At 47.4% G+C, this 67500-nt stretch overlaps 1 protein-coding gene across 1 annotated transcript; it reads left to right on the top strand.

The window, feature by feature from the left end:
• The first annotated feature begins 22157 nt into the window (after positions 1 to 22157).
• LOC142922804 (T-box transcription factor TBX1-like) lies at positions 22158 to 62220 on the top strand. Its single transcript, XM_076063739.1, has 4 exons — positions 22158 to 22331; positions 34065 to 34166; positions 38547 to 38718; positions 61660 to 62220. The coding sequence occupies exons 1-4, from the start codon at positions 22225 to 22227 to the stop codon at positions 62218 to 62220; spliced, it is 942 nt and encodes a 313-aa protein (XP_075919854.1). The 5' UTR covers positions 22158 to 22224.
• The last annotated feature ends 5280 nt before the right edge of the window (positions 62221 to 67500 follow it).

Below are 67500 nucleotides of genomic sequence, written 5' to 3'. Positions count from 1 at the left end.
TGTTGGTGGTGGTGATGGTGGTGTTGGTGGTGATGGTGGTGGTGGTGATGGTGGTGGTGATGGTGGTGGTGGTGATAGTGATGGTGGTGGTGGTGGTGTTGGCGGTGGTGGTGGTGGTGATGGTGGTGATGGTGATGGTGGTGGTGGTGATGGTGGTGATGGTGTTGGTGATGGTGGTGGTGGTGGTGATGGTGGTGGTGATGGTGGTGGTGATGGTTGTGGTGATGGTGGTGGTGGTGATGGTTGTGGTGGTGATGGTGGTGATGGTGGTGGTGGTGATGGTGGTGGTGGTGATGGTGGTGGTGATGGTGATGGTGGTGGTGGTGGTGATGGTGGTGATGGTGGTGGTGATGGTGGTGGTGGTGATGGTGGTGGTGGTGATGGTGGTGATGGTGATGGTGGTGGTGATGGTGGTGGTGATGGTGGTGGTGGTGATGGTGGTGGTGATGGTGGTGATGGTGGTGATGGTGGTGGTGATAGTGGTGGTGGTGGTGATGGTGGCGGTGGTGGTGATGGTGGCGGTGATGGTGGTGGTGGTGGTGATGGTTGTGATGGTGGTGGTGATGGTGATGGTGGTGGTGATGGTGATGGTGGTGGTGATGGTGGGGGTGGTGGGGGTGGTGATGGTGGTGATGGTGCTGGTGATGATGGTGGTGATGATGGTGGTGATGGTGGTGGTGGTGTTGATGGTGGTGGTCTTGATGGTGGTGGCGTTGATGGAGGTGGTGATGACGCACAGAGACATCCAACAGTGGATAGACCCTGGCGATGGTGGTGGTGATGGTGGTGGTGATGACATTGACAGACAGTGAATTAGTCTATATGCAACTATTAATCTAATGTGCAACATTTAACTAAATGAATCTAATATGCAATTACATGGAACATCTATGTAACTCTATGAGTCTCTATGTAACTCTATGGGTCTCTATGTAACTCTATGTAACTCTATGGGTCTCTATGTAACTCTATGGGTCTCTATGTAACTCTATGAGTCTCTATGTAACTCTGTGGGTATCTGTGTAACTCTATGGGTCTCTGTGTAACTCTATGGGTCTCTGTGTAACTCTATGGGTCTCTATGTAACTCTATGGGTCTCTATATAACTCTATGGGTCTCTATGTAACTCTATGGGTCTCTATGTAACTCTATGGGTCTCTATGTAACTCTATGGGTCTTTATGTAACTCTATGGGTCTCTGTGTAACTCTACGGGTCTCTATGTAACTCTGTGGGTATCTGTGTAACTCTATGGGTCTCTGTGTAACTCTATGGGTCTCAATGTAACTCTATGGGTCTCTATGTAACTCTATGGGTCTCTATGTAACTCTATGGGTCTCTATGTAACTCTATGGGTCTCTATGAAACTCTATGGGTTTTTGTGTAACTCTATAGGTCTCTGTGTAACTCTATGGGTCTCTATGTAACTCTATAGGTATCTGTGTAACTCTATGGGTCTCTATGTAACTCTATGGGTCTCTGTGTAACTCTATGGGTCTCTATGTGACTCTATGGGTCTCTATGTAACTCTATGGGTCTCTATGTGACTCTATGGGTCTCTATGTAACTCTATGGGTCTCTATGTAACTCTATGGATCTATGTGTAACTCTATGGGTCGCTGTGTATCTCTATGGGTCTCTATGTAACTCTATGGGTCTCTATGTAACTCTATGGGTCTCTGTGTAACTCTATGGGTCTCTATGTAACTCTATGGGTCTCTATGTAACTCTATGGGTCTCTATGTAACTCAACGGGTCTCTATGTAACTCTACGGGTCTCTATGTAACTCTACGGGTCTCTATGTAACTCTATGGGTGTCTATGTAACTCTATGGGTCTCTATGTAACTCTATGGGTCTCTGTGTAACTCTATGGGTCTCTATGTGACTCTATGGGTCTATATGTAACTATGAGTCTCTATGTATCTCTATGGGTCTCTATGTAACTCTATGGGTCTCTATGTAACTCTATGGGTCTCTATGTAACTCTATGGGTCTCTGTGTAACTCTATAGGTCTCTATGTAACTCTATGGGTCTCTGTGTAACTCTATGGGTTTCTGTGTAACTCTATGGGTCTCTATGTAACTCTATGGGTCTCTGTGTTGGTCTATAAGTCTCTATGTAACTCTATGGGCCTCTATGTAACTCTATGGGTCTCTATGTAACTCTATGGGTCTCTATGTAACTCTATGGGTCTCTGTGTAACTCTATGGGTCTCTATGTATTTCTATGGGTCTCTATGTAACTTAATGGGTCTCTGTGTAACTCTATGGGTATCTATGTAGCTCTGTGGGTCTCTATGTAACCCTATGGGTCTCTGTGTAACTCTATGGGTCTCTGTGTAACTCTATGGGTCTCTATGTAACTCTATGGGTCTCTATGTAACTCTATGGGTCTCTATGTAACTCTACGGGTCTCTATGTAACTCTACGGGTCTCTATGTAACTCCACGGGTCTCTATGTAACTCTATGGGTCTCTATGTAACTCTATGGGTCTCTCTGTAACTCTATGGGTCTCTGTGTAACTCTATGGGTCTCTATGTAACTCTGTGGGTCTCTATGTAACTCTATGGGTCTCTATGTAACTCTATGGGTCTCTATGTTGGTCTATAAGTCTCTATGTAACTCTATGGGGCTCTATGTAACTCTATGGGTCTCTATGTAACTCTGTGGGTCTCTATGTAACTCTATGGGTCTCTATGTAACTCTATGGGTCTCTATGTTGGTCTATAAGTCTCTATGTAACTCTATGGGCCTCTATGTAACTCTATGGGTCTCTATGTAACTCTATGGGTCTCTATGTAACTCTATGGGTCTCTGTGTAACTCTATGGGTCTCTATGTATCTCTTTGGGTCTCTATGTAACTTAATGGGTCTCTGTGTAACTCTATGGGTATCTATGTAACTCTATGGGTCTCTGTGTAACTCTATGGGTCTCTATGTAACTCTGTGGGTCTCTATGTAACTCTATGGGTCTCTGTGTAACTCTATGGGTCTCTGTGTAACTCTATGGGTCTCTATGTAACTCTATGGGTCTCTATGTAACTCTATGGGTCTCTGTGTAACTCTATGGGTCTCTATGTAACTCTATGGGTCTCTATGTAACTCTATGGGTCTCTATGTAACTCTATGGGTCTCTGTGTAACTCTATGGGTCTCTATGTAACTCTATGGGTCTCTATGTAACTCTATGGGTCTCTGTGTAACTCTATGGGTCTCTATGTAACTCTATGGGTCTCTATGGGTCTCTATGTAACTCTATGGGTCTCTGTGTAACTCTATGGGTCTCTATGTAACCCTATGGGTCTCTGTGTAACTTTATGGGTCTCTATGTAACTCTATGGGTCTCTATGTAACTATATGGGTCTCTATGTAATTCCACGGGTCTCTATGTAACTCTACGGGTCTCTATGTAACTCTATGGGTCTCTATGTAAATCTATGGGTCTCTATGTGACTCTATGGGTCTCTATGTAGCTCTATGGGTCTCTATGTAACTCTATGGGTCTCTATGTAACTCTATGGGTCTCTATGTAACTCTATGGGTCTCTGTGTAACTCTATGGGTCTCTATGTAACTCTATGGGTCTCTGTGTAACTCTATGGGTCTCTGTGTAACTCTATGGGTCTCTGTGTAACTCTATGGGTCTCTATGTAACTCTATGGGTCTCTATGTAACTCTATGGGTATCTGTGTAACTCTATGGGTCTCTATGTAATTCTATGAGTCTCTATGTAACTCTATGGGTCTATATGTAACTCTATGGGTCTCTGTGTAACTCTATGGGTCTCTGTGTAACTCTATGGGTCTCTGTGTAACTCTATGGGTCTCTATGTAACTCTATGGGTCTCTATGTAACTCTATGGGTATCTGTGTAACTCTATGGGTCTCTATGTAACTCTATGAGTCTCTATGTAACTCTATGGGTCTCTATGTAAAGCTATGGGTCTCTATGAAACTCTATGGGTCTCTGTGTAACTCTATGGGTCTCTAAGCAACTCGATGAAGGCCCGAGCCGGGCCCCCCCCCTCTCCTGATTCGTCCCGGGGGAGGCAGTGACGGGGTGGGGGGGGCAGCGGCTCAGGCAAGGCCGTAGGATGCGTGCAGGAAGGCCAAGGCCACAGGGCCGCGCGGTTTTGACAGAGCCCCCACGCCTCGCGCGTGTGGCGAGGGAAGCGATGGGCGAAGAGAGATAGGGAATGACGAGAGGGAAAGAGAGAGAGAGAGTTAAATAAAGAGATTGAGAGAGATAAGGAGAGAGAAAGAGAGAGGCAGGGGAATTGAGCCGTGAGCGTAAAGCGGCCGCCATTAATGGAGGGGTGGGGGGGGTGAGGGGGGGACTATCGGCGGCCATTTTACGAACGGTGTTAGCCACGCCCCCAATGACTCACACAGTCACTCAGTCACTCACTCAGTCACCCAGTCACTCACTCAGTTAGTCACTCAGTTACTCACTCAGTTAGTCACTGAGTCACTCACTCAGTCACCCAGTCACTCAGGTAGTCACTCACTCAGTCACCCAGTTAGTCACTCAGTTAGTCACTCAGTCACTCACTCAATCACTCAGTCACCCAGTCACTCAGTTAGTCACTCAGCCACTCACTCAGTCACCTAGTCACTCACTCAGGTAGTCACTCAGTCACTCACTCAGTTACTGAGTCACTCACTCAGTCACTCAGTCATTCAGTTATTCACTCAGTCACTCACTCAGTTAGTCACTCAGTCACTCAGTTACTCAGTCACTCAGTCATCCAGTCACTCACTCAGTCACTCACTCAGTCACTCATTCACCCAGTTAGTCACTCAGTTAGTCACTCAATCACTCACTCAGTTAGTCACGCAGTCACCCAGTCACCCAGTTAGTCACTCAGTCACTCGCTCAGTCACCCAGTCACTCACTCAGTTAGTCACTCAGTCACTCACTCAGTTACTGAGTCACTCACTTAGTCACTCAGTCACTCAGTCATTCAGTTAGACACTCAGTTACTCACTCAGTTACTGAGTCACTCAGTCACTCACTCAGTTACTGAGTTAGTCACTCAGTCACTCACTCAGTCAGACAGTCAATCAGTCACTCACTCAGTTAGTCACTCAGTTAGTCACTCAGTCAGTTACTCAGTTAATCACTCAGTCACTCACTCAGTCACCCAGTCACTCACTCAGTCACCCAGTCACTCACTCAGTTACTCACTCAGTCACTCAGCCACTCACTCAGTTAGTCACTCAGTCACTCACTCAGTTACTCACTCAGTCACTCACTCAGTTACTCACTTAGTTAGTCAGTTACTCAGTTAGTCACTCACTCAGTCATTCACACACACAGTCACTCAGTCACTCAGTCACTCAGTCAGTCGCCCAGTGAGTTACTCACTCAGTCACTCGCTCAGTCCCTCATTCACCCAGTCACTCACTCAGTCACTCAGTCAATCACTCAGTCACCCAGTCAGTCAGTCACTTAGTTACTAAGTCATTCACTCACTCAGTCAGTCACCCAGTCACCGAATCACTCAATCACCCAATAAGTCAGTCACTCAGCCACCCAGTCACTCACTCACTCAGTCAGTCAGTCACCCAGTCACTCAGTTACTTAGTCAGTCGCTCACTCAGTCACTCACTCACTTAGTCACCCACTCAGTCAGTCCCTCAGTCACCCAGTCACTTAGTTACTCAGTCACTCACTCAATAAGTCACTCAGTCAGTCATCACTAAGTCACTCACGCAGTCACTCACTCAGTCAGTCACTTAGCCACCACCCACCCACCAAATCACCCACCCAATCACCCACTCACTCACTCACCCACCCACCCACTCACCCACCTACCCACCCGCCCACTCACCCACCCACTCACCCACGTACCCACCCACCCACTCACCCACCCACTCACTCACCCACCCACTCCCCCACCCACCCACCCACTCACCCAATCACCCACCCACTCACCCACCCACTCACCCACTCACTCACCCACCCACTCCCCCACCCACCCACCCACTCACCCAATCACCCACCCACTCACCCACCCACTCACCCACTCACCCACCTACCCACCTACCCACCCACTCACCCACTCTCCCACTCACCCACTCACTCACCCACTCACCCGAATGATAGCTTGTGATATAGACCGAATGATATCTGGAGATTTAAAACGAATGGTATCTGGTGTTGTAAGTCGAATGGTACCTGGTTGGTATTAAACCCGAATGGTACCTGGTTGGTATTAAACCCGAATGGTATCTGGTTGGTATTAAACCCGAATGGTATCTGGTTGGTATTAAACCCGAATGGTACCTGGTTTCTATCAAACCCGAATGGTACCTGGTGTTGTAAATCGAATGGTACCTGGTGTTGTAAATCGAATGGTATCTGGTTGGTATTAAACCCGAATGGTACCTGGTGTTGTAAGTCGAATGGTACCTGGTTGGTATTAAACCCGAATGGTATCTGGTGTTGTAAGTCCAATGGTACCTGGTTGGTATTAAACCCGAATGGTACCTGGTTGATATTAAACCCGAATGGTATCTGGTGTTGTAAGTCGAATGGTATCTGGTTGGTATTAAACCCGAATGGTACCTGGTTGGTATTAAACCCGAATGGTACCTGGTGTTGTAAGTCGAATGGTACCTGGTTGGTATTAAACCCGAATGGTATCTGGTGATGTCAGTCGAATGGTATCTGGTTGGTATTAAACCCGAATGGTACCTGGTGATGTAAGTCGAATGGTACCTGGTGTTGTAAGTCGAATGGTATCTGGTTGGTATTAAACCCGAATGGTACCTGGTGTTGTAAGTCGAATGGTACCTGGTGTTGTAAGTCAAATGGTATCTGGTTGGTATTAAACCCGAATGGTATCTGGTGATGTAAGTCGAATGGTACCTGGTTGGTATTAAACCCGAATGGTACCTGGTGTTGTAAGTCGAATGGTACCTGGTGTTGTAAGTCGAATGGTTTCTGGTTGGTATTAAACCCGAATGGTACCTGGTTGGTATTAAACCCGAATGGTACCTGGTGTTGTAAGTCGAATGGTATCTGGTTGGTATTAAACCCGAATGGTACCTGGTGTTGTAAGTTGAATGGTATCTGGTTGGTATTAAACCCGAATGGTACCTGGTGTTGTATTAAACCCGAATGGTACCTGGTGTTGTAAGTTGAATGGTACCTGGTGATGTAAGTTGAACGGTATCTGGTTGGTATTAAACCCGAATGGTACGTGGTGATGTAAGTCGAATTGTACCTGGTTGGTATTAAACCCGAATGGTATCTGGTTGATATTAAACCCGAATGGTACCTGGTGATGTAAGTCGAATGGTATCTGGTTGGTATTAAACCTGAATGGTACCTGGTGATGTAAGTCGAATGGTATCTGGTTGGTATTAAACCCGAATGGTACCTGGTGATGTAAATCGAATGGTACCTGGTTGGTATTAAACCCGAATGGTACCTGGTTGGTATTAAACCCGAATGGTACCTGGTGTTGTAAGTCGAATGGTACCTGGTTGATATTAAACCCGAATGGTACCTGGTTGATATTAAACCCGAATGGTACCTGGTTGGTATTAAACCCGAATGGTACCTGGTTGGTATTAAACCCGAATGGTACCTGGTGTTGTAAGTAGAATGGTACCTGGTTGGTATTAAACCTGAATGGTACCTGGTGTTGTAAGTCGAATGGTACCTGGTGTTGTAAGTCGAATGGGACCTGGTTGGTATTAAAACCGAATGGTACCTGGTGATGTCAGTCGAATGGTACCTGGTTGGTATAAAACCCGAATGGTACCTGGTTGGTATTAAACCCGAATGGTACCTGGTGATGTAAGTTGAATGGTATCTGGTGTTGTAAGTCGAATGGTATCTGGTTGGTATTAAACCCGAATGGTACCTGGTTGGTATTAAACCCGAATGGTACCTGGTGATGTAAGTCGAATGGTACCTGGTTGGTATTAAACCCGAATGGTACCTGGTGATGTAAGTCGAATGGTATCTGGTTGGTATTAAACCCGAATGGTACCTGGTGTTGTAAGTCGAATGGTACCTGGTGATGTAAGTCGAATGGTATCTGGTTGGTATTAAACCCGAATTGTACCTGGTTGATATTAAACCCGAATGGTACCTGGTGATGTAAGTCGAATGGTATCTGGTTGGTATTAAACCCGAATGGTACCTCGTGTTGTAAGTCGAATGGTATCTGGTTGGTATTAAACCCGAATGGTATCTGTTGTTGTAAGTCGAATGGTACCTGGTTGATATTAAACCCGAATGGTACCTGGTTGATATTAAACCCGAATGGTACCTGGTTGGTATTAAACCCGAATGGTACCTGGTTGGTATTAAACCCGAATGGTACCTGGTGTTGTAAGTAGAATGGTACCTGGTTGGTATTAAACCTGAATTGTACCTGGTGTTGTAAGTCGAATGGTACCTGGTTGGTATTAAAACCGAATGGTACCTGGTGATGTCAGTCGAATGGTACCTGGTTGGTATTAAACCCGAATGGTACCTGGTTGGTATTAAACCCGAATGGTACCTGGTGATGTAAGTTGAATGGTATCTGGTGTTGTAAGTCGAATGGTATCTGGTTGGTATTAAACCCGAATGGTACCTGGTTGGTATTAAACCCGAATGGTACCTGGTGATGTAAGTCGAATGGTACCTGGTTGGTATTAAACCCGAATGGTACCTGGTGATGTAAGTCGAATGGTATCTGGTTGGTATTAAACCCGAATGGTACCTGGTGTTGTAAGTCGAATGGTACCTGGTGATGTAAGTCGAATGGTATCTGGTTGGTATTAAACCCGAATTGTACCTGGTTGATATTAAACCCGAATGGTACCTGGTGATGTAAGTCGAATGGTACCTGGTTGGTATTAAACCCGAATTGTATCTGGTGATGTAAATCGAATGGTACCTGGTTGGTATTAAACCCGAATGGTACCTGGTTGGTATTAAACCCGAATTGTATCTGGTGTTGTAAGTCGAATGGTATCTGGTTGGTATTAAACCCGAATGGTATCTGGTGATGTAAGTCGAATTGTATCTTTGTATATGAGGAGCGATTGTTTTGGGAGTGTTTTAATATCTGACGCTTAGTGCTTAACTCTCATTAACTGTCTCCCATCCCTCTCCTCCACCACCTCCACCACCACCACCACTACTACTACCACCATCACTACATCCACCACCACATCCATCACCACCACCACCACATCCACCACCACCACCACTACTACCATCACTACCACATCCACCACTACCACATCCACCACCACCACATCCACCACTACCATCACCTCCTTCACCACCACCTCCACCACCACCGCATCCACCACCACTACCACCACCACCACTACCATCACTACCACTACAACAACTCCTTCAAAACCTCCACCTCCACCACCACTACCACCATCACTACCACTACCACAACCACCACTACCACCACCACCACCACATCCACCACTACCATCCCCTCCTCCACCACCACCATCACTACCACCATCACTACATCCACCTCCACCACCACCACCACCACCAAATCCACCACCACCACCACATCCACCACTACCATCACCTCCTTCACCACCACCTCCACCACCACTACATCCACCACCACATCCACCACCACCACCACATCCACCACCACCACCACCACTACTACCATCACTACCACTACCACATCCACCACCACCTCCACCACATCCACCACCATCACTACCACTACCACCACCACCACCACCACATCCACTACTACTACCACCACCACATCCACCACCACCACATCCACCACTACCATCACCTCCTTCACCACCACCTCCACCACCACCACATCCACCACCTCCATCACATCCACCTCCACCACATCCACCATCACCTCCTTCCCCACCACCTCCACCACTACCACCAACACCTCCTTCAAAACCTCCACCACCACCACTACCACCACCACCACCTCAACCATCTCCATCTCCTCCACCACCACCACCACCTCCACCACCACCACCATCCCCTAGGCCAGGCGTGCCCCTAGGTATGGCTTCAGCTGTTGGAAGCTACAGACAACAACAACAACAGCAGCAGCATCAACATTCACACAACACCACCACCAACACCACCACCACCAACACCACCAACAACACCACCACCAACAACACCAACACCAACAACACCAACAACAGCGGCGTTGGTGGCAGAGGTGGCATCTCCCGCGCGCGTCACAGAGGCGCCCCGAGTGTTTCCCCGGAGCGGACCTGCAGGTTGGCCGGTCCCTACGAGGCCCTTTGCAGCGGCCACGAATCGCCGTCGCCGGCGTCCTCGGCCGCTGTGGCGGTGGCTGGGGTCGTGGTGGTGGGGTTGGCCGCCGGTCCTGACGGTGGTGAGGTGAGAGGGATTGGTGGTGGTGTAGTGGTGGTGGTGGTGTAGTGGTGGTGGTGGTGTAGTGGTGGTGTAGTGGTGGTGGTGGTGTAGTGGTGGTGGTGGTGGTGTAGTGGTAGTGGTGGTGGTGGTGTAGTGGTGGTGGTGGTGGTGTAGTGGTAGTGGTGGTGGTGTAGTGGTAGTGGTGGTGTAGTGGTGGTGGTGGTAGTGGTGTAGTGGTGGTGTAGTGGGGGTCGTGGTGGTGGTGTAGTGGTGGTGTAGTGGTGGTGGTGGTGGTGGGGTTGGCCGCCGGTCCTGACGGTGGTGAGGTGAGAGGGATTGGTGGTGGTGTAGTGGTGGTGGTGGTGTAGTGGTGGTGGTGGTGTAGTGGTGGTGTAGTGGTGGTGGTGGTGTAGTGGTGGTGGTGGTGGTGTAGTGGTAGTGGTGGTGGTGGTGTAGTGGTGGTGGTGGTGGTGTAGTGGTAGTGGTGGTGGTGTAGTGGTAGTGGTGGTGTAGTGGTGGTGGTGGTAGTGGTGTAGTGGTAGTAGTGGTGGTGGTGTAGTGGGGGTCGTGGTGGTGGGGTTGGCCGCCGGTCCTGACGGTGGTGAGGTGAGAGGGATTGGTGGTGGTGGTGGTGTAGTGGTGGTGTAGTGGTGTAGTGGTGGTGGTAGTGGTGGTGTAGTGGTGGTGGTGTAGTGGTGGTAGTGGTAGTGGTGTAGTGGTAGTAGTGGTGGTGTAGTGGTAGTGGTGGTGTAGTGGTGGTGGTGGTGTAGTGGTAGTAGTGGTGGTGGTGTAGTGGTGGTGGTGGTGGGGTTGGCCGCCGGTCCTGACGGTGGTGAGGTGAGAGGGATTGGTGGTGGTGGTGGTGGTGTAGTGGTGGTGGTGTGGTGGTAGTGGTGGTGGTGTAGTAGTGGTGTAGTGGGGGTCGTGGTGGTGGTGTAGTGGTGGTGTAGTGGTGGTGGTGGTGGTGGGGTTGGCCGCCGGTCCTGACGGTGGTGAGGTGAGAGGGATTGGTGGTGGTGTAGTGGTGGTGGTGGTGTAGTGGTGGTGGTGGTGTAGTGGTGGTGTAGTGGTGGTGGTGGTGTAGTGGTGGTGGTGGTGGTGTAGTGGTAGTGGTGGTGGTGGTGTAGTGGTGGTGGTGGTGGTGTAGTGGTAGTGGTGGTGGTGTAGTGGTAGTGGTGGTGTAGTGGTGGTGGTGGTAGTGGTGTAGTGGTAGTAGTGGTGGTGGTGTAGTGGGGGTCGTGGTGGTGGGGTTGGCCGCCGGTCCTGACGGTGGTGAGGTGAGAGGGATTGGTGGTGGTGGTGGTGTAGTGGTGGTGTAGTGGTGTAGTGGTGGTGGTAGTGGTGGTGTAGTGGTGGTGGTGTAGTGGTGGTAGTGGTAGTGGTGTAGTGGTAGTAGTGGTGGTGTAGTGGTAGTGGTGGTGTAGTGGTGGTGGTGGTGTAGTGGTAGTAGTGGTGGTGGTGTAGTGGTGGTGGTGGTGGGGTTGGCCGCCGGTCCTGACGGTGGTGAGGTGAGAGGGATTGGTGGTGGTGGTGGTGGTGTAGTGGTGGTGGTGTGGTGGTAGTGGTGGTGGTGTAGTAGTGGTGTAGTGGTAGTGGTGGTGGTGTAGTGGTGGTGTAGTGGTGGTGGTGTAGTGGTGGTGGTGGTGGTGGGGTTGGCCGCCGGTCCTGACGGTGGTGAGGTGAGAGGGATTGGTGGTGGTGGTGGTGTAGTGGTGGTGGTGTAGTGGTGGTGGTGGTGTAGTGGTGGTGGTGGTGGTGTAGTGGTGGTGGTGTAGTGGTGCTAGTGTAGTGGTGTGGTGGTGGTGGTGTGGTGGTGGTGGTGGTGTAGTGGTGGTGGTGGTAGTGGTGTAGTGGTGGTAGTGGTGTAGTGGTAGTGGTGGTAGTGGTGTAGTGGTGTAGTGGTGGTGGTGTAGTGGTGGTGGTGGTGGTGTAGTGGTAGTGGTGGTGGTGGTAGTGGTGTAGTGGTAGTAGTGGTGGTGGTGTAGTGGTGGTGGTAGTGGTGTAGTGGTAGTGGTGGTGTAGTGGTGGTGGTGGTGTAGTGGTGGTGGTGGTGTAGTGGTGTAGTGGTGGTGGTGGTAGTGGTGGTGGTGGTGGAGGTGGTGGTGGTGGTGTAGTGGTGGTAGTGGTGGTGTAGTGGTGGTGTAGTGGTGGTGTAGTGGTGGTGTAGTGGGGGTCGTGGTGGTGGTGTAGTGGTGGTGTAGTGGTGGTGGTGGTGGTGTAGTGGTGTAGTGGTGGTGGTGGTAGTGGTAGTGGTGTAGTGGTGGTGTAGTGGTGGTAGTGTAGTGGTGGTGGTGGTGTAGTGGTGGTGGTGTAGTGGTGTAGTGGTGGTGGTGTAGTGGTAGTGGTGGTGGTGTAGTGGTGTAGTGGTGGTGGTGGTGTAGTGGTAGTGGTGGTGGTGTAGTGGTGTAGTGGTGTAGTGGTGTAGTGGTGGTGGTGGTGTAGTGGTAGTGGTGGTGGTGTAGTGGTGGTGTAGTGGTGGTGGTGGTGTAGTGGTGGTGGTGGTGTAGTGGTAGTGGTGGTGGTGTAGTGGTGGTGTAGTGGTGGTGTAGTGGTGTAGTGGTGGTGTAGTGGTAGTAGTGGTGTAGTGGTAGTGGTGGTGTAGTGGTGGTAGTGGTGTAGTGGTAGTAGTGTAGTAGTAGTAGTAGTGGTGTAGTGGTAGTGGTGTAGTGGTGGTGGTGGTGTAGTGGTAGTGTAGTAGTGGTGTAGTGGTGGTGTAGTGGTGTAGTAGTAGTGTAGTAGTAGTGGTGTAGTGGTAGTGGTGTAGTGGTAGTGGTGTAGTGGTAGTGGTGGTGTAGTGGTAGTGGTGGTGTAGTAGTGTAGTAGTAGTGTAGTAGTAGTGGTGGTGTAGTGGTAGTGGTGGTGTAGTAGTGTAGTAGTAGTGTAGTAGTAGTGTAGTAGTAGTGTAGTAGTAGTGTGTAGTAGTGTAGTAGTAGTGTAGTAGTAGTAGTGTAGTAGTAGTGTAGTAGTAGTGTGTAGTAGTGTAGTAGTAGTGTGTAGTAGTGTAGTAGTAGTAGTGTAGTAGTAGTGTAGTGTGTAGTAGTGTAGTAATAGTGTAGTAGTAGTGTAGTAGTAGTGTAGTAGTAGTAGTGTGTAGTAGTGTAGTAGTAGTAGTGTAGTAGTAGTGTACTAGTAGTGTAGTGTGTAGTAGTGTAGTAGTAGTGTAGTAGTAGTGTAGTGTAGCGTGGAGTAGTAGTATAGTGTGTAGTACTGTAGTATAAGGTGTAGTGTACTGTGTAGTGTAGATGTCTCAATGAGCTATCCACTCGACATCAAAGCCACCCATCCTGACGCCTACCTAAATCTTGATCCCCACCATCATTCATCCCGGAAGAATTCCCAATCCCCCATGAAACCACAAACCCATCAAAGCTCAATCTATCTCCTATCACGAACGCCTAATCATTGAACTCAAACACGTGTACAGCAGACTCTCAGAGACGAATGGACACTCCGGCCACACAATCCCTCAAAAGCCTTCACCCAAACCGAGAGGAAGGAGCCATCCAAAGATCCAATCGAACTGCCATCAACGTGACTTGATTGTCTACGTAGTGCATAGTAGCGTAGTGTGTAGTGTATAGTAGTGTAGTGTGTAGTGTAGTGTGTAGTGTAGTGTGTAGTGTATAGTGTAGTGTGTAGTGTAGTGTGTAGTGTAGTGTGTAGTGTAGTGTGTAGTGTATAGTGTAGTGTGTAGTGTAGTGTGTAGTGTGTAGTGTAGTGTATAGTGTAGTAGTGTGTAGTGTAGTGTATAGTAGCGTAGTGTGTGTAGTGTGTAGTGTAGTGTGTAGTGTATAGTGTAGTGTGTAGTGTAGTGTGAAGTGTATAGTGTGTAGTGTAGTGTGTAGTGTATAGTGTAGTGTGTAGTGTGGTGTATAGTGTAGTTTATAGTGTAGTAGTGTATAGTGTAGTGTAAAGTGTAGTAGTGTATAGTGTAGTAGTGTATAGTGTAGTGTACAGTGTAGTGTTTAGTGTAGTGTATAATGTAGTAGTATACAGTGTAGTGTAAAGTGTAGTAGTGTATAGAGTAGTGTATAGTGTAGCAGTGTATAGTGTAGTAGTGTATAGTGTAGAGTATATTGTAGTAGTATATAGTGTAGTGTATAGTGTAGTACTGTATAGTGTAAAGTGTAGTAGTGTATAGTGTAGTAGTGTATAGTGTAGTAGTATACAGTGTAGTGTAAAGTGTAGTAGTGTATAGTGTAGTGTATAGTGTAGTAGTGTATAGTGTAGTAGTGTATAGTGTAGTGTATAGTGTAGTAGTGTATAGTGTAGTGTATAGTGTAGTAGTGTATAGCGTAGTGTATAGCGTAGTAGTGTATAGTGTAGTCTATACTGTAGTAGTATATAGTGTAGTAGTGTATAGTGTAGTAGTATACAGTGTAGTGTATAGTGTAGTAGTGTATAGCGTAGTGTATACTGTAGCAGCGTATAACCAGTGACCTCAAACACGTGTACACCAGTCTCTCTCAGAGACGAACGGACACTCCGGCCACACAATCCCTCAAAAGCCTTCACACCAAACCGAGAGGAAGGAGCCATCCAAAGATCCAATCGAAGGAGGAGGTTAGGAATCACGGTGGGGCACGTGAAATCGATTTATCTAGGGCGATGTTGCCTTTCCAAGCCGATCAGACTCTCAGCAAGGGTTCCGTCCGTGAAGCTTTCCACGTGTAGGGGCACCATGTCAACGGGGACGGAGGCCGACGGATAGGCAGTGGTTGGAAAGACTCCATCAGCGTGGCTTGATTTGTCCACGTGGTGTATAGGAGCGTGGTGTAGTGTGTAGTGTAGTGTAGTAGTGTAGTGTGTAGTGTAGTGTATAGGGTAGTGTATAGTAGTATGTAGTGTGTAGTGTATAGTGTAGTGTGTAGTGTAGTAGTGTAGTGTGTAGTGTATAGTGTAGTGTATAGTGTAGTGAATAGTATAGTAGTGTATAGTGTAGTGTATAGTAGTGTAGAGTATAGTGTAGTAGTGTATATTGTAGTATGTAGTGTATAGTGTAGTCTATAGTGTAGTAATGTATAGTGTAGTAGTGTATAGTGTAGTGTATAGTGTAGTGTATAGTGTATAGTGTAGTAATATATAGTGTAGTGTATAGTGTAGTAGTGTATAGTGTAGTGTATAGTGTAGTAGTATATAGTGTAGTGTATAGTGTAGTAGTGTAAAGTGTAGTGTATAGTGTAGTAGCGTAAAGTGTAGTGTATAGTGTAGTAGTGTATAGTGTATTGTATAGTTTATAGTGTAGTAGTATACAGTGTAGTGTAGTAGTGTATAGTGTAGTGTAGTAGTGTAGTAGTGTATAGCGTAGTGTATACTGTAGCAGCGTACAACCAGTGACCTCAAACACGTGTACACCAGTCTCTCTCAGAGACGAATGGACACTCCGGCCACACAATCCCTCAAAAGCCTTCACACCCAAACCGAGAGGAAGGAGCCATCCAAAGATCCAATCGAAGGAGGAGGATTAGGAATCACGGTGGGGCACGTGAAATCGATTTATCTAGGGCGATGTTGCCTTCCCAAGCCGATCAGACTATCAGCAAGGGTTCCGTCCGTGAAGCTTTCCACGTGTAGGGGCACCATGTCAACGGGGACGGAGGCCGACGGATAGGCAGTGGTTGGAAAGACTCCATCGGCGTGGCTTGATTTGTCTACGTGGTGTATAGGAGCGTGGTGTAGTGTGTAGTGTAGTAGTGTAGTGTAGTGTGTAGTGTATAGTGTAGTATGTAGTGTATAGTGTAGTCTATAGTGTAGTAGTGTATAGTATAGTAGAGTATAGTGTAGTGTATAGTATAGTAGTGTATAGTGTAGTGTATAGTGTAGTAGTGTATAGTGTAGTGTATACTGTAGCAGGGACTGGGACGGAGGCCGACGGATAGGCAGTGGTTGGAAAGACGCCATCGGCGTGGCTTGATTTGTCTACGTGGTGTATAGGAGCGTGGTGTAGTGTGTAGTGTAGTGTGTAGTGTAGTGTGTAGTGTTGTAGTGTAGTGTATAGAAGTGTGTAGTGTAGTAGTGTATAGTATAGTAGAGTATAGTGTAGTGTATAGTATAGTAGAGTATAGTGTAGTGTATAGTATAGTAGTGTATAGTGTAGTGTATAGTTGTGTAGAGTATAGTTTAGTAGTGTATAGTGTAGTATGTAGTGTATAGTGTAGTCTATAGTGTAGTAATGTATAGTGTAGTAGTGTATAGTGTAGTGTATAGTGTAGTGTATAGTGTAGTAGTGTATAGTGTAGTAGTGTATAATGTAGTGTATAGCGTAGTGTATAGTGTAGTAGTGTATAGTGTAGTGTATAGTGTAGTCTATAGTGTAGTAGTGTATAGTGTAGTGTATAGTGTAGTGTAAGTGTAGTGTATAGTGTAGTAGTGTATAGTGTAGTGTATAGTTTATAGTGTAGTAGTATACAGTGTAGTGTAGTAGTGTATAGTGTAGTGTAAATTGTCGTAGTGTATAGCGTAGTGTATACTGTAGCAGCGTATAACCAGTGACCTCAAACACGTGTACACCAGTCTCTCTCAGAGACGAATGGACACTCCGGCCACACAATCCCTCAAAAAGCCTTCACACCAAACCGAGAGGAAGGAGCCATCCAAAGATCCAATCGAAGGAGGAGGTTAGGAATCACGGTGGGGCACGTGAAATCGATTTATCTAGGGCGATGTTGCCTTCCCAAGCCGATCAGACTATCAGCAAGGGTTCCGTCCGTGAAGCTATCCACGAGTAGGGGCACCATGTCAACGGGGACGGAGGCCGACGGATAGGCAGTGGTTGGAAAGAGGCCATCAGCGTGGCTTGATTTGTCTACGTGGTGTATAGGAGCGTGGTGTAGTGTGTAGTGTAGTGTGTAGTGTAGTGTACAGTGTAGTGTGTAGTGTAGTGTGTAGTGTAGTGTGTAGTGTAGTAGTGTAGTGTGTAGTGTAGTGTATAGTATAGTAGTGTATAGTGTAGTGTATAGTTGTGTAGAGTATAGTGTAGTAGTGTATAGTGTAGTATGTATTGTATAGTGTAGTCTATAGTTTAGTAATGTATAGTGTAGTAGTGTATAGTGTAGTGTATAGTGTAGTGTATAGTGTATTAGTATACAGTGTAGTGTATACTATAGTAGTGTATAGTGTAGTGTAAAGTGTAGTAGTGTATAGTGTAGTAGTGTATAGTGTAGTGTATACTGTAGTAGTGTATAGTGTAGTGTATGATGTAGTAGTGCATAATGTAGTGTATACTGTAGAAAGTGTATAGTGTAGTAGTGCATAGTGTAGTAGTGTATAGTGTAGTAGTATACAGTGTAGTGTATAGTGTAGTAGTGTATAGCGTAGTGTATACCGTAGCAGCGTATAACCAGTGACCTCAAACACGTGTACACCAGGCTCTCTCAAAGACGAATGGACACTCCGGCCACACAATCCCTCAAAAGCCTTCACACCAAACCGAGAGGAAGGAGCCATCCAAAGATCCAATCGAAGGAGGAGGATTAGGAATCACGGTGGGGCACGTTGAAATCGATTTATCTAGGGCGATGTTGCCTTCCCAAGCCGATCAGACTATCAGCAAGGGTTCCGTCCGTGAATCTATCCACGTGTAGGGGCACCATGTCAACGGGGACGGAGGCCGACGGATAGGCAGTGGTTGGAAAGAGGCCATCAGCGTGGCTTGATTTGTCTACGTGGTGTGTAGGAGCGTAGTGTAGTGTGTAATGTAGTGTAGTGTGTAGTGTAGTGTGTAGTGTAGTGTATAGTAGTGTCTAGTGTGTTGTGTAGTGTGTAGTGTGTTGTATAGTGTGTAGTGTAGTGTGTAGTGTAGTGTGTAGAAGTGTATAGTGTAGTAGTGTATAGTATAGTAGAGTATGGTGTAGTGTATAGTATAGTAGTGTATAGTGTAGTGTATAGTTGTGTAGAGTATAGTGTAGTAGTGTATAGTGTAGTATGTAGTGTATAGTGTAGTCTATAGTTTAGTAATGTATAGTGTAGTAGTGTATAGTGTAGTGTATAGTGTAGTATATAGTGTAGTGTATAGTGTAGTGTATAGTGTAGTGTATAGTGTAGTAGTGTATAGTGTAGTAGTGTATAGTGTAGTAGTGTATAGTGTAGTAGTGTGTAGTGTAGTGTATAATTTATAGTGTAGTAGTATACAGTGTAGTGTAGTAGTTTATAGTGTAGTGTAAAGTATAGTAGTATACAGTGTAGTGTATAGTAGTGTATAGTGTAGTGTATAGTGTAGTAGTGTATAGTGTAGTAGTATACAGTGTAGTGTAAAGTGTAGCAGTGTATAGTGTAGTGTATACTGTAGCAGCGTATAACCAGTGATCTCAAACACGTGTACACCAGTCTCTCTCAGAGACGAATGGACACTCCGGCCACACAATCCCTCAAAAGCCTTCACACCAAACCGAGAGGAAGGAGCCATCCAAAGATCCAATCGAAGGAGGAGGTTAGGAATCACGGTGGGGCACGTGAAATCGATTTATCTAGGGCGATGTTGCCTTCCCAAGCCGATCAGACTCTCAGCAAGGGTTCCGTCCGTGAAGCTATTCACGTGTAGGGGCACCATGTCAACGGGGACGGAGGCCGACGGATAGGCAGTGGTTGGAAAGACGCCATCAGCGTGGCTTGATTTGTCTACGTGGTGTATAGGAGCGTGGTGTAGTGTGTAGTGTAGTGTGTAGTAGTGTAGTGTAGTGTGTAGTGTAGTGTGTAGTGTAGTGTATAGTGTAGTGTAGTGTATAGTGTAGTAGTGTATAGTATAGTAGAGTATAGTGTAGTGTATAGTATAGTAGTGTATAGTGTAGTGTATAGTAGTGTAGAGTATAGTGTAGTAGTGTAGTATGTAGTGTATAGTGTAGTCTATAGTGTAGTAATGTATAGTGTAGTAGTGTATAGTGTAGTGTATAGTGTAGTGTATAGTGTAGTAGTATATAGTGTAGTAGTGTATAGTGTAGTAGTGTATAGTGTAGTGTATAGTGTAGTAGTGTATAGTGTAGTGTATAGTGTAGTAGCGTAAATTGTAGTGTATAGTTTAGTAGTGTATAGTGTAGTGTATAGTTTATAGTGTAGTAGTATACAGTGTAGTGTAGTAGTGTATAGTGTAGTGTAAAGTGTAGTAGTGTATAGCGTAGTGTATACTGTAGCAGCGTATAACCAGTGACCTCAAACACGTGTACACCAGGCTCTCTCAGAGACGAATGGACACTCCGGCCACACAATCCCTCAAAAAGCCTTCACCAAAACCGAGAGGAAGGAGCCATCCAAAGATCCAATCGAAGGAGGAGGATTAGGAATCACGGTGGGGCACGCGAAATCGATTTATCTAGGGCGATGTTGCCTTCCCAAGCCGATCAGACTCTCAGCAAGGGTTCCGTCCGTGAAGCTATTCACGTGTAGGGGCACCATGTCAACGGGGACGGAGGCCGACGGATAGGCAGTGGTTGGAAAGACGCCATCGGCGTGGCTTGATTTGTCTACGTGGTGTGTAGGAGCGTGGTGTAGTGTGTAGTGTAGTGTGTAGTGTAGTGTGTAGTGTAGTGTTGTAGTGTAGTGTATAGTGTAGTGTTGTAGTGTAGTGTATAGTAGTGTGTAGTGTAGTGTGTAGTGTAGTGTATAGAAGTGTATAGTGTAGTAGTGTATAGTATAGTAGAGTATAGTGTATAGTATAGTAGTGTATAGTGTAGTGTATAGTGTAGTAGTGTATAGTGTAGTGTATAGTGTATAGTGTAGTAGTATATAGTGTAGTAGTGTATAGTGTAGTGTATAGTGTAGTGTATATTGTAGTAGCGTAAAGTGTAGTGTATAGAGTAGTGTATAGTGTAGTAGTGTATAGTGTAGTCTATAGTTTATAGTGTAGTAGTATACAGTGTAGTGTAGTAGTGTATAGTGTAGTGTATAGTGTAGTCTATAGTGTAGTAGTGTATAGTGTAGTGTATAGTGTAGTGTAAGTGTAGTGTATAGTGTAGTAGTGTATAGTGTGGTGTAAAGTGTAGCAGTCTATAGCGTAGTGTATACTGTAGCAGCGTATAACCAGTGACCTCAAACACGTGTACACCAGGCTCTCTCAAAGACGAATGGACACTCCGGCCACACAATCCCTCAAAAGCCTTCACACCAAACCGAGAGGAAGGAGCCATCCAAAGATGCAATCGAAGGAGGAGGTTAGGAATCACGGTGGGGCACGTTGAAATCGATTTATCTAGGGCGATGTTGCCTTCCCAAGCCGATCAGACTCTCAGCAAGGGTTCCGTCCGTGAAGCTATTCACGTGTAGGGGCACCATGTCAACGGGGACGGAGGCCGACGGATAGGCAGTGGTTGGAAAGACTCCATCGGCGTGGCTTGATTTGTCTACGTGGTGTATAGGAGCGTGGTGTAGTGTGTAGTGTAGTAGTGTAGTGTGTAGTGTAGTGTGTAGTGTAGTGTGTAGTGTAGTGTGTAGTGTAGTGTAGTGTTGTAGTGTGTATAGTGTGTAGTGTAGTAGTGTAGTGTGTAGTGTAGTGTGTAGTGTAGTGTATAGTGTAGTGTAGTGTGTAGTGTAGTGTATAGAAGTGTATAGTGTAGTAGTGTATAGTATAGTAGAGTATAGTGTAGTGTATAGTATAGTATAGTAGTGTATAGTGTAGTGTATAGTGTAGTGTATACTGTAGTAGCGTAAAGTGTAGTGTATAGTGTAGTGTATACTGTAGTAGTGTATAGCGTAGTGTATACTGTAGTAGTGTATAGTGTAGTGTATACTGTAGCAGGGACTGGGACGGAGGCCGACGGATAGGCAGTGGTTGGAAAGACTCCATCAGCGTGGCTTGATTTGTCCACGTGGTGTATAGGAGCGTGGTGTAGTGTGTAGTGTAGTGTGTAGTGTAGTGTTGTAGTGTAGTGTTGTAGTGTGTTGTGTAGTGTGTAGTGTAGTGTGTAGTGTAGTGTGTAGTGTAGTGTATAGTAGTGTGTAGTGTAGTGTATAGTGTATTGTAGTGTGTAGTGTATAGTGTGTAGTGTAGTGTATAGTGTAGTCTTGTAGTGTATAGTGTGGTGTATAGTGTATTGTATAGTGTAATTTATAGTGTGGTAGTGTATAGTGTAGTGTATAGTGTAGTGTAAAGTGTAATAGTGTATAGTGTAGTGTATAGTGTAGTGTAGTAGTGTATAGTGTAGTGTATAGTGTAGTAGTGTATAGTGTAGTAGTATATAATGTAGTAGTGTATAGTGTAGTAGTGTATAGTGTAGTCTATAGTGTAGTAGTGTATAGTGTAATGTATAGTGTAGTGTGTAGTGTATAGTGTAGTAGTGTATAGTGTAGTGTAGTGTATAGTGTAGTGTATAGTATAGTAGTGTATAGTGTAGTGTATAGTGTAGTGTATAGTGTAGTAGTGTATAGTGTAGTGTATAGTATAGTCTATAGTGTAGTGTATAGTGTAATGTATAGTGTAGTGTATAGTGTAGTGTATGGTGTAGTGTATAGTATAGTGTATATTGTAGTATATATTGTAGTGTAGTGTAGTAGTGTATAGTAGTGTAGTGTATAGTGAAGTAGTATATAGTGTAGTGTATAGTGTAGTGTATAGTATAGTAGTGTATAGTAGTGTATAGTGTAGTGTATAGTATAGTGTATAGTAGTGTATAGTAGTGTATAGTGTAGTGTATATTGTAATGTATAGTGTAGTATATAGTGGAGTGTATAGTGTAGTGTATAGTGTAGTGTATACTATAGTAGTGTATACCGTAGTAGCAGTATATAGCGCGGTGTATCAGCCTACAAACACACAAACACCCACACAAACACACACCTCAGTACGACAACTCTCCCCCCCAATCTCCCCCACGCCTCCCCAACTCCTTCCACGACATCTCTCAGGGCCCTGTGAGCCTCGAGGCGTCTCTCCGGAACTCCTCGTCCGTGATGAAGAACGTTAAGATCGCCAGCGTGGCCGTCCAGCTCGAGATGAAGGCCCTCTGGGACGAGTTCCACGAGCTGGGGACGGAAATGATCGTCACCAAGGCCGGGCGGTACAATCACGATGGCTTGTTACACCATGCACTACGTTACTATACACTATACACTACTGTACACCATGCACTACGTTACTATACACTATACACTACTGTACACTATACACTACATTACTATACACTATACACTACTGTACACTATACACTACATTACTATACACTACATTACTATACACTACATTACTATACACTATACACTACTGTACACTACGTTGCTATATACTACTATACACTATACACTACGTTACTATACACTATACACTACTGTACACCATGCACTACGTTACTATACACTATACACTACTGTACACTATACACTACATTACTATACACTACATTACTATACACTATACACTACATTACTATACACTATACACTACTGTACACTACGTTACTATATACTACTATACACTATACACTACGTTACTATACACTATACGCTACTGTACACCATGCACTACGTTACTATACACTATACACTACTGTACACTATACACTACATTACTATACACTACATTACTATACACTACACACTACATTACTATACACTATACACTACTGTACACTACGTTACTATATACTACTATACACTATACACTACGTTACTATACACTATACACTACTGTACACTGCGTTACTATACACTATAGACTACTATACACTATACACTGCATTACTATACACTACACTATACACTACATTACTATACACTATACACTACTATACACTATACACTACGTTACTATACACTATACACTACTGTACACTGCGTTACTATACACTATACACTACTATACACTATACACTGCATTACTATACACTACACTATACACTACATTACTATACACTATACACTACTATACACTATACACTACATTACTATACACTACACTATACACTACATTACTATACACTATACACTACTATACACTATACACTACGTTACTATACACTATACACTACTGTACACTGCGTTACTATACACTATACACTACTATACACTATACACTGCATTACTATACACTATACACTACATTACTATACACTACACTATACACTACATTACTATACACTATACACTACTATACACTATACACTACGTTACTATACACTATACACTACTATACACTACGTTACTATACACTATACACTACTATACACTATACACTACATTACCATACACTATACACTACATTACTATACACTACATTACTATACACTATACACTACATTACTATACACTACATTACTATACACTATACACTACATTACTATACACTACATTACTATACACTACATTACTATACACTACATTAATATACACTATAGACTACTATACACTACATTACTATACACTATACACTACATTACTATACACTATACACTACATTACTATACACTACATTACTATACACTATACATTACATTACTATACACTATACACTACATTACTATACACTATACACTACATTACTATACACTATACACTACATTACTATACACTATACACTAGATTACTATTCACTATACACTACATTACTATACACTATACACTAATATACACTATACACTACATTACTATGCACTACATTATTATACACTATACACTACATTACTATACACTATACACTACATTAGTTTACACTATACACTACGTTACTATACACTATACACTACTTTACTATACACTATACACTACGTTACTATACACTATACACTACTGTACACTATACACTACATTACTATACACTATACACTACTGTACACTATACACTACATTACTATACACTACATTACTATACACTATACACTACATTACTTTACACTATACACTACTGTACACTACGTTACTATATACTACCATACACTATACACTACGTTACTATACACTATACACTACTGTACACTGGGTTACTATACACTATACACTACTATACACTATACACTACATTACTATACACTATAGACTACTATACACTACGTTACTATACACTACTATACACTATACACTACATTACTATACACTATACACTACGTTACTATACACTATACACTACTGTACACGACGTTACTATACACTATACACTACTATACACTATACACTACATTACTATACACTACATTACTATACACTATACACTACATTACTATACACTATACACTACATTACTATACACTATACACTACATTACTATACACTATACACTACATTACTATATATTATACACTACATTACTATACACTACATTACTATACACTATACACTTCATTACTATACACTACATTACTATACACTACATTACTATACACTATACACTACATTACTATACACTAATATACACAACGTTACTATACACTATACACTACTATACACTATACACTGCTATACACTATACACTACATTACTATACACTATACACTACATTACCATACACTAATATACACTACATTACTATACATTACTATACATTATGTAACTATACACTAATATACACTACATTACTATACACTATACACTACTATACACTATATATTACTATACACTATACATTACTATACACTACTATACACTATACACTACATTACTATACACTATACACTATACATTACTATACACTATACATTACTATACACTACTATACACTATACACTACATTACTATACACTATACACTACTATACACTATACATTACTATCCACTACATTACTTTACACTATACACTACTATACACTACTATACACTATACACTACTATACACTATACATTACTATACACTACTATACACTATACACTACATTACTATACACTATACACTACATTACTATACACTACATTACTATACACTATACACTACATTACTATACACTATACACTACATTACTATACACTATCCACTACATTACTATACACTATACACTACATTAATATACACTATACACTACTATACACTACTATACACTACATTACTATACACTATACACTGCTATACACTACATTACTATACACTACATTACTATACACTATACACTACATTACTATACACTAATATACACAACGTTACTATACACTATACACTACTATACCCTGCTATACACTATACACTACATTACTATACACTATACACTACATTACCATACACTAATATACACTACAATACTATACATTACTATACATTATGTAACTATACACTAATATACACTACATTACTATACACAATACACTACTATACACTATATATTACTATACACTATACATTACTATACACTACTATACACTATACACTACATTACTATACACTATACATTACTATACACTATACATTACTATACACTACTATACACTATACACTACATTACTATACACTATACACTACTATACACTATACATTACTATCCACTACATTACTTTACACTATACACTACTATACACTACTATACACTATACACTACTATACACTATACATTACTATACACTACTATACACTATACACTACATTACTATACACTAAACACTACATTACTATACACTACATTACTATACACTATACACTACATTACTATACACTATACACTACATTACTATACACTATCCACTACATTACTATACACTATACACTACATTAATATACACTATACACTACTATACACTACTATACACTACATTACTATACACTATACACTGCTATACACTACATTACTATACACTACATTACTATACACTATACACTACATTACTATACACTAATATACACAACGTTACTATACACTATACACTACTATACACTGCTATACACTATACACTACATTACTATACACTACATTACCATACACTAATATACACTACATTACTATACATTACTATACATTATGTAACTATACACTAATATACACTACATTACTATACACAATACACTACTATACACTATATATTACTATACACTATACATTACTATACACTACTATACACTATACACTACATTACTATACACTATACATTACTATACACTATACACTACTATACACTACTATACACTACATTACTATACACTATACACTACTATACACTATACATTACTATCCACTACATTACTTTACACTATACACTACTATACACTACTATACACTATACACTACTATACACTATACATTACTATACACTACTATACACTATACACTACATTACTATACACTATCCACTACATTACTATACACTATACACTACATTACTATACACTATACACTACATTACTATACACTATACACTACTATACACTACATTACTATACACTACATTACTATACACTATACACTACATTACTATACACTATACACTACATTACTATACACTATACACTACATTACTATACACTATACACTGCTATACACTACATTACTATACACTATACACTACTATACACTACATTACTATACACTAATATACACTACTATACACTATACATTACTATACACTATACATTACTATACACTACTATACACTATACACTACATTACTATACACTATACACTACTATACACTATACATTACTTTACACTATACACTACATTACTATACACTATACACTACTATACACTATACATTACTATACACTATACATCACTATACACTACTATACACTATACACTACATTACTATACACTATACACTACATTACTTTACACTATACACTACTATACACTATACATTACTATACACCATACACTACATTACTATAGACCATACACTACGTTACTATACATTATACACTACTATACACTATACAGTACATTACTATACACTACATTACTATACACTATACACTACATTACTATACATTATACACTACTATACACTATACAGTACATTACTATACACTACATTACTATACACTATACACTACATTACTATACACTACATTACTATACACTATTATACACTATACACTACATTACTATACATTATACACTACTATACACTATACAGTACATTACTATACACTACATTACTATACACTATACACTACATTACTATACACTACATTACTATACACTACTATACACTATACACTACATTACTATGCACTATACACTACTATACACTACATTACTATACACTATACACTACATTACTATACAATATACACTACATTACTATACACTATACACTACATTACTATACACTACATTACTATACACTATACACTACATTACTATGCACTATACAATACATTAATATACACTATACACTACATTACTATACACTACGTTACTATACACTACACTACATTACTATACACTATACACTACATTACTATACACTATACACTACATTACTATACACTATACATTACTATGCACTACATTACTATACACTACATTGCTATATACTGTACACTATACATTACTATAAACTACATTACTATACACTATACACTACATTACTATACACTACATTACTATACACTATACACTACATTACTATACACTATACACTACATTACTATACACTATACACTACATTACTATACACTACATTACTATACACTACATTACTATACACTATACACTACATTACTATACACTATACACTACATTACTATACACTACTATACACTATACACTACATTACTATACACTATACACTACTATACACTATACATTACTTTACACTATACACTACATTACTATACACTATACACTACTATACACTATACATTACTATACACTATACATCACTATACACTACTATACACTATACACTACATTACTATACACTATACACTACATTACTTTACACTATACACTACTATACACTATACATTACTATACACCATACACTACATTACTATAGACCATACACTACGTTACTATACATTATACACTACTATACACTATACAGTACATTACTATACACTACATTACTATACACTATACACTACATTACTATACATTATACACTACTATACACTATACAGTACATTACTATACACTACATTACTATACACTATACACTACATTACTATACACTACATTACTATACACTATTATACACTATACACTACATTACTATACATTATACACTACTATACACTATACAGTACATTACTATACACTACATTACTATACACTATACACTACATTACTATACACTACATTACTATACACTACTATACACTATACACTACATTACTATGCACTATACACTACTATACACTACATTACTATACACTATACACTACATTACTATACAATATACACTACATTACTATACACTATACACTACATTACTATACACTACATTACTATACACTATACACTACATTACTATGCACTATACAATACATTAATATACACTATACACTACGTTACTATACACTACGTTACTATACACTATACACTACATTACTATACACTACGTTACTATACACTACACTACATTACTATACACTATACACTACATTACTATACACTATACACTACATTACTATACACTATACATTACTATGCACTACATTACTATACACTACATTGCTATATACTGTACACTATACATTACTATAAACTACATTACTATACACTATACACTACATTACTATACACTACATTACTATACACTATACACTACATTACTATACACTATACACTACATTACTATACACTATACACTACATTACTATACACTACATTACTATACACTACATTACTATACACTATACACTACATTACTATACACTATACACTACATTACTATACACTACATTACTATACACTACATTACTATACACTATACACTACATTACTATACATTATACACTACATTACTATACACTACATTATTATACACTATACACTACATTACTATACACTATACACTACATTACTATACACTATACACTACATTACTATACACTATACACTACATTACTATACACTACATTACTATACACTACATTACTATACACTATACACTACATTACTATACACTATACACTACATTACTACACACTCCAGCGCTGGTAGGACAGCGCTGGAGTGGGAGAATCCACGCTCAGTTCGCGACCTTTAAGCTGTGTCAGAAGTAAAACACCAAGCGCCTTGACAAAGGAATTAGCATATAATTTAGCATTGAAATGGCTCATCGAAATAGCTAAGTTAAAGTATACACATCCGCAGAGGCACCCCTTGACAAAGGAATTAGCATAGAATTTAGCATTGAAATGGCTCATCATCGAAATAGCTAAGTTAAAGTATACACATCCGCAGAGGCACCCCTTGACAAAGGAATTAGCATAGAATTTAGCATTGAAATGGCTCATCGAAATAGCTAAGTTAAAGTATACACATCCGCAGAGGTACCTCTTGACAAAGGAATTAGCATAGAATTTAGCATTGAAATGGCTCATTGAAATAGCTACGTTAAAGTATACACATCTGCAGAGGTACCCCTTGACAAAGGAATTAGCATAGAATTTAGCATTGAAATGGCTCATTGAAATAGCTAAGTTAAAGTATACACATCCGCAGAGGCACCCCTTGACAAAGGAATTAGCATAGAATTTAGCATTGAAATGTCTCATCGAAATAGCTAAGTTAAAGTATACACATCCACAGAGGTACCCCTTGACAAAGGAATTAGCATAGAATTTAGCATTGAAATGGCTCATCGAAATAGCTAAGTTAAAGTATACACATCCGCAGAGGCACCCCTTGACAAAGGAATTAGCATAGAATTTAGCATTGAAATGGCTCATCGAAATAGCTAAGTTAAAGTATACACATCTGCAGAGGTACCCCTTGACAAAGGAATTAGCATATAATTTAGCATTGAAATGGCTCATCGAAATAGCTAAGTTAAAGTATACACATCCGCAGAGGTACCCCTTGACAAAGGAATTAGCATATAATTTAGCATTGAAATGGCTCATCGAAATAGCTAAGTTAAAGTATACACATCCGCAGAGGCACCCCTTGACAAAGGAATTAGCATAGAATTTAGCATTGAAATAGCCGAGTGATTAGCTTGTAACTTGGTCACAGAAATAGCTGTGTTAAAGTCAAGAGCATACATATTCACCGAGGCACCTGGTACTCATCAAACAGGAGAATTTAGCGAAACACAACCACGCTCAGACAGCGGACCTTTAAACTGTGTGCGAGCCTACAAGGTTTTCTGACAAAGAAATTAGCGTAAAAATTAGCATTTGATTGGCCGATTTTAGGAAAGGTTCGGGGGGGGGAAGGGGTGGAGGGGGAGTTTACCTATTGATGGTGTGAAAAGGGAGAATTTCTAAGAGCTGCGAAAGTTTGGGGTGCCACTACTTGAAAAAATATACCGTACCATTAAAATTAGTTTAATGCTTAGTTCGATTTAGAACATCTTTCCAATGGTTGCTTAATTTGAAACCATCCTCTCGGGTGAAATTGTGTCTGTGTTTGTAGATCTGAATTGCCTCGTGAACAAATCTCTGATTAAAAACCCGTGGGTTTGCAAAGAAGCTTGGTATCGGAGAAAATTATATCGTGATCTCCCACAGCGTTGTAACAGTGATCAGCCACGGCAGAAGAATTCGTTCTGCCGTGTTTCAAATCTGATTTGTGCTCGCGAATTCGGTCAGAGGCGTGTCGCTTTGTCTCCCCGATACAGCAATCACCGCAGGTACAACTCAATTTGTAAACCCCGGGGTACTGTAAATCAGGAATGACAGCCTTCACGGATGGGATCAGATTATCAACATCTCACCTGTAGACCAGGCGAGGCAGTCAACATCTCACCTGTATACCAGGCGAGGTAGTCAACATCTCACCTGTAGGCCAGGTGAGGTAGTCGACATCTCAACTGTAGGCCAGGTGAGGTAGTCAATATCTCACCTGTAGGCCAGGCGAGGTAGTCAACATCTCACCTGTAGACCAGGCGAGGTAGTCAACATCTCACCTGGTATACCAAAAAAGGTAGTCAACATCTCACCTGTATACCTGGTGAGGTAGTCAACATCTCACCTGTATACCTGGTGAGGTAGTCAACATCTCACCTGTATACCAGGCGAGGTAGTCAACATCTCACCTGTATACCTGGCGAGGTAGTCAACATCTCACCTTCATACCAGGCGAGGTAGCAACATCTCACCTGTATACCAAGCGAGGTAGTCAACATCTCACCTGTAGACCAGGCGAGGTAGTCAACATCTCACCTGTAGGCCAGGCGAGGTAGTCAACATCTCACCTGTAGACCAGGCGAGGTAGTCAACATCTCACCTGTATACCAGGCGAGGTAGTCAACATCTCACCTGTAGGCCAGGCGAGGTAGTCAACATCTCACCTGTAGACCAGGCGAGGTAGTCAACATCTCACCTGTATACCTAGCGAGGTAGTCAACATCTCACCTGTAGACCAGGCGAGGTAGTCAACATCTAACCTGTATACCTGGCGAGGTAGTCAACACCTCACCTGTATACCTGGCGAGGTAGTCAACATCTCACCTGTATACCTGGCGAGGTAGTCAACATCTTACCTGTAGACCAGGCGAGGTAGTCAACATCTCACCTGTAGGCCAGGCGAGGTAGTCAACATCTCACCTGTAGACCAGGCGAGGTAGTCAACATCTCACCTGTAGACCAGGCGAGGTAGTCAACATCTCACCTGTATACCTGGCGAGGTAGTCAACATCTCACCTGTATACCTAGCGAGGTAGTCAACATCTCACCTGTATACCTGGCGAGGTAGTCAACATCTTACCTGTAGACCAGGCGAGGTAGTCAACATCTCACCTGTAGGCCAGGCGAGGTAGTCAACATCTCACCTGTAGACCAGGCGAGGTAGTCAACATCTCACCTGTATACCAGGCGAGGTAGTCAACATCTCACCTGTAGGCCAGGCGAGGTAGTCAACATCTCACCTGTAGACCAGGCGAGGTAGTCAACATCTCACCTGTATACCTAGCGAGGTAGTCAACATCTCACCTGTATACCTGGCGAGGTAGTCAACATCTCACCTGTATACCTGGCGAGGTAGTCAACATCTCACCTGTAGACCAGGCGAGGTAGTCAACAACTCACCTGTATACCTGGCGAGGTAGTCAACATCTCACCTGTAGACCAGGGCGAGGTAGTCAACAACTCACCTGTAGACCAGGCGAGGTAGTCAACATCTCACCTGTATACCAGGCGAGGTAGTCAACATCTCACCTGTAGACCAGGTGAGGTAGTCAACATCTCACCTGTAGACCAGGCGAGGTAGTCAACATCTCACCTGTATACCTGGCGAGGTAGTCAACATCTCACCTGTAGACCAGGCGAGGTAGTCAACATCTCACCTGTATACCTGGTGAGGTAGTCAACATCTCACCTGTAGACCAGGCGAGCTAGTCAACATCTCACCTGTAGACCTGGCGAGGTAGTCAACATCTCACCTGTATACCAGGCGAGGTAGTCAACACCTCACCTGTAGACCAGGCGAGGTAGTCAACATCTCACCTGTAGACCAGGAGAGCTAGTCAACATCTCACCTGTAGACCAGGCGAGGTAGTCAACATCTCACCTGTAGACCAGGCGAGGTAGTCAACATCTCACCTGTAGACCAGGCGAGGTAGTCAACATCTCAACTGTAGACCAGGCGAGGTAGTCAACATCTCACCTGTATACCTGGCGAGGTAGTCAACATCTCACCTGTAGGCCTGGCGAGGTAGTCAACATCTCACCTGTATACCTGGCGAGGTAGTCAACATCTCACCTGTAGACCAGGTGAGGTAGTCAACATCTCACCTGTATACCAGGCGAGGTAGTCAACATCTCACCTGTATACCTGGCGAGGTAGTCAACATCTCACCTGTATACCTGGCGAGGTAGTCAACACCTCACCTGTAGGCCAGGCGAGGTAGTCAACATCTCACCTGTAGACCAGGTGAGGTAGTCAACATCTCACCTGTAGACCAGGCGAGGTAGTCAACATCTCACCTGTAGACCAGGCGAGGTAGTCAACATCTCACCTGTATACCTGGCGAGGTAGTCAACATCTCACCTGTATACCTGGCGAGGTAGTCAACATCTCACCTGTATACCTGGCGAGGTAGTCAACATCTCACCTGTAGACCAGGGCGAGGTAGTCAACATCTCACCTGTATACCAGGCGAGGTAGTCAACATCTCACCTGTAGACCAGGCGAGGTAGTCAACATCTCACCTGTAGACCAGGCGAGGTAGTCAACATCTCACCTGTAGACCAGGCGAGGTAGTCAACATCTCACCTGTATACCTGGCGAGGTAGTCAACATCTCACCTGTAAACCTAGCGAGGTAGTCAACATCTCACCTGTATACCTGGTGAGGTAGTCAACATCTCACCTGTATACCTAGCGAGGTAGTCAACATCTCACCTGTAGGCCAGGCGAGGTAGTCAACATCTCACCTGTATACCAGGCGAGGTAGTCAACATCTCACCTGTATACCTGGCGAGGTAGTCAACATCTCACCTGTAGACCAGGCGAGGTAGTCAACATCTCACCTGTAGACCAGGGCAAGGTAGTCAACATCTCACCTGTATACCAGGCGAGGTAGTCAACATCTCACCTGTATACCTGGCGAGGTAGTCAACATCTCACCTGTATACCTGGCGAGGTAGTCAACATCTCACCTGTAGACCAGGTGAGGTAGTCAACATCTCACCTGTATGCCAGGCGAGGTAGTCAACATCTCACCTGTAGACCAGGCGAGGTAGTCAACATCTCTCTGCTTGTTCTGCAGGAGGATGTTTCCCACCTTCCAGGTGAAGGTGTTCGGCATGGACCCCGTGGCCGACTACGTCCTGCTCATGGACTTCATTCCTGTTGACGACAAGAGATACAGGTATGGTACAGGTGTGGTATAGGTGTGGTGTAGGTGTGGTGTAGGTGTGGTGTAGGTGTGGTGTAGGTATGGTGTAGGTGTGGTGTAGGTGTGGTGTAGGTGTGGTGTAGGTGTAGGTATGGTACAGGTGTGGTGTGGTGTAGGTGTGGTGTAGGTGTGGTGTAGGTGTGGTGTAGGTGTGGTACAGGTGTGGTGTAGGTGTGGTGTAGGTGTGGTGTAGGTGTGGTACAGGTGTGGTGTAGGTGTGGTGTGGTACAGGTGTGGTGTAGGTGTTGTGTAGGTGTGGTGTAGGTGTGGTGTGGTGTAGGTGTGGTGTAGGTGTGGTGTAGGTGTGGTGTAGGTGTGAAGTAGGTGTGGTGTAGGTGTGGTGTAGGTGTGGTGTAGGTGTGGTGTAGGTGTGGTGTGGTGTGGTGTAGGTGTGGTGTAGGTGTGGTGTAGGTGTAGGTGTGGTGTAGGTGTGGTACAGGTGTAGTGTAGGTGTGGTGTAGGTGTGGTGTAGGTGTGGTGTAGGTGTAGTGTGGTACAGGTGTGGTGTAGGTATGGTGTAGGTGTGGTGTAGGTGTGGTGTAGGTGTGGTGTAGGTGTAGGTGTGGTGTAGGTGTGGTGTAGGTGTGGTGTAGGTGTGGTACAGGTGTGGTGTGGTGTGGTGTAGGTGTGGTGTAGGTGTGGTGTAGGTGTGGTGTGGTGTGGTGTAGGTGTGGTGTAGGTGTGGTGTGGTGTGGTGTAGGTGTGGTGTAGGTGTGGTGTAGGTGTGGTGTAGGTGTGGTGTGGTGTAGGTGTGGTGTAGGTGTGGTGTAGGTGTGGTGTAGGTGTGGTGTAGGTGTGGTACAGGTGTGGTGTAGGTGTGGTGTAGGTGTGGTGTAGGTGTGGTGTAGGTGTGGTACAGGTGTGGTGTAGGTGTGGTGTAGGTGTGGTACAGGTGTGGTGTAGGTGTGGTGTGGTACAGGTGTGGTGTAGGTGTGGTGTAGGTGTGGTGTGGTGTAGGTGTGGTGTAGGTGTGGTGTAGGTGTGGTGTAGGTGTGGTGTGGTGTAGGTGTGGTGTAGGTGTGGTGTAGGTGTGGTGTAGGTGTGAAGTAGGTGTGGTGTAGGTGTGGTGTAGGTGTGGTGTAGGTGTGGTGTAGGTGTAGGTGTGGTGTAGGTGTGGTACAGGTGTGGTGTAGGTGTGGTGTAGGTGTGGTGTAGGTGTGGTGTAGGTGTAGTGTGGTACAGGTGTGGTGTAGGTATGGTGTAGGTGTGGTGTAGGTGTGGTGTAGGTGTGGTGTAGGTGTAGGTGTGGTGTAGGTGTGGTGTAGGTGTGGTGTAGGTGTGGTGTAGGTGTGGTACAGGTGTGGTGTAGGTGTGGTGTAGGTGTGGTGTGGTGTGGTGTGGTGTAGGTGTGGTGTAGGTGTGGTGTGGTGTGGTGTAGGTGTGGTGTAGGTGTGGTGTAGGTGTGGTGTAGGTGTGGTGTAGGTGTGGTGTGGTGTAGGTGTGGTGTAGGTGTGGTGTAGGTGTAGGTGTGGTGTAGGTGTGGTGTGGTACAGGTGTGGTGTAGGTGTGGTGATGGTGGTACAGGTGTGGGTGTGGTGTAGGTGTCGGTGTGGTGTAGGTGTGGTACAGGTGTGGTGTTGGAGGTGGTGGTGGTAGTGGTGGTGGAGGTGGTGGTGGAGATGGTGGTGGTGGTGGAGGTGGTGGTGGTGGAGGTGGTGGTGGTGGTGGTGGTGGAGGTGGTGGTGGAGATGGTGGTGGTGGTGGAGGTGGTGGTGGTGGTGGTGGAGGTGGTGGTGGAGATGGTGGTGGTGGTGGAGGTGGTGGTGGTGGAGATGGTGGTGGTGGTGGAGGTGGTGGTGGTGGAGATGGTGGTGGTGGTGGAGGTGGTGGTGGTTGTGGTAGTGGTGGTTCTGCTCCATGACTCACTACGTAGTGAGTCTCTCTCTCTCCGTGTCTCTCTCTCCCCGTGTCTCTCTCTCCCCGTGTCTCTCTCTCCCCGTGTCTCTCTCTCCCCGTGTCTCTCTCTCCCCGTGTCTCTCTCTCCCCGTGTCTCTCTCTCCCCGTGTCTCTCTCTCCCCGTGTCTCTCTCTCCCCGTGTCTCTCTCTCCCCGTGTCTCTCTCTCCCCGTGTCTCTCTCTCCCCGTGTCTCTCTCTCCCCGTGTCTCTCTCTCTCCGTGTCTCTCTCTCCCCGTGTCTCTCTCTCCCCGTGTCTCTCTCTCCCCGTGTCTCTCTCTCCCCGTGTCTCTCTCTCCCCGTGTCTCTCTCTCCCCGTGTCTCTCTCTCCCCGTGTCTCTCTCTCCCCGTGTCTCTCTCTCCCCGTGTCTCTCTCTCCCCGTGTCTCTCTCTCCCCGTGTCTCTCTCTCCCCGTGTCTCTCTCTCCCCGTGTCTCTCTCTCCCCGTGTCTCTCTCTCCCCGTGTCTCTCTCTCCCCGTGTCTCTCTCTCCCCGTGTCTCTCTCTCCCCGTGTCTCTCTCTCCCCGTGTCTCTCTCTCCCCGTGTCTCTCTCTCCCCGTGTCTCTCTCTCCCCGTGTCTCTCTCTCCCCGTGTCTCTCTCTCCCCGTGTCTCTCTCTCCCCGTGTCTCTCTCTCCCCGTGTCTCTCTCTCCCCGTGTCTCTCTCTCCCCGTGTCTCTCTCTCCCCGTGTCTCTCTCTCCCCGTGTCTCTCTCTCCCCGTGTCTCTCTCTCCCCGTGTCTCTCTCTCCCCGTGTCTCTCTCTCCCCGTGTCTCTCTCTCCCCGTGTCTCTCTCTCCCCGTGTCTCTCTCTCCCCGTGTCTCTCTCTCCCCGTGTCTCTCTCTCCCCGTGTCTCTCTCTCCCCGTGTCTCTCTCTCCCCGTGTCTCTCTCTCCCCGTGTCTCTCTCTCCCCGTGTCTCTCTCTCCCCCGTGTCTCTCTCTCCCCGTGTCTCTCTCTCTCTCCGTGACTCCCCCCTTGTCTCACCCCCCATGTCTCTCACCCCCCGTGTCTCACCCCGTGTCTCTCTCCCCGTGTCTCTCTCCCCCCGTGTCTCTCTCCCCCCGTGTCTCACCCCCCGTGTCTCTCTCTCCCCGTGTCTCTCTCCCCCCGTGTCTCTCTCTCCGTGTCTCTCTCCCCGTGTCTCACTCCCCGTGTCTCTCTCTCCCCGTGTCTCTCTCTCCCCGTGTCTCTCTCCCCCTGTCTCTCTCCCCGTGTCTCTCTCCCCGTGTCTCACTCCCCCGTGTCTCTCTCCCCGTGTCTCTCTCTCCCCGTGTCTCTCTCCCCGTGTCTCTCTCCCCGTGTCTCTCTCCCCGTGTCTCTCTCCCCGTGTCTCTCTCCCCGTGTCTCTCCCCCCCCGTCTCTCTCCCCGTGTCTCTCTCTCCCCGTGTCTCTCTCTCCCCGTGTCTCTCTCTCCCCGTGTCTCTCTCCCCCTGTCTCTCTCCCCGTGTCTCTCTCCCCGTGTCTCACTCCCCCGTGTCTCTCTCCCCGTGTCTCTCTCTCCCCCTGTCTCTCTCCCCGTGTCTCTCTCCCCGTGTCTCACTCCCCCGTGTCTCTCTCCCCGTGTCTCTCTCCCCGTGTCTCTCTCCCCGTGTCTCTCTCCCCGTGTCTCACCCCCCTTGTCTCTCTCCCCCCGCGTCTCACCCCCCCCCGTCTCTCTCCCCCCCCCGTGTCTCTCCCCCCCCCCCGTGTCTCTCTCCCCGTGTCTCTCTCCCCGTGTCTCACCCCCCTTGTCTCTCTCCCCGTGTCTCTCTCGCCCCCCTTGTCTCACCCCCCTTGTCCCACACCCCCCCCCCCGTGTCTCACCCCCCGTGTCTCTCTCTCCCCCCGTGTCTCTCCCCCCCCCCCGTGTCTCTCTCCCCGTGTCTCTCTCCCCGTGTCTCACCCCCCTTGTCTCTCTCCCCGTGTCTCTCTCGCCCCCCTTGTCTCACCCCCCTTGTCCCACACCCCCCCCCCCCGTGTCTCACCCCCCGTGTCTCTCTCTCCCCCCTTGTCTCACCCCCCTTCTCTCCCCCCCTTGTCTCTCACCCCCCTTGTCTCACCCCTCCATGTCTCACCCCCCGTGTCTCACCCCCCGTGTCTCACCCCCCGTGTCTCACCCCCCTTGTCTCTCCCCCCTTGTCTCACCCCCCGTGTCTCACCCCCCGTGTCTCACCCCCCTTGTCTCACCCCCCGTGTCTCTCTCTCTCCCCGTGTCTCTCTCTCTCCCCGTGTCTCTCTCTCCCCGTGTCTCACCCCCCTTGTCTCACCCCCCATGTCTCTCTCCCCGTGTCTCTCTCTCTCCCCGTGTCTCTCTCTCCCCGTGTCTCACCCCCCTTGTCTCTCCCCCCGCGTCTCACCCCCCTTGCATCACCCCCCCTTGTCTCCCACCCCCGTGTCTCACCCCCCTTATCTCTCCCCGTGTCTCACCCCCCTTGTCTCACCCCCCTTGTCCCACCCCCCGTGTCCCACCCACCCACACACCAGGTACGCCTTCCACAGCTCCGCGTGGCTTGTGGCCGGCAAGGCAGACCCGGCGATGCCCGGACGCATCCACGTCCACCCAGACTCGCCGGCGCGCGGGGCCACGTGGATGAAGCAAATCGTGTCCTTCGACAAACTCAAACTCACCAACAACCTTCTGGACGATAACGGGCACGTGAGTCACTCACTCAGTCACTCACTCAGTCACTCAGTCACTCGCTCACTCACTCGCTCACTCAGTCACGTGGATGAAGCAAATCGTGTCCTTCAACAAACTCAAACTCACCAACAACCTTCTGGACGATAACGGGCACGTGAGTCACTCACTCAGTCACTCACTCAGTCAGTCATTCAGTCAGTCACTCGCTCACTCAGCCACGTGGATCAAGCAAATCGTGTCCTTCGACAAACTCAAACTCACCAACAACCTTCTGGACGATAACGGGCACGTGAGTCACTCACTCGCTCAGTCAGTCACTCGCTCAGTCAGTCAGTCAGTCACTCAGTCACTCAGTCACTCACTCGCTCACTCAGCCACGTGGATGAAGCAAATCGTGTCCTTCGACAAACTCAAACTCACCAACAACCTTCTGGACGATAACGGGCACGTGAGTCACTCGCTCAGTCAGTCACTCAGTCAGTCACTCAGTCACTCACTCAGTCACTCGCTCACTCAGCCACGTGGATGAAGCAAATCGTGTCCTTCGACAAACTCAAACTCACCAACAACCTTCTGGACGATAACGGGCACGTGAGTCACTCACTCAGTCACTCAGTCAGTCAGTCACTCACTCAGTCACTCGATCAGTCGCTCAGTCACTCACTCAGTCACTCGCTCAGTCACTCAGTCACTCAGTCAGTCACTCGCTCACTCAGCCACGTGGATGAAGCAAATCGTGTCCTTCGACAAACTCAAACTCACCAACAACCTTCTGGACGATAACGGGCACGTGAGTCACTCACTCAGTCACTCAGTCAGTCAGTCACTCACTCAGTCACTCGATCAGTCGCTCAGTCACTCACTCAGTCACTCGCTCAGTCACTCAGTCACTCAGTCAGTCACTCGCTCACTCAGCCACGTGGATGAAGCAAATCGTGTCCTTCGACAAACTCAAACTCACCAACAACCTTCTGGACGATAACGGGCACGTGAGTCACTCACTCAGTCACTCACTCAGTCAGTCAGTCACTCAGTCAGTCACTCAGTCAGTCACTCAGTCACTCAGTCACTCGCTCAGTCACTCAGTCAGTCACTCGCTCACTCAGTCACGTGGATGAAGCAAATCGTGTCCTTCGACAAACTCAAACTCACCAACAACCTTCTGGACGATAACGGGCACGTGAGTCACTCACTCAGTCACTCAGTCAGTCACTCAGTCACTCAGTCAGTCAGTCAGTCACTCGCTCACTCAGCCACGTGGATGAAGCAAATCGTGTCCTTCGACAAACTCAAACTCACCAACAACCTTCTGGACGATAACGGGCACGTGAGTCACTCACTCGCTCGGTCAGTCAGTCACTCAGTCACTCAGTCACTCGATCAGTCACTCAGTCACTCACTCAGTCACTCAGTCACTCGCTCACTCAGCCACGTGGATGAAGCAAATCGTGTCCTTCGACAAACTCAAACTCACCAACAACCTTCTGGACGATAACGGGCACGTGAGTCACTCGCTCAGTCAGTCACTCAGTCAGTCACTCAGTCACTCACTCAGTCACTCGCTCACTCAGCCACGTGGATGAAGCAAATCGTGTCCTTCGACAAACTCAAACTCACCAACAACCTTCTGGACGATAACGGGCACGTGAGTCACTCACTCAGTCACTCAGTCAGTCAGTCACTCACTCAGTCACTCGATCAGTCGCTCAGTCACTCACTCAGTCACTCGCTCAGTCACTCAGTCACTCAGTCAGTCACTCGCTCACTCAGCCACGTGGATGAAGCAAATCGTGTCCTTCGACAAACTCAAACTCACCAACAACCTTCTGGACGATAACGGGCACGTGAGTCACTCACTCAGTCACTCACTCAGTCACTCAGTCACTCGCTCACTCAGTCACGTGGATGAAGCAAATCGTGTCCTTCGACAAACTCAAACTCACCAACAACCTTCTGGACGATAACGGGCACGTGAGTCACTCACTCAGTCACTCACTCAGTCAGTCAGTCACTCAGTCAGTCACTCAGTCAGTCACTCAGTCACTCAGTCACTCGCTCAGTCACTCAGTCAGTCACTCGCTCACTCAGTCACGTGGATGAAGCAAATCGTGTCCTTCGACAAACTCAAACTCACCAACAACCTTCTGGACGATAACGGGCACGTGAGTCACTCACTCAGTCACTCAGTCAGTCACTCAGTCACTCAGTCAGTCAGTCAGTCACTCGCTCACTCAGCCACGTGGATGAAGCAAATCGTGTCCTTCAACAAACTCAAACTCACCAACAACCTTCTGGACGATAACGGGCACGTGAGTCACTCACTCGCTCGGTCAGTCAGTCACTCAGTCACTCAGTCACTCGATCAGTCACTCAGTCACTCACTCAGTCACTCAGTCACTCGCTCACTCAGCCACGTGGATGAAGCAAATCGTGTCCTTCGACAAACTCAAACTCACCAACAACCTTCTGGACGATAACGGGCACGTGAGTCACTCACTCGCTCAGTCAGTCACTCGCTCAGTCACTCGCTCAGTCACTCAGTCACTCAGTCAGTCACTCAGTCAGTCACTCAGTCACTCAGTCAGTCAGTCAGTCACTCACTCAGTCACGTGGATGAAGCAAATCGTGTCCTTCGACAAACTCAAACTCACCAACAACCTTCTGGACGATAACGGGCACGTGAGTCACTCACTCAGTCACTCACTCAGTCACTCAGTCACTCGCTCACTCACTCGCTCACTCAGTCACGTGGATGAAGCAAATCGTGTCCTTCGACAAACTCAAACTCACCAACAACCTTCTGGACGATAACGGGCACGTGAGTCACTCACTCGCTCAGTCAGTCACTCGCTCAGTCACTCAGTCAGTCACTCAGTCACTCAGTCACTCACTCGCTCACTCAGTCACGTGGATGAAGCAAATCGTGTCCTTCGACAAACTCAAACTCACCAACAACCTTCTGGACGATAACGGGCACGTGAGTCACTCATTCAGTCACTCACTCAGTCAGTCACTCACTCAGTCACTCAGTCACTCAGTCACTCACTCGCTCACTCAGTCACGTGGATGAAGCAAATCGTGTCCTTCGACAAACTCAAACTCACCAACAACCTTCTGGACGATAACGGGCACGTGAGTCACTCATTCAGTCACTCAGTCAGTCACTCAGTCACTCAGTCAGTCAGTCAGTCACTCGCTCACTCAGTCACGTGGATGAAGCAAATCGTGTCCTTCTACAAACTCAAACTCACCAACAACCTTCTGGACGATAACGGGCACGTGAGTCACTCACTCAGTCACTCAGTCAGTCACTCACTCAGTCACTCATTCAGTCATTCAGTCACTCGCTAAGTCACTCAGTCAGTCACTCAGTCACTCACTCAGTCACTCAGTCACTCACTCGCTCACTCAGTCACGTGGATGAAGCAAATCGTGTCCTTCGACAAACTCAAACTCACCAACAACCTTCTGGACGATAACGGGCACGTGAGTCACTCACTCGCTCAGTCAGTCACTCACTCAGTCACTCGCTCAGTCACTCAGTCAGTCACTCGCTCAGTCACTCGCTCAGTCAATCAGTCACTCGCTAAGTCACTCAGTCACTCAGTCACTCACTCGCTCACTCAGCCACGTGGATGAAGCAAATCGTGTCCTTCGACAAACTCAAACTCACCAACAACCTTCTGGACGATAACGGGCACGTGAGTCACTCACTCAGTCAGTCACTCACTCAGTCAGTCACTCAGTCACTCAGTCAGTCACTCAGTCACTCAGTCACTCACTCAGTCACGTGGATGAAGTAAATCGTGTCCTTCGACAAACTCAAACTCACCAACAACCTTCTGGACGATAACGGGCACGTGAGTCACTCACTCAGTCACTCAGTCAGTCACTCAGTCACTCGCTAAGTCACTCAGTCACTCAGTCAGACACTCAGTCAGTCACTCAGTCAGTCACTCAGTCACTCAGTCACTCGCTCAGTCACTCAGTCAGTCACTCGCTCACTCAGTCACGTGGATGAAGCAAATCGTGTCCTTCTACAAACTCAAACTCACCAACAACCTTCTGGACGATAACAGGCACGTGAGTCACTCACTCAGTCACTCAGTCAGTCACTCAGTCACTCAGTCAGTCACTCAGTCACTCGCTCACTCAGCCACGTGGATGAAGCAAATCGTGTCCTTCGACAAACTCAAACTCACCAACAACCTTCTGGACGATAACGGGCACGTGAGTCACTCACTCACTCAGTCACTCAGTCACTCACTCAGTCACTCAGTCACTCACTCAGTCACTCAGCCACGTGGATGAAGCAAATCGTGTCCTTCGACAAACTCAAACTCACCAACAACCTTCTGGACGATAACGGGCACGTGAGTCACTCACTCACTCAGTCACTCAGTCACTCACTCAGTCACTCAGTCACTCACTCAGTCACTCAGCCACGTGGATGAAGCAAATCGTGTCCTTCGACAAACTCAAACTCACCAACAACCTTCTGGACGATAACGGGCACGTGAGTCACTCACTCACTCAGTCACTCAGTCACTCACTCAGTCACTCAGTCACTCACTCAGTCACTCAGCCACGTGGATGAAGCAAATCGTGTCCTTCGACAAACTCAAACTCACCAACAACCTTCTGGACGATAACGGGCACGTGAGTCACTCACTCGCTCGGTCAGTCAGTCACTCAGTCACTCAGTCACTCATTCGCTCACTCAGTCACGTGGATGAAGCAAATCGTGTCCTTCGACAAACTCAAACTCACCAACAACCTTCTGGACGATAACGGGCACGTGAGTCACTCACTCAGTCACTCACTCAGTCACTCAGTCACTCAGTCAGTCACTCACTCAGTCAGTCACTCACTCAGTCAGTCACTCACTCAGTCACTCGATCAGTCGCTCAGTCACTCACTCAGTCACTCAGTCACTCGCTCACTCAGTCACGTGGATGAAGCAAATCGTGTCCTTCGACAAACTCAAACTCACCAACAACCTTCTCGACGATAACGGGCACGTGAGTCACTCACTCAGTCAGTCACTCACTCAGTCACTCAGTCACTCACTCAGTCACTCAGTCAGTCACTCGCTCACTCAGCCACGTGGATGAAGCAAATCGTGTCCTTCGACAAACTCAAACTCACCAACAACCTTCTGGACGATAACGGGCACGTGAGTCACTCAATCAGTCAGTCACTCAGTCACTCAGTCACTCGCTCACTCAGTCACTCACTCAGTCACTCGCTAAGTCACTCAGTCAGTCACTCGCTAAGTCACTGAGTCAGTCAGTCACTCACTCGCTCACTCAGCCACGTGGATGAAGCAAATCGTGTCCTTCGACAAACTCAAACTCACCAACAACCTTCTGGACGATAACGGGCACGTGAGTCACTCACTCAGTCACTCAGTCAGTCACTCAGTCACTCGCTCTCTCAGTCACGTGGATGAAGCAAATCGTGTCCTTCGACAAACTCAAACTCACCAACAACCTTCTGGACGATAACGGGCACGTGAGTCACTCACTCGCTCAGTCAGTCAGTCACTCGCTCAGTCAGTCAGTCAGTCACTCACTCAGTCACTCAGTCACTCAGTCACTCGCTCACTCAGTCACTCAGTCACTCACTCGCTCACTCAGTCACGTGGATGAAGCAAATCGTGTCCTTCGACAAACTCAAACTCACCAACAACCTTCTGGACGATAACGGGCACGTGAGTCACTCACTCGCTCAGTCAGTCACTCAGTCAGTCACTCGCTCAGTCAGTCACTCAGTCAGTCACTCAGTCACTCGCTCACTCAGCCACGTGGATGAAGAAAATCGTGTCCTTCGACAAACTCAAACTCACCAACAACCTTCTGGACGATAACGGGCACGTGAGTCACTCACTCGCTCAGTCAGTCACTCGCTCAGTCAGTCAGTCAGTCACTCAGTCACTCAGTCACTCACTCGCTCACTCAGTCACGTGGATGAAGCAAATCGTGTCCTTCGACAAACTCAAACTCACCAACAACCTTCTGGACGATAACGGGCACGTGAGTCACTCGCTCAGTCACTCACTCAGTCACTCACTCAGTCACTCAGTCACTCCGTCACTCACTCAGTCACTCACTCAGTCACTCAGTCAATCAGTCGCTCACTCAGTCGCTCACTCAATCACGTGGATGAAGCAAATCGTGTCCTTCGACAAACTCAAACTCACCAACAACCTTCTGGACGATAACGGGCACGTGAGTCACTCACTCGCTCACTCAGTCACTCGCTCAGTCACTCAGTCACTCACTCAGTCACTCACTCAGTCAGTCAGTCACTCGCTCACTCAGTCACGTGGATGAAGCAAATCGTGTCCTTCGACAAACTCAAACTCACCAACAACCTTCTGGATGATAACGGGCACGTGAGTCACTCACTCAGTCACTCACTCAGTCACTCACTCAGTCAGTCAGTCACTCGCTCACTCAGTCACGTGGATGAAGCAAATCGTGTCCTTCGACAAACTCAAACTCACCAACAACCTTCTGGACGATAACGGGCACGTGAGTCACTCACTCAGTCACTCAGTCAGTCACTCAGTCACTCGCTAAGTCACTCAGTCACTCAGTCAGTCACTCAGTCAGTCACTCAGTCAGTCACTCAGTCACTCAGTCACTCGCTCAGTCACTCAGTCAGTCACTCGCTCACTCAGTCACGTGGATGAAGCAAATCGTGTCCTTCGACAAACTCAAACTCACCAACAACCTTCTGGACGATAACGGGCACGTGAGTCACTCACTCAGTCAGTCACTCAGTCAGTCACTCACTCAGTCACTCATTCAGTCATTCAGTCACTCGCTAAGTCAGTCAGTCAGTCACTCAGTCACTCACTCAGTCACTCAGTCACTCACTCGCTCACTCAGCCACGTGGATGAAGCAAATCGTGTCCTTCGACAAACTCAAACTCACCAACAACCTTCTGGACGATAACGGGCACGTGAGTCACTCACTCAGTCAGTCACTCACTCAGTCACTCACTCAGTCAGTCACTCACTCAGTCACTCGATCAGTCGCTCAGTCACTCACTCAGTCACTCAGTCACTCGCTCACTCAGTCACGAGGATGAAGCAAATCGTGTCCTTCGACAAACTCAAACTCACCAACAACCTTCTGGACGATAACGGGCACGTGAGTCACTCACTCAGTCAGTCACTCAGTCACTCAGTCAGTCAGTCAGTCACTCGCTCAGTCACTCAGTCATTCACTCGCTCACTCAGCCACGTGGATGGAGCAAATCGTGTCCTTCGACAAACTCAAACTCACCAACAACCTTCTGGACGATAACGGGCACGTGAGTCACTCACTCAGTCAGTCAGTCAGTCACTCACTCAGTCACTCATTCAGTCATTCAGTCACTCACTCAGTCACTCGATCAGTCGCTCAGTCACTCACTCAGTCAATCAGTCACTCGCTCACTCAGTCACGTGGATGAAGCAAATCGTGTCCTTCGACAAACTCAAACTCACCAACAACCTTCTGGACGATAACGGGCACGTGAGTCACTCACTCAGTCACTCAGTCAGTCACTCACTCAGTCACTCATTCAGTCATTCAGTCACTCGCTAGGTCACTCAGTCAGTCACTCAGTCCCTCACTCAGTCACTCAGTCACTCACTCGCTCACTCAGCCACGTGGATGAAGCAAATCGTGTCCTTCGACAAACTCAAACTCACCAACAACCTTCTGGACGATAACGGGCACGTGAGTCACTCACTCAGTCACTCAGTCACTCACTCACTCAGTCACTCAGTCACTCACTCGCTCACTCAGTCACTCGCTCAGTCACTCAGTCACTCAGTCACTCAGTCAGTCACTCGCTCACTCAGTCACTCGCTCAGTCACTCAGTCACTCAGTCACTCAGTCACTCAGTCACTCGCTCACTCAGTCACGTGGATAAAGCAAATCGTGTCCTTCGACAAACTCAAACTCACCAACCACCTTCTGGACGATAACGGGCACGTGAGTCACTCACTCAGTCAGTCACTCACTCAGTCAGTCACTCAGTCACTCAGTCAGTCACTCAGTCACTCAGTCACTCTCTCAGTCACGTGGATGAAGCAAATCGTGTCCTTCGACAAACTCAAACTCACCAACAACCTTCTGGACGATAACGGGCACGTGAGTCACTCACTCAGTCAGTCACTCACTCAGTCACTCACTCAGTCAGTCACTCACTCAGTCACTCGATCAGTCGCTCAGTCACTCACTCAGTCACTCAGTCACTCGCTCACTCAGTCACGTGGATGAAGCAAATCGTGTCCTTCGACAAACTCAAACTCTCCAACAACCTTCTGGACGATAACGGGCACGTGAGTCACTCACTCAGTCACTCAGTCAGTCAGTCACTCGCTCACTCAATCACGTGGATGAAGCAAATCGTGTCCTTCGACAAACTCAAACTCACCAACAACCTTCTGGACGATAACGGGCACGTGAGTCGCTCACTCAGTCAGTCACTCAGTCACTCACTCAGTCAGTCAGTCAGTCACTCGCTCACTCAGTCACGTGGATGAAGCAAATCGTGTCCTTCGACAAACTCAAACTCACCAACAACCTTCTGGACGATAACGGGCACGTGAGTCACTCACTCACTCACTCAGTCAGTCACTCACTCAGTCACTCGCTCAGTCACTCAGTCACTCAGTCAGTCAGTCACTCACTCGCTCACTCAGCCACGTGGATGAAGCAAATCGTGTCCTTCGACAAACTCAAACTCACCAACAACCTTCTGGACGATAACGGGCACGTGAGTCACTCACTCGCTCGGTCAGTCAGTCACTCACTCAATCAGTCACTCAGTCAGTCACTCACTCAGTCACTCACTCAGTCACTCAGTCAGTCACTTGCTCACTCAGCCACGTGGATGAAGCAAATCGTGTCCTTCGACAAACTCAAACTCACCAACAACCTTCTGGACGATAACGGGCACGTGAGTCACTCACTCGCTCAGTCAGTCACTCAGTCAGTCACTCAGTCGTTCACTCAGTCACTCGCTCAGTCAGTCACTCAGTCACTCAGTCAGTCAGTCACTCAGTCACTCGCTCACTCAGTCACGTGGATGAAGCAAATCGTGTCCTTCGACAAACTCAAACTCACCAACAATCTTCTGGACGATAACGGGCACGTGAGTCACTCACTCGCTCGGTCAGTTAGTCACTCACTCAGTCACTCAGTCACTCAGTCACTCGCTCACTCAGTCACTCAGTCACTCACTCGCTCAGTCACTCGCTCAGTCACTCACTCAGTCAGTCACTCAGTCAGTCACTCAGTCAGTCAGTCAGTCACTCACTCAGTCAGTCACTCAGTCAGTCACTCAGTCACTCGCTCACTCAGTCACTCACTCAGTCACTCAGTCACTCACTCAGTCACTCAGTCAGTCACTCACTCAGTCGCTCTGTCACTCACTCAGTCACTCAGTCAGTCACTCACTCAGTCGCTCTGTCGCTCACTCGCTCGGTCACTCGCTCAGTCAGTCAGTCACTCAGTCAGTCACTCAGTCACTCGCTCACTCAGTCACTCAGTCAGTCACTCGCTCACTCAATCACGTGGATGAAGCAAATCGTGTCCTTCGACAAACTCAAACTCACCAACAACCCTCTGGACGATAACGGGCACGTGAGTCACTCACTCGCTCACTCAGTCAGTCACTCACTCAGTCACTCAGTCAGTCACTCAGTCAGTCACTCACTCAGTCACTCGCTCAGTCACTCAGTCACGTGGATGAAGCAAATCGTGTCCTTCGACAAACTCAAACTCACCAACAACCTTCTGGACGATAACGGGCACGTGAGTCACTCGCTCAGTCAGTCACTCACTCAGTCACTCAGTCACTCAGTCAGTCACTCAGTCACTCGCTCAGTCACTCAGTCACTCGCTAAGTCACTCAGTCACTCAGTCACTCACTCGCTCAGTCACTCAGTCACTCACTCGCTCAGTCACGTGGATGAAGCAAATCGTGTCCTTCGACAAACTCAAACTCACCAACAACCTTCTGGACGATAACGGGCACGTGAGTCACTCACTCGCTCGGTCAGTCAGTCACTCAGTCAGTCAGTCAGTCACTCACTCAGTCACTCACTCAGTCAGTCAGTCACTCGCTCACTCAGTCACGTGGATGAAGCAAATCGTGTCCTTCGACAAACTCAAACTCACCAACAACCTTCTGGACGATAACGGGCACGTGAGTCACTCACTCAGTCACTCACTCAGTCACTCACTCAGTCACTCAGTCACTCACTCAGTCACTCACTCAGTCAGTCACTCGCTCAGTCACTCAGTCACGTGGATGAAGCAAATCGTGTCCTTCGACAAACTCAAACTCACCAACAACCTTCTGGACGATAACGGGCACGTGAGTCACTCGCTCAGTCAGTCACTCACTCAGTCACTCAGTCACTCAGTCAGTCACTCAGTCACTCGCTCAGTCACTCAGTCACTCGCTAAGTCACTCAGTCACTCACTCGCTCAGTCACTCAGTCACTCGCTCACTCAGTCACGTGGATGAAGCAAATCGTGTCCTTCGACAAACTCAAACTCACCAACAACCTTCTGGACGATAACGGGCATGTGAGTCACTCACTCGCTCGGTCAGTCAGTCACTCAGTCAGTCAGTCAGTCACTCACTCAGTCACTCACTCAGTCAGTCAGTCACTCGCTCACTCAGTCACGTGGATGAAGCAAATCGTGTCCTTCGACAAACTCAAACTCACCAACAACCTTCTGGACGATAACGGGCACGTGAGTCACTCACTCAGTCACTCACTCAGTCACTCACTCAGTCACTCAGTCACTCACTCAGTCACTCACTCAGTCAGTCAGTCACTCGCTCACTCAGTTACGTGGATGAAGCAAATCGTGTCCTTCGACAAACTCAAACTCACCAACAACCTTCTGGACGATAACGGGCACGTGAGTCACTCACTCAGTCACTCAGTCAGTCACTCAGTCACTCGCTAAGTCACTCAGTCACTCAGTCAGTCACTCAGTCAGTCACTCAGTCAGTCACTCAGTCACTCAGTCACTCGCTCAGTCACTCAGTCAGTCACTCGCTCACTCAGTCACGTGGATGAAGCAAATCGTGTCCTTCGACAAACTCAAACTCACCAACAACCTTCTGGACGATAACGGGCACGTGAGTCACTCACTCAGTCAGTCACTCAGTCAGTCACTCACTCAGTCACTCATTCAGTCATTCAGTCACTCGCTAAGTCAGTCAGTCAGTCACTCAGTCACTCACTGAGTCACTCACTCGCTCACTCAGCCACGTGGATGAAGCAAATCGTGTCCTTCGACAAACTCAAACTCACCAACAACCTTCTGGACGATAACGGGCACGTGAGTCACTCACTCAGTCAGTCACTCAGTCAGTCACTCACTCAGTCACTCATTCAGTCATTCAGTCACTCGCTAAGTCAGTCAGTCAGTCACTCAGTCACTCACTCAGTCACTCAGTCACTCACTCGCTCACTCAGCCACGTGGATGAAGCAAATCGTGTCCTTCGACAAACTCAAACTCACCAACAACCTTCTGGACGATAACGGGCACGTGAGTCACTCACTCAGTCAGTCACTCACTCAGTCACTCACTCAGTCAGTCACTCACTCAGTCACTCGATCAGTCGCTCAGTCACTCACTCAGTCACTCAGTCACTCGCTCACTCAGTCACGAGGATGAAGCAAATCGTGTCCTTCGACAAACTCAAACTCACCAACAACCTTCTGGACGATAACGGGCACGTGAGTCACTCACTCAGTCAGTCACTCAGTCACTCAGTCAGTCAGTCAGTCACTCGCTCAGTCACTCAGTCATTCACTCGCTCACTCAGCCACGTGGATGAAGCAAATCGTGTCCTTCGACAAACTCAAACTCACCAACAACCTTCTGGACGATAACGGGCACGTGAGTCACTCACTCAGTCAGTCAGTCAGTCACTCACTCAGTCACTCATTCAGTCATTCAGTCACTCACTCAGTCACTCGATCAGTCGCTCAGTCACTCACTCAGTCAATCAGTCACTCGCTCACTCAGTCACGTGGATGAAGCAAATCGTGTCCTTCGACAAACTCAAACTCACCAACAACCTTCTGGACGATAACGGGCACGTGAGTCACTCACTCAGTCACTCAGTCAGTCACTCACTCAGTCACTCATTCAGTCATTCAGTCACTCGCTAGGTCACTCAGTCAGTCACTCAGTCACTCACTCAGTCACTCAGTCACTCACTCGCTCACTCAGCCACGTGGATGAAGCAAATCGTGTCCTTCGACAAACTCAAACTCACCAACAACCTTCTGGACGATAACGGGCACGTGAGTCACTCACTCAGTCACTCAGTCACTCACTCACTCAGTCACTCAGTCACTCACTCGCTCACTCAGTCACTCGCTCAGTCACTCAGTCACTCAGTCACTCAGTCAGTCACTCGCTCACTCAGTCACTCGCTCAGTCACTCAGTCACTCAGTCACTCAGTCACTCAGTCACTCGCTCACTCAGTCACGTGGATAAAGCAAATCGTGTCCTTCGACAAACTCAAACTCACCAACCACCTTCTGGACGATAACGGGCACGTGAGTCACTCACTCAGTCAGTCACTCACTCAGTCAGTCACTCAGTCACTCAGTCAGTCACTCAGTCACTCAGTCACTCACTCAGTCACGTGGATGAAGCAAATCGTGTCCTTCGACAAACTCAAACTCACCAACAACCTTCTGGACGATAACGGGCACGTGAGTCACTCACTCAGTCAGTCACTCACTCAGTCACTCACTCAGTCAGTCACTCACTCAGTCACTCGATCAGTCGCTCAGTCACTCACTCAGTCACTCAGTCACTCGCTCACTCAGTCACGTGGATGAAGCAAATCGTGTCCTTCGACAAACTCAAACTCTCCAACAACCTTCTGGACGATAACGGGCACGTGAGTCACTCACTCAGTCACTCAGTCAGTCAGTCACTCGCTCACTCAATCACGTGGATGAAGCAAATCGTGTCCTTCGACAAACTCAAACTCACCAACAACCTTCTGGACGATAACGGGCACGTGAGTCGCTCACTCAGTCAGTCACTCAGTCACTCCCTCAGTCAGTCAGTCAGTCACTCGCTCACTCAGTCACGTGGATGAAGCAAATCGTGTCCTTCGACAAACTCAAACTCACCAACAACCTTCTGGACGATAACGGGCACGTGAGTCACTCACTCACTCAGTCAGTCACTCACTCAGTCACTCGCTCAGTCACTCAGTCAGTCAGTCAGTCAGTCACTCACTCGCTCACTCAGCCACGTGAATGAAGCAAATCGTGTCCTTCGACAAACTCAAACTCACCAACAACCTTCTGGACGATAACGGGCACGTGAGTCACTCACTCGCTCGGTCAGTCAGTCACTCACTCAGTCAGTCACTCAGTCAGTCACTCACTCAGTCACTCACTCAGTCAGTCACTTGCTCACTCAGCCACGTGGATGAAGCAAATCGTGTCCTTCGACAAACTCAAACTCACCAACAACCTTCTGGACGATAACGGGCGCGTGAGTCACTCACTCGCTCAGTCAGTCACTCAGTCAGTCACTCAGTCGTTCACTCAGTCACTCGCTCAGTCAGTCACTCAGTCACTCAGTCAGTCAGTCACTCAGTCACTCGCTCACTCAGTCACGTGGATGAAGCAAATCGTGTCCTTCGACAAACTCAAACTCACCAACAATCTTCTGGACGATAACGGGCACGTGAGTCACTCACTCGCTCGGTCAGTTAGTCACTCACTCAGTCACTCAGTCACTCAGTCACTCGCTCACTTAGTCACTCAGTCACTCACTCGCTCATTCACTCGCTCAGTCACTCACTCAGTCAGTCACTCAGTCAGTCACTCAGTCAGTCAGTCAGTCACTCACTCAGTCAGTCACTCAGTCAGTCACTCAGTCACTCGCTCACTCAGTCACTCACTCAGTCACTCAGTCACTCACTCAGTCACTCAGTCAGTCACTCACTCAGTCGCTCTGTCACTCACTCAGTCACTCAGTCAGTCACTCACTCAGTCGCTCTGTCGCTCACTCGCTCGGTCACTCGCTCAGTCAGTCAGTCACTCAGTCAGTCACTCAGTCACTCGCTCACTCAGTCACTCAGTCAGTCACTCGCTCACTCAATCACGTGGATGAAGCAAATCGTGTCCTTCGACAAACTCAAACTCACCAACAACCCTCTGGACGATAACGGGCACGTGAGTCACTCACTCGCTCACTCAGTCAGTCACTCACTCAGTCACTCAGTCAGTCACTCAGTCAGTCACTCACTCAGTCACTCGCTCAGTCTCTCAGTCACGTGGATGAAGCAAATCGTGTCCTTCGACAAACTCAAACTCACCAACAACCTTCTGGACGATAACGGGCACGTGAGTCACTCGCTCAGTCAGTCACTCACTCAGTCACTCAGTCACTCAGTCAGTCACTCAGTCACTCGCTCAGTCACTCAGTCACTCGCTAAGTCACTCAGTCACTCAGTCACTCACTCGCTCAGTCACTCAGTCACTCACTCGCTCAGTCACGTGGATGAAGCAAATCGTGTCCTTCGACAAACTCAAACTCACCAACAACCTTCTGGACGATAACGGGCACGTGAGTCACTCACTCAGTCAGTCAGTCAGTCACTCACTCAGTCAGTCAGTCAGTCACTCACTCAGTCAGTCACTCAGTCAGTCACTCACTCAGTCACTCACTCAGTCACTCAGTCAGTCACTCGCTCACTCAGCCACGTGGATGAAGCAAATCGTGTCCTTCGACAAAAAACTCAAACTCACCAACAACCCTCTGGACGATAACGGGCACGTGAGTCACTCAATCAGTCAGTCAGTCACTCGCTCAGTCACTCAGTCACTCGCTAAGTCACTCAGTCACTCACTCGCTCACTCAGCCACGTGGATGAAGCAAATCGTGTCCTTCGACAAACTCAAACTCACCAACAACCTTCTGGACGATAACGGGCACGTGAGTCACTCACTCAGTCACTCAGTCACTCACTCAGTCACTCAGTCAGTCACTCACTCAGTCACTCAGTCACTCAGTCACTCGCTCACTCAGTCACTCAGTCACTAACTCGCTCACTCAGTCACGTGGATGAAGCAAATCGTGTCCTTCGACAAACTCAAACTCACCAACAACCTTCTGGACGATAACGGGCACGTGAGTCACTCACTCGCTCGGTCAGTCACTCACTCAGTCACTCAGTCACTCAGTCACTCACTCAGTCAGTCACTCAGTCAGTCACTCACTCAGTCACTCGCTCAGTCACTCAGTCAGTCACTCGCTCACTCAGTCACGTGGATGAAGCAAATCGTGTCCTTAGACAAACTCAAACTCACCAACAACCTTCTGGACGATAACGGGCACGTGAGTCACTCACTCGCTTGGTCAGTCAGTCACTCACTCAGTCACTCACTCAGTCACTCACTCGATCAGTCACTCGCTCAGTCACTCAGTCACTCACTCGCTCACTCAGCCACGTGGATGAAGCAAATCGTGTCCTTCGACAAACTCAAACTCACCAACAACCTTCTGGACGATAACGGGCACGTGAGTCACTCACTCAGTCACTCACTCAGTCACTCACTCAGTCACTCAGTCACTCACTCAGTCACTCACTCAGTCAGTCAGTCACTCGCTCACTCAGTTACGTGGATGAAGCAAATCGTGTCCTTCGACAAACTCAAACTCACCAACAACCTTCTGGACGATAACGGGCACGTGAGTCACTCACTCAGTCACTCAGTCAGTCACTCAGTCACTCGCTAAGTCACTCAGTCACTCAGTCAGTCACTCAGTCAGTCACTCAGTCAGTCACTCAGTCACTCAGTCACTCGCTCAGTCACTCAGTCAGTCACTCGCTCACTCAGTCACGTGGATGAAGCAAATCGTGTCCTTCGACAAACTCAAACTCACCAACAACCTTCTGGACGATAACGGGCACGTGAGTCACTCACTCAGTCAGTCACTCAGTCAGTCACTCACTCAGTCACTCATTCAGTCATTCAGTCACTCGCTAAGTCAGTCAGTCAGTCACTCAGTCACTCACTGAGTCACTCACTCGCTCACTCAGCCACGTGGATGAAGCAAATCGTGTCCTTCGACAAACTCAAACTCACCAACAACCTTCTGGACGATAACGGGCACGTGAGTCACTCACTCAGTCAGTCACTCAGTCAGTCACTCACTCAGTCACTCATTCAGTCATTCAGTCACTCGCTAAGTCAGTCAGTCAGTCACTCAGTCACTCACTCAGTCACTCAGTCACTCACTCGCTCACTCAGCCACGTGGATGAAGCAAATCGTGTCCTTCGACAAACTCAAACTCACCAACAACCTTCTGGACGATAACGGGCACGTGAGTCACTCACTCAGTCAGTCACTCACTCAGTCACTCACTCAGTCAGTCACTCACTCAGTCACTCGATCAGTCGCTCAGTCACTCACTCAGTCACTCAGTCACTCGCTCACTCAGTCACGAGGATGAAGCAAATCGTGTCCTTCGACAAACTCAAACTCACCAACAACCTTCTGGACGATAACGGGCACGTGAGTCACTCACTCAGTCAGTCACTCAGTCACTCAGTCAGTCAGTCAGTCACTCGCTCAGTCACTCAGTCATTCACTCGCTCACTCAGCCACGTGGATGAAGCAAATCGTGTCCTTCGACAAACTCAAACTCACCAACAACCTTCTGGACGATAACGGGCACGTGAGTCACTCACTCAGTCAGTCAGTCAGTCACTCACTCAGTCACTCATTCAGTCATTCAGTCACTCACTCAGTCACTCGATCAGTCGCTCAGTCACTCACTCAGTCAATCAGTCACTCGCTCACTCAGTCACGTGGATGAAGCAAATCGTGTCCTTCGACAAACTCAAACTCACCAACAACCTTCTGGACGATAACGGGCACGTGAGTCACTCACTCAGTCACTCAGTCAGTCACTCACTCAGTCACTCATTCAGTCATTCAGTCACTCGCTAGGTCACTCAGTCAGTCACTCAGTCACTCACTCAGTCACTCAGTCACTCACTCGCTCACTCAGCCACGTGGATGAAGCAAATCGTGTCCTTCGACAAACTCAAACTCACCAACAACCTTCTGGACGATAACGGGCACGTGAGTCACTCACTCAGTCACTCAGTCACTCACTCACTCAGTCACTCAGTCACTCACTCGCTCACTCAGTCACTCGCTCAGTCACTCAGTCACTCAGTCACTCAGTCAGTCACTCGCTCACTCAGTCACTCGCTCAGTCACTCAGTCACTCAGTCACTCAGTCACTCGCTCACTCAGTCACGTGGATAAAGCAAATCGTGTCCTTCGACAAACTCAAACTCACCAACCACCTTCTGGACGATAACGGGCACGTGAGTCACTCACTCAGTCAGTCACTCACTCAGTCAGTCAGTCACTCAGTCACTCAGTCAGTCACTCAGTCACTCAGTCACTCACTCAGTCACGTGGATGAAGCAAATCGTGTCCTTCGACAAACTCAAACTCACCAACAACCTTCTGGACGATAACGGGCACGTGAGTCACTCACTCAGTCAGTCACTCACTCAGTCACTCACTCAGTCAGTCACTCACTCAGTCACTCGATCAGTCGCTCAGTCACTCACTCAGTCACTCAGTCACTCGCTCACTCAGTCACGTGGATGAAGCAAATCGTGTCCTTCGACAAACTCAAACTCTCCAACAACCTTCTGGACGATAACGGGCACGTGAGTCACTCACTCAGTCACTCAGTCAGTCAGTCACTCGCTCACTCAATCACGTGGATGAAGCAAATCGTGTCCTTCGACAAACTCAAACTCACCAACAACCTTCTGGACGATAACGGGCACGTGAGTCGCTCACTCAGTCAGTCACTCAGTCACTCCCTCAGTCAGTCAGTCAGTCACTCGCTCACTCAGTCACGTGGATGAAGCAAATCGTGTCCTTCGACAAACTCAAACTCACCAACAACCTTCTGGACGATAACGGGCACGTGAGTCACTCACTCACTCAGTCAGTCACTCACTCAGTCACTCGCTCAGTCACTCAGTCAGTCAGTCAGTCACTCACTCGCTCACTCAGCCACGTGAATGAAGCAAATCGTGTCCTTCGACAAACTCAAACTCACCAACAACCTTCTGGACGATAACGGGCACGTGAGTCACTCACTCGCTCGGTCAGTCAGTCACTCACTCAGTCAGTCACTCAGTCAGTCACTCACTCAGTCACTCACTCAGTCACTCAGTCAGTCACTTGCTCACTCAGCCACGTGGATGAAGCAAATCGTGTCCTTCGACAAACTCAAACTCACCAACAACCTTCTGGACGATAACGGGCGCGTGAGTCACTCACTCGCTCAGTCAGTCACTCAGTCAGTCACTCAGTCGTTCACTCAGTCACTCGCTCAGTCAGTCACTCAGTCACTCAGTCAGTCAGTCACTCAGTCACTCGCTCACTCAGTCACGTGGATGAAGCAAATCGTGTCCTTCGACAAACTCAAACTCACCAACAATCTTCTGGACGATAACGGGCACGTGAGTCACTCACTCGCTCGGTCAGTTAGTCACTCACTCAGTCACTCAGTCACTCAGTCACTCGCTCACTTAGTCACTCAGTCACTCACTCGCTCATTCACTCGCTCAGTCACTCACTCAGTCAGTCACTCAGTCAGTCACTCAGTCAGTCAGTCAGTCACTCACTCAGTCAGTCACTCAGTCAGTCACTCAGTCACTCGCTCACTCAGTCACTCACTCAGTCACTCAGTCACTCACTCAGTCACTCAGTCAGTCACTCACTCAGTCGCTCTGTCACTCACTCAGTCACTCAGTCAGTCACTCACTCAGTCGCTCTGTCGCTCACTCGCTCGGTCACTCGCTCAGTCAGTCAGTCACTCAGTCAGTCACTCAGTCACTCGCTCACTCAGTCACTCAGTCAGTCACTCGCTCACTCAATCACGTGGATGAAGCAAATCGTGTCCTTCGACAAACTCAAACTCACCAACAACCCTCTGGACGATAACGGGCACGTGAGTCACTCACTCGCTCACTCAGTCAGTCACTCACTCAGTCACTCAGTCAGTCACTCAGTCAGTCACTCACTCAGTCACTCGCTCAGTCTCTCAGTCACGTGGATGAAGCAAATCGTGTCCTTCGACAAACTCAAACTCACCAACAACCTTCTGGACGATAACGGGCACGTGAGTCACTCGCTCAGTCAGTCACTCACTCAGTCACTCAGTCACTCAGTCAGTCACTCAGTCACTCGCTCAGTCACTCAGTCACTCGCTAAGTCACTCAGTCACTCAGTCACTCACTCGCTCAGTCACTCAGTCACTCACTCGCTCAGTCACGTGGATGAAGCAAATCGTGTCCTTCGACAAACTCAAACTCACCAACAACCTTCTGGACGATAACGGGCACGTGAGTCACTCACTCAGTCAGTCAGTCAGTCACTCACTCAGTCAGTCAGTCAGTCACTCACTCAGTCAGTCACTCAGTCAGTCACTCACTCAGTCACTCACTCAGTCACTCAGTCAGTCACTCGCTCACTCAGCCACGTGGATGAAGCAAATCGTGTCCTTCGACAAAAAACTCAAACTCACCAACAACCCTCTGGACGATAACGGGCACGTGAGTCACTCAATCAGTCAGTCAGTCACTCGCTCAGTCACTCAGTCACTCGCTAAGTCACTCAGTCACTCACTCGCTCACTCAGCCACGTGGATGAAGCAAATCGTGTCCTTCGACAAACTCAAACTCACCAACAACCTTCTGGACGATAACGGGCACGTGAGTCACTCACTCAGTCACTCAGTCACTCACTCAGTCACTCAGTCAGTCACTCACTCAGTCACTCAGTCACTCAGTCACTCGCTCACTCAGTCACTCAGTCACTAACTCGCTCACTCAGTCACGTGGATGAAGCAAATCGTGTCCTTCGACAAACTCAAACTCACCAACAACCTTCTGGACGATAACGGGCACGTGAGTCACTCACTCGCTCGGTCAGTCACTCACTCAGTCACTCAGTCACTCAGTCACTCACTCAGTCAGTCACTCAGTCAGTCACTCACTCAGTCACTCGCTCAGTCACTCAGTCAGTCACTCGCTCACTCAGTCACGTGGATGAAGCAAATCGTGTCCTTAGACAAACTCAAACTCACCAACAACCTTCTGGACGATAACGGGCACGTGAGTCACTCACTCGCTTGGTCAGTCAGTCACTCACTCAGTCACTCACTCAGTCACTCACTCGATCAGTCACTCGCTCAGTCACTCAGTCACTCACTCGCTCACTCAGCCACGTGGATGAAGCAAATCGTGTCCTTCGACAAACTCAAACTCACCAACAACCTTCTGGACGATAACGGGCACGTGAGTCACTCACTCGCTCGGTCAGTCACTCACTCAGTCACTCAGTCACTCAGTCACTCACTCAGTCAGTCACTCAGTCAGTCACTCACTCAGTCACTCGCTCAGTCACTCAGTCAGTCACTCGCTCACTCAGTCACGTGGATGAAGCAAATCGTGTCCTTAGACAAACTCAAACTCACCAACAACCTTCTGGACGATAACGGGCACGTGAGTCACTCACTCGCTTGGTCAGTCAGTCACTCACTCAGTCACTCACTCAGTCACTCACTCGATCAGTCACTCGCTCAGTCACTCAGTCACTCACTCGCTCACTCAGCCACGTGGATAAAGCAAATCGTGTCCTTCGACAAACTCAAACTCACCAACAACCTTCTGGACGATAACGGGCACGTGAGTCACTCACTCGCTCACTCAATCAGTCACTCACTCAGTCACTCAGTCAGTCACTCAGTCACTCAGTCACTCACTCGCTCACTCAGTCACTCGCTCACTCAGTCACGAGGATGAAGCAAATCGTGTCATTTGACAAACTCAAACTCACCAACAACCTTCTGGACGATAACGGGCACGTGAGTCACTCACTCAGTCAGTCACTCACTCAGTCACTCACTCAGTCAGTCACTCATTCAGTCACTCGATCAGTCGCTCAGTCACTCACTCAGTCACTCAGTCACTCGCTCACTCAGTCACGTGGATGAAGCAAATCGTGTCCTTCGACAAACTCAAACTCACCAACAACCTTCTGGACGATAACGGGCACGTGAGTCACTCACTCAGTCAGTCACTCACTCAGTTACTCACTCAGTCAGTCACTCATTCAGTCACTCGATCAGTCGCTCAGTCACTCACTCAGTCACTCAGTCACTCGCTCACTCAGTCACGTGGATGAAGCAAATCGTGTCCTTCGACAAACTCAAACTCACCAACAACCTTCTGGATGATAACGGGCACGTGAGTCACTCACTCAGTCACTCAGTCAGTCTTTCACTCAGTCACTCGCTCAGTCACTCACTCAGTCAGTCACTCAGTCACTCAGTCACTCAGTCACTCACTCAGTCAGTCACTCAGTCAGTCACTCAGTCAGTCACTCGCTCACTCAGTCACGTGGATGAAGCAAATCGTGTCCTTCGACAAACTCAAACTCACCAACAACCTTCTGGACGATAACGGGCACGTGAGTCACTCACTCAGTCAGTCACTCACTCAGTCACTCACTCAGTCAGTCACTCACTCAGTCACTCGATCAGTCGCTCAGTCACTCACTCAGTCACTCAGTCACTCGCTGACTCAGTCACGTGGATGAAGCAAATCGTGTCCTTCGACAAACTCAAACTCACCAACAACCTTCTGGACGATAACGGGCACGTGAGTCACTCACTCAGTCAGTCACTCACTCAGTCACTCACTCAGTCAGTCACTCACTCAGTCACTCGATCAGTCGCTCAGTCACTCACTCAGTCACTCAGTCACTCGCTCACTCAGTCACGTGGATGAAGCAAATCGTGTCCTTCGACAAACTCAAACTCTCCAACAACCTTCTGGACGATAACGGGCACATGAGTCACACACTCAGTCACTCAGTCAGTCTTTCACTCAGTCACTCGCTCAGTCACTCACTCAGTCAGTCACTCAGTCACTCAGTCACTCACTCAGTCAGTCACTCAGTCAGTCACTCGCACACTCAGTCACGTGGATGAAGCAAATCGTGTCCTTCGACAAACTCAAACTCACCAACAACCTTCTGAACGATAACGGGCACGTGAGTCACTCACTCAGTCAGTCACTCGCTCAGTCACTCACTCAGTCAGTCACACAGTCACTCAGTCACTCACTCAGTCAGTCACTCAGTCAGTCACTCACTCAGTCAGTCACTCGCTCACTCAGTCACGTGGATGAAGCAAATCGTGTCCTTCGACAAACTCAAACTCACCAACAACCTTCTGGACGATAACGGGCACGTGAGTCACTCACTCGCGCAGTCAGTCACTCACTCAGTCAGTCACTCAGTCAGTCACTCGCTCAGTCACTCGCTCAGTCACTCAGTCGGTCACTCGCTCACTCAGTTACGTGGATGAAGCAAATCGTGTCCTTCGACAAACTCAAACTCACCAACAACCTTCTGGACGATAACGGGCACGTGAGTCACTCACTCAGTCACTCAGTCACTCACTCAGTCACTCAGTCACTCGCTCAGTCACTCAGTCACTCGCTAAGTCACTCAGTCACTCAGTCACTCACTTCGTCACTCAGCCACGTGGATGAAGCAAATCGTGTCCTTCTACAAACTCAAACTCACCAACAACCTTCTGGACGATAACGGGCACGTGAGTCACTCACTCGCTCACTCACACACTTACTCACCTACTCACTCATCCACCCACTCACTCACCCACCCACTCACTCACTCACCCACCCACTCACTCACTCACTCACCCACCCACTTACTCACCCACCCACTCACCCACCCACTCACTCACTCACTCACCCACTCACTCACTCACTGTGCCCCCCACTCTGCCCCCCACTGTGCCCCCCACAGATCATCTTGAACTCGATGCACCGCTATCAGCCACGTTTCCACGTGGTGTTTGTGGATCCGCGCGTGGGCAGTGAGGAGCGAGCCGATCAGAACTTCAAAAGCTTCGTCTTTGAGGAGACACGTTTCACGGCAGTCACCGCCTACCAGAACCACAGGGCGAGTACCTCCTCACCTACCCACTCACCTTCTCACCTACCCACTCACCTACACACTCACCTACTCACTCACTCACCTACTCACTCACCTACTCACTCACCTACACACTCACCTACTCACTCACTCACCTACTCACTCACTCAGCTACTCACCTACTCACTCAGCTACTCGCTCAGCTACTCACTCACCTACACACTCACCACTCACTCACCTACTCACTCACCTACTCACTCACCTACTCACTCACTCACATACTCACACACTCACTCAATCACTCATTCACTCAACCACCTACTCACTCACCTACACACTCACTCACATACTCACCTACTCACTCACCTACACACTCACCTCCTCACTCACCTACTCACTCACCTACTCACTCACCACTCACTCACACACTAACTCACTCAGTCACCCACTCACTCACTCACCTACTCACACACTCACTCACCTACTCATTACTCACTCACCTACTCACTCACCTACTCACTCACCTTCTCACTCAGCTACTCAATCACCTACTCACTCACCTACTCACTCACCTACTCACTCACCTACTCACTCAGCTACTCACTCACCTACACACTCACCTCCTCACTCATCTACTCACTCACCTACTCACTCACCCACTCACACACCTACCCACTCACGTACTCACCTACTCACACACTCACTCACCTACTCACTCACCACTCACAAGATTCGTCTTTGAGGAGACACGTTTCACGGCAGTCACCGCCTACCAGAACCACAGGGTGAGTACCTCCTCACTCACCTACTCACTCACCTACTCACTCACCTACTCACTCACCACTCACCTACTCACTCACCTACTCACTCACCACTCACCTACTCACTCACCTACCCACTCACTCACTCACCTACTCACTCACCTACTCACTCACCTACTCACTCAGCTACTCACTCACCTACACACTCACCTCCTCACTCACCTACTCACTCACCTACTCACTCACCTACTCACTCACCTACTCACTCAGCTACTCACTCACCTACACACTCACCTACTCACTCACCTACTCACCTACTCACTCACTCACTCATCTACTCACTCACCTACTCACTCACTCACTCACCTACCCACTCACCACTCACAAGCTTCGTCTTTGAGGAGACACGTTTCACGGCAGTCACCGCCTACCAGAACCACAGGGCGAGTACCTCAACACCTACTCACTCACCTACTCACTCACCTACTCACTCACCTACTCACCTACTCACACACTCACTCACCTACTCACTCACCTACTCACTCACCTACTCACCTACTCACTCACCTACTCACTCACCTACTCAATCACCTACTCACCTACTCACTCACCACTCACTCACCTACTCACTCACCTACTCACCTACTCACTCACTCACTCACCTACTCACTCACCTACTCACTCACCTACTCACCTACTCAATCACCTACTCACTCAGCTACTCACTCACCTACTCACACACCTACCCACTCACTCACTCACCTACACACTCACACACTCACTCACCTACTCATTCACCTACTCACTCACCTACTCACTCACCTACTCACTCACTCACTCACCTACTTACTCACCTACTCACTCACCTACCCACTCACCTACTCACCTACACACCTACTCACTCACCTACTCACTCACCTACTCACTCACCTACTCACTCACTCACCCACTCACCCACTCACTCACTCACTCAATCACTCACCCACTCACTCACCTACTCACTCACCTACTCACCTACTCACTCACCTACTCACCTACTCACTCACTCACCTACTCACCTACTCACTCACTCACTCAGCTACTCACTCACACACACACTCACACACCTACTCACTCACCTACCCACTCACCTACCCACTCACTCACCTACTCACACACTCATCTACTCACTCACCTACTCACTCACTCACCTACTCACTCACTCACTCACCTACTCACTCACCACTCACAAGATTCGTCTTTGAGGAGACACATTTCACGGCAGTCACCGCCTACCAGAACCACAGGGCGAGTACCTCAACACCTACTCACTCACCTAACTCACTCACCTACTCACTCACCTACTCACTCACCTACTCACTCACCTACTCACTCACACACTCAATCACTCACTCACCTACTCACTCACTCACCTACTCACCTACTCACTCACCTACTCACTCACTCACTTAGCTACTCACTCACCTACTCACTCACTCACCTACTCACACACACACTCACTCACCTACTCACTCACCTAAACACTCACCTACTCACTCACACACTAACTCACTCAGTCACCCACTCACTCACTCACCACTCACACACACTCACCTACTCACTCACCTACTCACACACCTACCCACTCACTCACTCACCTACACACTCACACACTCACTCACCTACTCACTCACCTACTCACTCACCTACTCACTCACCTACTCACTCACTCACTCACCTACTCACTCACCTACTCACACACTCACTCACACACCTACTCACTCACTCACTCATCTACTCACTCACACACACACTCACACACCTACTCACTCACCTACCCACTAACCTACCCACTCACTCACCTACTCACACACTCACCTACTCACTCACCTACTCACTCACTCACCTACTCACTCACCTACCCACTCACCTACTCACTCACCTACTCACTTACCCACTCACCTACTCACTCACCACTCACAAGATTCGTCTTTGAGGAGACACGTTTCACGGCAGTCACCGCCTACCAGAACCACAGGGCGAGTACCTCAACACCTACCCACTCACCTACCCACTCACCTACTCACTCACCTACTCACTCACCCTACTCACTCACCTACTCACCTACTCACTCACCTACTCACTCACCTACTCACCTACTCACTCACCTACTCACTCACCTACTCACTCACCTACTCACCTACTCACTCACCACTCACTCACCTACTCACTCACCTACTCACTCACCTACCCACTCACCTACTCACTCACCTACTCACTCACCTACTCACTCACCTACTCACTCACCTACTCACCTACTCACTCACCTACTCACTCACCTACTCACCTACTCACTCACCTACTCACTCACCTACTCACTCACCTTACTCACTCACCTACTCACCTACTCACTCACCACTCACTCACCTACTCACTCACCTACTCACTCACCTACTCACTCACCTACTCACTCACTCACCTACTCACCTACTCACTCACCTACTCACTCACCACTCACCTACTCACTCACACACTCAATCACTCACTCACCTACTCACCTACTCACCTACTCACTCACCTACTCACTCACCTACTCACTCACCTACTCACACACTCACTCACCTACTCACTCACCTACTCACTCACCTACTCACTCACTCACTCACACACTCAATCACTCACTCACCCACTCACCTACTCACTCACCTACTCACTCAGCTACTCACTCACCTACTCACTCACCTACTCACTCCACCTACTCACTCACACACTCAGCTACTCATTCCACTACCCACTCACCTACTCACTCACCTACTCACTCACCTACTCACTCACCTACTCACCCTACTCACTCACCTACTCACTCACTCACTCACCTACTCACTCACCTACTCACTCACCTACTCACTCACTCACTCACCTACTCACTCACTCACTCAACCTACTCACTCACCTACTCACTCACCTATTCACTCACCTACTCACTCACCTACTCACCTATTCACTCACCTACCCACTCACCTACTCACTCACCTACTCACTCACCTACTCACCTACTCACTCACCTACTCACTCACTCACTCACCTACTCACTCACCTACTCACTCACCTACTCACTCACCTACTCACCTACTCACTCACCTACTCACTCAGCTACTCACTCACCTTACTCACTCAGCTACTCACACACTCACTCACCTACTCACTCACACACTCACACACCTACTCACTCACCTACTCACTCACCTACTCACTCACCTACTCACTCACCTACTCACACACCTACCAACTCACACACACACTCACTCACCTACTCACTCACCTACTCACTCACACACTCACTCACCTACTCACTCACACACTCACTCACCTACTCACTCACTCACCTACTCACTCACCTACTAACTCACCTACTCACTCACCTACTCACTCACCTACTCACCTACTCACACACTCACCTACTCACTCACCTACTCACCTACTCACTCACCTACTCACTCAGCTACTCACCTACTCACTCACACACTCACTCACCTACTCATTCACCTACTCACACACTCACCTCCTCACTCACCTACTCACCTACTCACTCACCTACCCACTCACCTATTCACTCACCTACTCACTCACCTACTCACTCACCTACTCACTCACCTACTCACTCACCTACTCACTCACCTACTCACTCACCTACTCACTCACCTACTCACCTACTCACTCACCTACTCACTCACCTACTCACTCACCTACTCACCTACTCACTCACCACTCACTCACCTACTCACTCACCTACTCACTCACCTACCCACTCACCTACTCACTCACCTACTCACTCACCTACTCACTCACCTACTCACTCACCTACTCACCTACTCACTCACCTACTCACTCACCTACTCACCTACTCACTCACCTACTCACTCACCTACTCACTCACCTACTCACTCACCTACTCACCTACTCACTCACCACTCACTCACCTACTCACTCACCTACTCACTCACCTACTCACTCACCTACTCACTCACTCACCTACTCACCTACTCACTCACCTACTCACTCACCTACTCACCTACTCACTCACACACTCAATCACTCACTCACCTACTCACCTACTCACCTACTCACTCACCTACTCACTCACCTACTCACTCACCTACTCACACACTCACTCACCTACTCACTCACCTACTCACTCACCTACTCACTCACTCACTCACTCACACACTCAATCACTCACTCACCCACTCACCTACTCACTCACCTACTCACTCAGCTACTCACTCACCTACTCACTCACCTACTCACTCACCTACTCACTCACACACTCAGCTACTCATTCACCTACCCACTCACCTACTCACTCACCTACTCACTCACCTACTCACTCACCTACTCACTCACCTACTCACCTACTCACTCACCTACTCACTCACTCACCCACCTACTCACTCACCTACTCACTCACCTACTCACTCACTCACTCACCTACTCACTCACTCACTCACCTACTCACTCACCTACTCACTCACCTATTCACTCACCTACTCACTCACCTACTCACCTATTCACTCACCTACCACTCACCTACTCACTCACCTACTCACTCACCTACTCACCTACTCACTCACCTACTCACTCACTCACTCCACCTACTCACTCACCTACTCACTCACCTACTCACTCACCTACTCACCTACTCACTCACCTACTCACTCAGCTACTCACTCACCTACTCACTCAGCTACTCACACACTCACTCACCTACTCACTCACACACTCACACACCTACTCACTCACCTACTCACTCACCTACTCACTCACCTACTCACTCACCTACTCACACACCTACTCACTCACACACACACTCACTCACCTACTCACTCACCTACTCACTCACACACTCACTCACCTACTCACTCACACACTCACTCACCTACTCACTCACTCACCTACTCACTCACCTACTAAC

Source organism: Petromyzon marinus, unplaced genomic scaffold, assembly GCF_048934315.1.
Source record: "Petromyzon marinus isolate PM22_M1 ecotype Great Lakes invasive population unplaced genomic scaffold, UKy_Petmar_22M1.pri1.0 PM_Scaffold_175, whole genome shotgun sequence".
Classification (NCBI taxonomy): domain Eukaryota; kingdom Metazoa; phylum Chordata; class Hyperoartia; order Petromyzontiformes; family Petromyzontidae; genus Petromyzon; species Petromyzon marinus.
This window is presented reverse-complemented; position numbering and strand designations above follow the sequence as displayed.

Coding starts and splice junctions, on each gene's coding strand:
- LOC142922804 (XM_076063739.1), top strand. CDS start 22,225: ATGAAGAACGTTAAGATCGCCAGCGTGGCCGTCCAGCTCGAGATGAAG. Junction 22,332..34,064: donor ATCGTCACCAAGGCCGGGCG/GTACAATCACGA, acceptor CTTGTTCTGCAG/GAGGATGTTTCCCACCTTCC. Junction 34,167..38,546: donor GTTGACGACAAGAGATACAG/GTATGGTACAGG, acceptor CCCACACACCAG/GTACGCCTTCCACAGCTCCG.